Below are 72,089 nucleotides of genomic sequence, written 5' to 3'. Positions count from 1 at the left end.
GCAGTACATCCAACCAGCCTCACAACCGCAGACCACGTGTAACCACACCAGCCCAGGACCTCCACATCCAGCGTGTTCACCTCCAAGATTGTCTGAGACCAGCCACTCGGACAGCTGCTGGAACAGTCGGTTTGCAAAACCAAAGAATTTCTGCACAAACTGTCAGAAACCGTCTCAGGGAAGCTCATCTGCATGCTCGTCGTCCTCATCGGGGTCTCGACCTGACTCCAGTTCGTCATCGTAACCGACTTGAGTGGGCAAATGCTCACATTCGCTGGCGTTTGGCACGTTGGAGAGGTGTTCTCTTCACGGATGATGCGAAGGAGATGTGTTGCACTGCATGAGGCAAATGGTGGTCACACCAGATACTGACTGGTATCCCCCCCCAATAAAACAAAACTGCACCTTTCAGAGTGGCCTTTTATTGTGGACAGTCTAAGGCACACCTGTGCACTAATTATGGTGTCTAATCAGCATCTTGCTATGGCACACCTGTGAGGTGTGATGGATTATCTCAGCAAAGGAGAAGTGCTCACTATCACAGATTTCGACTGGTTTGTGAACAATATTTGAGGGAAATGGTGATATTGTGTATGTGGAAAAAGTTTTAGATCTTTGAGTTCATCTCATACAAAATGGGAGCAAAACCAAAAGTGTTGCGTTTATATTTTTGTTGAGTATATTTTCATTTTTAAGCAAAATTCCCAATCATTAGTCACAGACTACAAATAAAGATAAGGGTTTAGTAATAGAATCACGAATACCTTTTATCAAAAACCTATCAGTCAATTGATTTTATACTTTTTTAGGAGATCGAATTATGTTGGCATATCCAGGTAAGAACTCTGCTGTCAGACTGAGGAATACCTGTGCGATTAAATCATCTGAATTCGTGTGTCTGGAGTTTCAGAGCCGCTGGGGGCACACGTTTTCTTTGCAGATGGCTGAGGCCTTTTTACTTCCCTAATGAAATAAAAAAAATTGCAGATTAACAAAAAATACACAATTACTCACAAAAATATCAGTTACAGATGTGTACGAGGAATCAAATTCACTGTGAGGGAACTCTAATTTATTTCAAGAGAAATGTCCAAAATTTGTAAGAAAGAAGAAAAAAAATGTTTCCCTTGTCTGAAAAACAACACAATAAATTAATCTAACAATTTCGATAATCTGTAATTCAACTGTATGATTACATCTATGCTGAAAGCAGAATTAATTTATGTAGCAAATTAATTTAGAAGAGTTAAAAATGTAAAATCCTTTTTCTAAAGTGAGAGAGACCGTCAATGCTATTAGTTACATTTGAATCAGGAGGGTACCAGCTTAACTAGTTAAAAGGGATTGAATTCATTAAAACAATGCAATAAGTGTAGTTGATCAACTTTATTGGTTTTCAGCATTAAACTAACCAAAGTGTTTATAAACTTAGTATTTTGGAGCCAGATAGGATGCAATGCAGTCCACCGTACGTAGATGGCAGCACTGCCCACAAGGCTTGGAGATTCAGAAAAGTGGGATTTTCACCCGACAAATTCCTGTTTTTGTTTGGTCCATGGGATGTTGGTAAGTTTTAGTCTTTAGCATGTTGTAGGTTTAAAAACTGGCAAGCGAACCCATTGTTTTTGTCTGTTAGCTTTTATTCATTTGATCGGCATCGATTTGTGCAAGTTAATTAATTTGTTTCGTTAGTTTTAACGTCAGTTAGCATGTTAGCTGCTAATGCTAATTTAGCATGGCCCTGTCGATCTGTTTGGCAAAAAACAACAAAAAAAAAAAACATATTTTATTACACCATAAATCCCTGGTTTGTGGATTGAATTCTGGAACAACATGTTTGCAGCAAAAATTCACTTTGAATTAAACCAGCGGCAGATGTTTTAGAAAGCTGCTAAGCTAATTAATAGCACAGTGTGGTTTTCAAAATAAATGCCTGGACCCGGCGATCCGTTTTTTTTTTCTTCAAACATACTAAACATACAAACATCCAAATTAAAGACAATGTATGACCACGGTGGTCTGTTATGGCAAACATTTAATATATAACTTAACATACAGTTTTTACTCAGAGCACAACATAAATTGTATCACACATAAACACATTTAAATATGGATTAAAAATAACAAGTTTTTACTTAAGACACAGTTAATTAATGTTAGTTTCCTTTTTTATGTAAACTGTTTAGTTCGCAGAAATAAACACAACAGTAATTATGTGGAAAGTCGCACAATAAACACCATCATTGAAAGCCTAACTAAATTTACATGCATCAAATAATAATTAATAAGTGCTTCATCATTCATTCATTGAATACAAATAACATAAAATCTGCTTCTTTTTGTTTCATTCACAGCAAGGGGTTTTTAGTAACATGTCACGAAGGTTTATCTTCTATCAGTCAAAAACACAAGATGATCAAAATATTGGATAATTGTTACATGTGTTGCTTTTACACTGCTGTCAATTCACCCTCAACAACATTAATGGTTTCACCATGAGCTCTATAAACGTGTTATAATTGTCAACTGTTTATTACTTTCATCCACCTGCACACACTCTCCACCAACTCAAACTTGCACTTCCAACTTTCCAGCATTCTTAAAATAACACACAATAATGCCGCCTTCTCATTCTGACAATCCCGCCGGAGTTGAGGGTCCAATTGAGGCTCGTTCAGGAATGAGACGTCGAACACAGTTTACAGTAAAGTTTTATAGAAATCTATTGACATCATTGATAAAGAAGTGATCCTCCCATGTGTGTGCTTACATGATCAAAAAATGCCATGTCATGTTTAGGCCATGTGGCTAACTAGGTCAAACTTTTAAGATGTAAAAGCAGGGCCTTGTGTTCATGGAACCACTGCCTGCTGTTTACGTCTTTTCACATGATAACAAGATAATATAAGGTGCTTAGCTTTTACAAGATATACTTTTGGTGCAGACAAAAATACAGAAACTGACTGTGCAGATATCAAGAACATATTGATCCAGTCCAAACTTGCTGACAGTCATTGCTCTTAACTTCAAATAACCCCAGCAGAAATGCAACAGTGTAATAACATGGGTTTCGAGAGTCTGAAATCAATAATATTATATGACATATGTATTTCTAAAGTAACTTATTAACACTTTCATCACCAAGAAGAACACCAAAATGTGGCTGGACATCTCTGCCATGGAGGAGATGTCTTTGACCCTGTGGTTCTTGGCAACAGGTAACTGTGACAGTAATTGATTATAACACATAGTTATATTTTTAATTGGCGCAGGTGTCATTCAAGTCACTTAGTTTCCAGTACAGGATGGAGTCAAGTACTGTTTCCAGCATTATGTGTGAAACCTGTGAAGTCCTGCATTAGGAACTTTTTGAAGGTAGGTGCAATTTGCGATATGTTAACTGGGGAAAATAGCCTGGGTAAATGTGCATAGCTTCTTCATGCTCCAGTGATTGTATAGTTATTGAGCATTCCTATATTGCCCTAATATATTGGTTTTGCCTGTTACGCATGACACACAAACCCAAGATATAGCATTGTCATTTTATTGAAATATGTATTGTTAAACAGCATGAGTTCACAAATAATTATATTCATTCTTGTGGCTTATGTGAAGACACTAAAACTTGAGGTAGAGCGGTGTGACGAGCCTTTCACATTGAACGCTTCAGCGCGATGCGTCAAAGCTTCCTAACGCATCATGACGTCAGACGCTTCGCTTCAGAAGCAGCAAGGGGGGCAGAGATTGCTACGTCACACTCTGGCTGTTACCGCAACCTGAAAAAAGTTCAGCGATCGCCATCTTGAATTTGCGTCGCCTGAACCACAAAAAAAGCTTTAAAAACTTCAGTAGAATGATTCTCCCATCACCCTGCTGGGAGAAGCTTTTTTTCCAGCTACTTTTCAGAGTGACGCCGACCGAGGGAGGACTGACGACTTGGTGGGATATCGATCGAAGTGCGACAACGGGCCGACACGCAAGGGGAAGCCGGCCTTCAGGCATCATCACTGGGCAGAGCGAGGCAGGCAGCCGGGCGGATGGAGCAAACCCACTCAGTTCGATGTGTCTGCAGAACACTCCTGTCTTATGTGTATTAATCCAGCTCCATGCACCCTCTTATTTCCAATCAAAAAATAGCAATTTGTGCTTGGATAAACCCCAAATAGATTTTCATTCATTTGAGCCATCTGCTCCGATTGCTTTCAAACCCACTGTTACAACAGAGCCCAGATACTGTTCAGATGCATGAGGATATGTGAGAACAAATTGATCCAGAAATCCAGCTGAACAGGAGGAGGAGAATAAATTAGTATTGATAAAGATGTAGCAGTAATGGTGTTTCACAGCCACACTCAGTGCAAATTTCACTTTCATCAAGGCTCAAAATGTGAGAGTTTTATCTGGTGCTGCAACACAAACATATTGCAAGCAAGTATGCTTCTTTTGTTGTTAAAGAGACAGTCTTGATTTCCTTTTTTTATGTAGGTCTTACCTCCATTGTTTCACCATGGTGATGAGGAATGCAGATGATGTGTCTGTTGCTAAGCAACACACCCACACATCATGTTTTTCTGTCCCAGTTCTCTGCAGATTCCACCATCGCTATATTACAGCACAATGTGCTCAAAGTACTGAATGTTACACAGCGCATTTGTGGGCAGCTATAATAATTATGCATCAGATCTTAAGAAAGAGTCAGAGCCACAAATTTTTCTTCTTTTTTTTTTTGAAGTTTTTTTTTAAAGTTTCTATTATTGGTGATTTTAAATTCAAATTGCTGACAGATTGCTGACAAATTGCTCATTCATATATATATATATATATATATATATATATATATATATATATACACACACAGTCTTATTAATGTAGTTCACGCATGCACAAGCGCCGACCAGGTTGCATGTGTGTGCACGCGCGCGGGGGGGGCACGACTCTCCTGAGACATAATTTGAGCTAACTGACACTGCTAATTCTTGTCAGATATACACACACACAGACACACAAAACAAATCCACTGTGCTGTCTGTTAGCAGGAAGAGAAAGAAAACCTGGACTCATTTCTGACGTGACTTTTTTTCGCTGCACAGCTCGACCGAGCCGGTTGCGTGTGCGCGCACATGGGACAGCGACATGATGATTTGATCGAGTTAACTGACGCTGCTACACACACACACACACACACACACACACACACACACACACACACACACACACACACACACACACACACACACACACACACACACACACACACACACACACAATCCACTCTGCTGTAAGCCTCTGGATGCAGGAAGAGCTGCTAACATTAAATGCTGATGTGATTTTTGGCTGGACTGAGTAACTACACAAAGTCTTTTTTTTTTTTTTGGCTTAGCTCTTGCTTGCCTCTACCGGTGGTTGGCTCTCACTGCGGTATTGTATCACTTCCTGTTCCGGAGCACAGCTGTGTTTTTCTGTATCTGTTAGCTGTTTAATCTGCACAGTTAGATTGATCTAGTTACCTAGATAACGATTTGTTTCACAGTGTAATCTTCACGTGCCTTAACTAAAGCACTCCCTCTGCTGAATCACCTCTAAATTATTTACACATTATTCACTTTGTGTGTTTGTAGGAATCCACTAGCTTAGCGCAGCTACTAGCTCTTAGCCGATTTAGCATGGCGGCTTCTCCTGTCTCTCCCGCACTTTTCTGCTCTGGGTGTGAAATGTTTAGTTATTCCTCGGCCTCCTTTAGCAGTAATGGTACTTGTAATAAGTGTAGCTTATTCGTAGCTTTGGAGGGCTGGGCTGGGCGAATTGGAGACTCGGCTCCGCACCGTGGAAAATTTTACAGCTAGCCAGGCCCCTGTAGTCGGTGCGGACCAAGGTAGCTTAGCCGCCGTTAGTTTCCCTCTGGCAGATCCCGAGCAGCCGGGAAAGCAGGCCGACTGGGTGACTGTGAGGAGGAAGCGTAGTGCTAAACAGAAGCCCCGTGTACACTGCCAACCCGTTCACATTTCTAACCATTTTTCCCCACTCGACGACACACCCGCTGAGGATCAAACTCTGGTTATTGGCGACTCTGTTTTGAGAAATGTGAAGTTAGCGACACCAGCAACCATAGTCAATTGTCTTCCGGGGGCCAGAGCAGGCGACATTGAAGGAAATTTGAAACTGCTGGCTAAGGCTAAGCGTAAATTTGGTAAGATTGTAATTCACGTCGGCAGTAATGACACCCGGTTACGCCAATCGGAGGTCACTAAAATTAACATTGAATCGGTGTGTAACTTTGCAAAAACAATGTCGGACTCTGTAGTTTTCTCTGGGCCCCTCCCCAATCGGACAGGGAGTGACATGTTTAGCCGCATGTTCTCCCTGAATTGCTGGCTGTCTGAGTGGTGTCCAAAAAATGAGGTGGGCTTCATAGATAATTGGCAAAGCTTCTGGGGAAAACCTGGTCTTGTTAGGAGAGACGGCATCCATCCCACTTTGGATGGAGCAGCTCTCATTTCTAGAAATCTGGCCAATTTTCTTAAATCCTCCAAACCGTGACTATCCAGGGTTGGGACCAGGAAGCAGAGTTGTAGTCTTACACACCTCTCTGCAGCTTCTCTCCCCCTGCCATGCCCTCATTACCCCATCCTCGTAGAGACGGTGCCTGCTCCCAGACCACCAATAACCAGTTAAAATCTATTTAAGCATAAAAATTCAAAAAGAAAAAATAATATAGCACCTTCAACTGCACCACAGACTAAAACAGTTAAATGTGGTCTATTAAACATTAGGTCTCTCTCTTCTAAGTCCCTGTTAGTAAATGATATAATAATTGATCAACATATTGATTTATTCTGCCTTACAGAAACCTGGTTACAGCAGGATGAATATGTTAGTTTAAATGAGTCAACACCCCCGAGTCACACTAACTGTCAGAATGCTCGTAGCACGGGCCGAGGCGGAGGATTAGCAGCAATCTTCCATTCCAGCTTATTAATTAATCAAAAACCCAGACAGAGCTTTAATTCATTTGAAAGCTTGACTCTTAGTCTCCAAATTGGAAGTCCCAAAAACCAGTTTTATTTGTTATTATCTATCGTCCACCTGGTCGTTACTGTGAGTTTCTCTGTAAATTTTCAGACCTTTTGTCTGACTTAGTGCTTAGCTCAGATAAGATAATTATAGTGGGCGATTTTAACATCCACACAGATGCTGAGAATGACAGCCTCAACACTGCATTTAATCTATTATTAGACTAAATTGGCTTTGCTCAAAATGTAAATGAGTCCACCCACCACTTTAATCATATCTTAGATCTTGTTCTGACTTATGGTATGGAAATTGAAGACTTAACAGTATTCCCTGAAAACTCCCTTCTGTCTGAACATTTCTTAATACCATTTACATTTACTTTAATGGACTACCCAGCAGTGGGGAATAAGTTTCATTACACTAGAAGTCTTTCAGAAAGCGCTGTAACTAGGTTTAAGGATATGATTCCTTCTTTATGTTCTCTAATGCCATATACCAACACAGTGCAGAGTAGCTACCTAAACTCTGTAAGTGAGATAGAGTATCTCGTCAATAGTTTTACATCCTCATTGAAGACAACTTTGGATGCTGTAGCTCCTCTGAAAAAGAGAGCTTTAAATCAGAAGTGCCTGACTCCGTGGTATAACTCACAAACTTGCAGCTTAAAGCAGATAACCCGTAAGTTGGAGAGGAAATGGCATCTCACTAATTTAGAAGATCTTCACTTAGCCTGGAAAACTGTAGCCAGGCTGACAAAGAGTCAGAGCTCTATTGAGCCGAGTATTCCTTTAACTTTAACTAGACGGCATTGCTTAAATTTTCATTGTTACGCAGATGATACCGAGCTTTATCTATCCATGAAGCCAGAGGACACACACCAATTAGCTAAACTGCAGGATTGTCTTACAGACATAAAGACATGGATGCTCTCTAATTTCCTGCTTTTAAACTCAGATAAAACTGAAGTTATTGTACTTGGCCCCACAAATCTTAGAAACATGGTGTCTAACCAGATCCTTACTCTGGATGGCATTACCCTGACCTCTAGTAATACTGTGAGAAATCTTGGAGTCATTTTTGATCAGGATATGTCATTCAATGTGCATATTAAACAAATATGTAGGACTGCTTTTTTGCATTTATGCAATATCTCTAAAATTAGAAAGGTCTTGTCTCAGAGTGATGCTGAAAAACTAATTCATGCATTCATTTCCTCTAGGCTGGACTATTGTAATTCATTATTATCAGGTTGTCCTAAAAGTTCCCTGAAAAGCCTTCAGTTAATTCAAAATGCTGCAGCTAGAGTACTAACGGGGACTAGAAGGAGAGAGCATATATCACCCATATTGGCCTCTCTTCATTGGCTTCCTGTTAATTCTAGAATAGAATTTAAAATTCTTCTTCTTACTTATAAGGTTTTGAATAATCAGGTCCCATCTTATCTTAGGGACCTCATAGTACCATATCACCCCAATAGAGCGCTTCGCTCTCGGACTGCAGGCTAACTTGTAGTTCCTAGGGTTTGTAAGAGTAGAATGGGAGGCAGAGCCTTCAGCTTTCAGGCTCCTTTCCTGTGGAACCAGCTCCCAATTCAGATCAGGGAGACAGACACCCTCTCTACTTTTAAGATTAGGCTTAAAACTTTCCTTTTTGCTAAAGCTTATAGTTAGGGCTGGATCAGGTGACCCTGAACCATCCCTTAGTTATGCTGCTATAGACGTAGACTGCTGGGGGGTTCCCATGATGCACTGAGTGTTTCTTTCTCTTTTTGCTCTGTATGCACCACTCTGCATTTAATCATTAGTGATTGACTCTGCTCCCCTCCACAGCATGTCTTTTTCCTGGTTCTCTCCCTTAGCCCCAACCAGTCCCAGCAGAAGACTGCCCCTCCCTGAGCCTGGTTCTGCTGGAGGTTTCTTCCTGTTAAAAGGGAGTTTTTCCTTCCCACTGTCGCAAAGTGCTTGCTCACAGGGGGTCGTTTTGACCATTGGGGTTTTTACGTAATTATTGTATGGCCTTGCCTTACAATATAAAGTGCCTTGGGGCAACTGTTTGTTGTGATTTGGCGCTATATAAATAAAATTGATTGATTGATTGATTGATTAAATGGAAGTCCGAAGTCAGTGCACAGCATCACTGGACTACACATCACAGTGGAACACCAAAATGTAAGTCCCTTTTCTGTTGTTTATAAATTAATAAAATATAAAATGACAAGGATCTATTTTAGCCATTATATAAAACAAATAATTAATGTTTTACATTCTTTCAATGGTACGAATATTTAATTCTTGCCTGGATTTTGCCAAAAGGCACCTGAAGGACCCTCAGACCATGAGAAACAAAATTCTCTGGTCTGAAGAGACAAAGATTGAATGCTTTAGCATGAATGCCAGGCATCATGTTTGGCAGAAACTAGGCGCCGTCCCTACAGTGAAGCATGGTGGTGCCAGCATCATGCTATGAGTGTGTTTTTCAGTGGCAGGAACTGCTAGACAAGTCAGGATTGAGAGAAAGATGAATGCAGCAACGTACAGGGACATCCTGGATGAAAACCTGGTCGCGTTATGGTTTATGGAGATGATGAACTCAATATGCAGATACAGTGATTTATTGTGACCAGTAGTTCAATGATTGTAGAGGTGACACAAGTCCCAAAAATCCACAAACCGGGTGTAGCAGACCAAAGAGTCTGCCCCTAAAAATCGGTCTGCCTTTTGCATCTGTGCATGCGTCATTTGGGACAACAGCAGCATGTCTGACTCAGTCTCTTCACCCAAACCAATCAAATGGATTAATGGGATTATTAACCATCACATGATAAAGGTAAAGCCTCTTAAATCATCCTAAACTCAGTTTTAAGTACAAACGAGGCTGTTTCAAGCAGAAACGAGGCAAAATTCTGTGGCACTTTGAAATGTCCGACGCGCAGTGAACGCATCAGCTAGCAGCTCGTTTAGCCGTGGTGCTCTGAATTTATGTTTAAATGATTGTTGTACTAAAGCTTCAGATATCTGTCACTGAGATAGATGATGACTGGAGTGCAGTTTGAAGCACAAACAAGGTGTTAATCCATGAACCACATCATTGGGTGGGGGGGGACTGATTTTTAGGGGTTTGCATGGAGAACTATCAAAAGCATACTTACAGCTAGCACAAGAACATGGGGGGGGGGGGGGGGGTGAAAGTACATTTGGTCCCACTCCAACAAGAGTTAAATAACTCTATTCAAGTGTGAAATCAGGTCTATCGTCTTCTCAAATCAAGTTTTTCCACTCCAGTAAGTCATTCACAGCATAATCGATAATGCATACTACAACCCCAATTCCAATGAAGTTGGGACAATGTGTAAAATGTAAATAAAAGCAGAATACAATTTGAAAATCCTCTTCAATGTTAAGGATAAGACGCGGATTGAGGAGCAGTCCAGTATCTGACTGAACCCAGCATGAAATAATCAGAAGCAGTTCCAAAAAGAAAACACATTTATTTTTCTCCCTTTGTGCTATACATGAAATACTAAATAATTAAAGTTCTGGTGAGGTGAAAAGGCGGCGCGCTCTCTCAGCGTCTCAACAGTCGGAGTCCGAACGTTAAGGACTCAGGAGTTCCGCCAACACCCCACTCCAGGTGACTTTCCCAGACTGTACTCTGTGAAGGAGGAACAGAGATGAGATTATTCAACACTTATTACTACGAAATATTGTTTAGAGGCAAACTTATCAGCTACACGTTTAGGTCTGGTTTCAAACTTAGTTCAAAGAGGCTGCTGCTCACAGCTAGTGGAGGATCATTAATCCGCACGCCACTGCCGTGAGGAACACGCCAAATAATTTCCACCAATAATTACTTATAGCTGCGTATAAACGCCAATTTACATTCACGGATAAACTTTTCAGAATATTCACCTCTGTCGTGTGCTGATAGCGTTTGCCTCTCACCCTCGTCCTCCTTCACAGGCACGATGTCAGATTCTGAAACGGCCCTCAGCGTCCCCACACGGTCATCACAAGGTCGTATTCTCCGGCAATCTTATCCAACTCACTGCTGGTTTAAATGTAGTTCTTCATCACTACATTGGTACCAGCTGGAAGTCCTCAGATCTGCACGTGAACATCACAGGTGTCGTGGATTGTCCTGATAGAGAGCCGCACGAGAATGCAACAGGTGCAGCCAATCATCGTAACAGAGGAGAGAGACTCTTCTGCAGCACATTTTCCTCAGAGAACAGCCCCAAGTCATCTGGGAAGGAAAATAAACACAAAACAACCCAACCTTGTCCAGCCAAACCCCCCCAACACACAACAGTACCCCCCCGTCAACGGGAAGCCTCCCGGCGACCGCACAAACCAGACCCAAAAACAACCCCGCACATCAAAGGCCAAAGCAGGAGGAGGGCAGAGATCACAGCAGGCAGCAGGGCCGGGAGATGCGGCAGAAAGGCTGGCCGGCATCAAAACAAAAAAAAAACATCCCGAAACAACCCCAAACACAAAAACAAAACACAAAAAAAACAGGCCCCCAGCATCCCCCCCAGAGAGTACCACAAATATACCCCAGGGAAGCACACCGGGGTAAACACAAAAGAAAAACACAATACCCAACCCAACACCCCCCCCCCCCCCCCCCCAGAGGACCATCCCATCAAACCCTGGGGAGGAACAAAAAACACACAAACCCAAAAACCCCAACAAAAAACCCCCAACACAGTAGAACACAGGTCAAAGGAAAAAACAAACAACGCCCTCCCCCAACATGTGGAGCCCGACTTCCCCCAGGGGACATCGTCATCAACACCAGGAGCAACGACCACGGCAGGAGCCATCCAGGAATCCCTAGGCATACACGGGAGCCTTAACGTCCCCCAGAGGACCGTCCCATCAAACCCCAGGAGACACCCCCACAACCCAGGAACCCCACCCCAGCCCAACACGGCCGGTCGGCCCCACAGTCAACCTCCCCCCCAGAGGACCGTCCCATCAAACCCCGGGGGGAAACAGGAGGAAACAAAAACCCCAAACCCACAGGGATTTCCAAAAACCACCCCAGGAGCAAACAAAAACTACAGAAAGCCCCATTGACCTCCCCAGCACCCCGAAAGACCCTCCAGGTCCGTCGGGAAACACGTCGTGGCAATCGGCACAGGACTACTAAGCCGGAGAAGCCAATAGGAAAAACGCAACCCAGCTCCACCCCCAAGGGCAAGGGAAAACCGGCAAGATGGCCGGTGTCGACCCCCCAACTATACTCCAGCCTACCGGGAGGGGTGGGCAGCAGAAAAGGCGTACGGCACTGATCAGCCCCACCGCTCTGACTGGAGTATATCCCCACTGCCCGACACCTCAGCAATGCCAATGGCGAATGGTCAGAGGCACGCTGAGGCCGGAGAGGAACCGGGAAACAACTAAATCTAAGAAAAGAGCCCTGGACCCCCCCCCCCCCCCCAGGTGCAGAGGTCCTCATGGGAATGCCCAGCAACCAACCTGCACCACCCCACAACACCAAAGACGAACGGCCAGAAGTGTGTGAGGTTGGGGTTAGGGGACAGGGAAATAAAAACCAACAAAATAAAACGACCCATTCCGCTAACAAAAATTAAATAACTATAAACAATAAAAAAAAACACACGCTTAAATGAGTCCAAATGAACTCAGACCAGCCAGCCTGTTCACCCCACCAGAAATACCTCAAGTGCTATACACAAAACCTGGTTTACAAAAACTCCCATTTATATCCCACAAAAATGTCCATAAAACACCTGGAGCCATATTATGATGCTGTCTCCTGACGATCGTTTGACCGGGGCAATATGGCTGTTCTCACCCTTCCAAGTTGCATTGGCTCGTCCACTAGAGGAGCTAGAGGTCCCGTCGGAGGAGTCTCAGAGGAACGAAGAAGAGGCGGTCCGGACTTGTGTCGGGGAAAACCCCGAGAAAAAACACCCCGCTCAGACGCTCGCCCTCTCTCTCGTCCACGCTCCTTAATCCGATCGTCTAGACGGATAACCAAGGATATTAACTCATCTAAATCCTTCGGTTCATCACGGACGGCTAGCTCATCTTTCAGGGAGTCATTCAACCCATCTACAAACACCCCCCTCAAAGTAGCAGCATTCCAACCAGACTGAGCGGAAAAGATTCGAAAATCCACAGAATAATCAGCTGCACTTCGTCGCCCCTGTCGGAGGTTCAGCAATCATTGATCCACGGTATTTGTTTTCACCGGATGATCAAAAACCAAACGAAGTTCACGGGAAAATTCGTCAAAGGATTCTAGCAGTGATGATTTATTGCTCCACAACGCCGCGACCCACGCCAGGGCGTCACCTCGCAACAGATTAATAACATATGCGACTCGGCTACCTCTCAGAGGAGAAAGACGCCGGTCGCTGAGCAAAAACCAAAGAACACTGCATCAAAAACGGCGCACAAGCCTCCACATTTCCCGAATAGGGCTCCGGATGACATATAACCGGTTCAGGAGCCGAATCTCCGGACGGCGAATTTATCTGCACCGGGCTCGATGGAACCGGAGCTGCAACCACAGGAAGCGGAACAGCCTGAGCTACAAGCTCCGTAACACGGGCGTCTGTCTGTTTAATTTGAATCGAAAGGTGCTGCACTTGCTCCCAAATCATCTCCAGGTGTTCTGGACTTTCTCCTGAAATGGAACTGCTTCTGCCGCTGGGTCCATATTGGTTTGGCCGGAGAATTCTGTTAAGTATAAGACGCGGATTGAGGAGCGGTCCAGTATCTGACTGAACCCAGCATGAAATAATCAGAAGCAGTTCCAAAAAGAAAACACATTTATTTTTCTCCCTTTGTGCTATACATGAAATACTAAATAATTAGAGTTCTGGTGAGGTGAAAAGGCGGCGCGCTCTCTCAGCGTCTCAACAGTCGGAGTCCGAACGTTCAGGACTCAGGAGTTCCGCCAACACCCCCCCCAGGTGACTTTCCCAGACTGTACTCTGCGAAGGAGGAACAGAGATAAGATTATTCAACACTTATTACTACGAAATATTGTTTAGAGGCAAACTTATCAGCTACACGTTTAGGTCTGGTTTCAAAACTTAGTTCAAAGAGGCTGCTGCTCACAGCTAGTGGAGGATCATTAATCCGCACGCCACTGCCATGAGCACGCCAAACAATTTCCACCAATAATTACTTATAGCTGCGTATAAACGCCAATTTACATTCACGGATAAACTTTTCAGAATATTCACCTCTGTCGTGTGCTGACAATGTTTGCCTCTCACCCTCGTCCTCCTTCACAGGCGCGATGTCAGACTCTGAAACGGCCCTCAGCATCCCCACACGGTCGTCACAAGGTCGTATTCTCCGTCAGTCTTATCCAACTCACTGCTGGTTTAAATGTAGTTCTTCATCACTACATTGGTACCAGCTGGAAGTCCTCAGATCTGCACGTGAACATCACAGGTGTCGTGGATTGTCCTGATAGAGAGCCGTACGAGAATGCAACAGGTGCAGCCAATCATCGTAACAGAGGAGAGAGACTCTTCTGCAGCACATTTTCCTGAGAGAACAGCCCCAAGTCATCTGGGAAGGAAAATAAACACAAAACAACCCAACCTTGTCCAGCCAAACCCCCCCCCAACACACAACATTCAACCTATATTCAATTGAATACACCACAAAGACAAAATATTTAATGTTCAAACTGATAAACTTTATTGTTTTTGTGCAAATATTTGCTCATTTTGAAATGGATGCCTGCAACACATTTCAAAAAAGTTGGGACAGTGAAACAAAACACTGAGAAAGTTGATGAATGCTCAAAGAACACCTATTTGGAAACAGGTGAGTGTCATGATTGGGTATAAAAGGAGCATCCCCAAAAGGCTGAGCCATTCACAAGCAAAGATGGGGTCTAAGAACAATGTTTCTCAACATTCAATTGCAAGGAATTTAGGGATTCCATCATCTACAGTCCATAATATAATCAGAAGATTCAGAGAATCTGGAGAACTTTCTTCATGTAAGGAACGGCAGCACTTATTTCAGCAAGTGGTGCCAAAACCCGGGAGCCCTGACATTGTGCATATTTGAATATTTGTTTAAAACTAATATTTTTGTGTACTTCCATCATTTGAGATTGTGAAGCGTCGGACTGATCTGCAGCGGAGTCTTCTCACGGCATAAAGGACATCCTAATTCCTACAGACATCACACCCAAGGGTACCCTACATATAAGGTAAGGACAAACCTTTTCTAAATTGTCTGATTGGTAACTCTAAAATTGTGATGTCTGGAGGAAGGCAGATGTTCCCGGCATAACAGCAGAATAAATCTAAAAACAAAAGTAAGTGAAGAGAGAAGAGTATACAGTCAAAGTGTTAAAAAAGGAAAAGAGAAGGAAATAACAGAGAAGAAAAGAGTTTTGCCACCTAATATATGTCTAAGAAAAGGGCAAGGTCAAGTACCGAAAATTGAAATATCATGTCAATAGAGGACGGTGGACAAGTACATTGAAAATGTGTCAAGAGTAAGTGCACAGGAAAGCACAGTAATTTTAGTGGTGTTATTGATTTCTGTTGGTCTGTTCTGTTTGATGACAATTGTGGAAGGTTCGTTTCTGTCCTGTAAATCCCCAAATTAAAAAGAGTTCCAGAAATAAAGGGTTTGGACAGAACTGTCTGTGGGGTAATTAGTGTGGGTGGTTGAATTGTTGGACTGTTGGCCTATTTAAAACCAAGCTGAGATTATGAATTAACACCCCGCATTGGCCCGCTACCAGGAAGTGGTACACCACTTTGCACCCTGTTAGTAGAAGGTTGGCCTCTGGAACTCGGATTGGGTTATAGCAATAGGCTGACATTACCAGCAACTGTATAAAATTTTCTGTGTCTCCAAAACATTGGCAATGTCTGAGCCCAGATCGATTGCGGACCTCTGGTCCACATTTAAGGAATTCTACTTAAAATCAGTAGATAAAAAGAACCATAAGGAAGAAAACAAAATTTTGGATTCAATTTTGACAGTCATACAGAAACATGAAAGCCCAAAATGGCCTGACATGCATGCAGTCACAACCAGACAGGAAATGCTTTCTGCTTTAGAACAACAGTATTGCATTTTTCTGGCAAATAAAAACACAGCCTCCAGAGCACATGATGAAGATAAGAGTCTCATAAAAACTAAAACTAAAAAAGTGGTGACAAAAGTCATGGAAAATTACAGTCTGTTTCACCATGCAGTAATCCAGATGCAAGCATGTAAAGATTGGGAGGAAGTAATGAAAAAAAATAAAGCAAAAAGCAGAACAGGCACAAAAAGAAGGCGATGTACAACTCCCGCAGACTGTTTCAGACGAACCAAAGGACAAAACCACACCTGAAAAAATGCTGTTAAAATGTGATTTCCAGCCACCTGTGAAAGGGATGGTGGATATTGAAAATTCTCCATCGTTTAATGAGTCAGCCTCTCAGACTTTGGCGCCACCAGTATCACAAATGCTGCCCACGGCACCCGTGCAGGTTTTAAGAAAAGAAAGACATGTTACTAAGCAAATGAGAATTGAAAAACAGAGACAGAGAATTTATCAAAAATTAATGCAGAGAAACAGTGGAGGATGCAGCAACAGGAAATGAGTGTTGATAGTGACGTTGAGAAAGAGGAAGATAGAAAGCCACATTCTTCAAAGTACAGGGGACAACACTCAGCACAGAGTGCTGCACAAAATTACAGTGACATTAATAATGAGATGTGTGACAAATGTAGACATTTGGCCAAGCAACGACAAAATGACTCTGACTCTGACCCAGATGACCAACAGCCTGATTACAACCCGGCTGAACCGGGAATTGTGGAACTCCTTCATGAACAATTGCATGCACACACATCACCACGTCGTGGTAGGGTCAATGGTGAGCCTTCTTCAGGAGAAGCTTATCTCTGTCAGTGGTGCACTCAAATGGCAGGAGAGACAGCTGAAGAACTGAGGTGCATACGAAATTTGGACAGTCAACATAGATATGACAAAAATCAGGAGGAATGTGATAATGACCATGTGGACTTGTATGCTACAGCTTACATAGGTCGTCCTCCCATTCTAAACAGAAAACAATGTAATGTTGAAAAAGGCCCCAGTGACAATCGTCATCCGGTTGCGACTGGTTCCTAAAAAACCCTGACACTGATAGCAAATACAGATACCAGTTTGATCCTAATCTTAGGGATATTTTGTGCGAAGTTTTGCAATCCATTGATCCCTCACATTGTCATAAGCCTGCAGGACAACCACCCAGAGTGAGATAAACTTCTGCCGCTGCTGCACTGAAATTGCCACTGAAATAGCTAAGGAATTACAAAATATGATAAACCGCAATAATCCTTACCGTCTCGCTGACCAACACACACCAGAGATTACTTTTGAAATCATTAATGAATCAAAAACTGAAGGCCCAGCTGTAGGTGCACAGGCTCCTGCTTCTACTGCTAGCACTCATCCCATGGTAACACATAGGCAGGCAAAATTGACTGCTTAATAATGACAAGCCCTGGTATCAGCTTCCGTTGGTAGAATGCCTGTTTGGAGGTGATCCAAAACTATATTCCCTGGAAACACCAGGACATGTTTATCCTGAAGGACAGACTGCCGCCGCTCGTGAACGGTGCAGGGCCATGGATTAGGCAACTGGAGGTTTTGACAGCAGGTATTCCCCTGGCTATGGGTGATATTAGGGCCCTGGTGGCTTCATGTGCCTCTTGTGAGGACAGGCTGGGAGTCGAACAAATCTGTGGGATCACGTCAGCACCTGACAACATGCCATTTGATGAAGTGAGGGGTCCGTACTTTAAAGCCTTAAGGGACCATTTTCCCTACACTGTGACTCCAGGAGCAGCCTCCTACTCCCCCAAGAAGGGTGAATCACCAGAAAGTTATGTGCAAAGAGCCATGTCTAACTGGCTTGACCTGACTAGCAAACATCCAGGTTCTGGAGATCTGGGAACACAGATACTGTTTAAACAAGCTGTGTACTCTGGTCTACCCCAGCCTGTGAAAGTAAAATTAGATGACATCCCGGAAATTGACAGTATGCCACTTGACAGATGGAAAATGCTTGTGACACATTTCCTTAAAGCCCACAATGCAAAGCAAGCTGAGGCTCAGGGTGAAAAAATGAAAATGGAGCTGAGGCTTCTCAGATTGCAGCTAAAAGAAGCTGATAGTGAAATGACTCAATTAAATAATGTTGAAAAAGATAAGGTAATACAGGAGTCCCTCCAAATGGCCCAAGGTCAGTTTGGACCTGGGCAGACTGGACAAGGCTATCCATATCCACCTTATGTGCCACCACCTCCATGGCCTGGTCAGCCCCAGTGGCCACAAGTCCAGGCTCAGAACTTCCCACCTCAGGGAGGCATGGGCAGAGGACACTTCCATCCAAATGGGCATGGGGGTCACAGAGGACGAACAAGGGGATGAGGGGATGGTCAAGTGGGACCACTATCTGAAGGATGCTTCAATTGTGGTCAACCTGGACACGGGGCCAAGAACTGCCTGAATGGAACCCTGGAAGCTGGACCTGAGCCCCAATACCAGCCACTGGTCCTGCCAGCTCCAACACGCATGGGGTCACAAAGTTTCATTTTCATGCATCAGTTCTCCTCTCCTGAATGTCCAGTGAATCTGTTGGTAAGAGATATTCTGAGCAAGTGTGGTATGGAAGTTTCCTGTTCAGAAAAAGGGACTGTGGTCAAACTGCAAAATGGTCATGTGTTGCCTTGTAACCCTCATCTGGCAAATGGAATAATGCTGCTCCAGCCAGACACCACACCCACTGCCACTTCAGACCATGATGAGATTTATTGGGGACTTCTAGTGCCTGAAACGCCACAGACGCAGGGCATCCTCTCCCTGTACAACGAATGGAAACCCTGGATCATGTCTCTCCACCCTTATGTTCCTCCACCTGATCCTTTTCACATCACCCTAAATTACACAAGACAGACAGATTTTGTCTATGATGAAGCTTTTGTTGAAAATGTGGGAGGTACTCACTGGGACATTGTGTCCTCTGGCATTCTCATTAGACCTGAAGGTGTTGTGGCTGTAGTGAATCTAACACCTGAACAAATGGAGTGGTTTGCACTCACAGACATTTCCTTCCCTCATGTCTCACTGGCTTTGCATCCTGGGCAGCAAACAAAAGAATTAGGCCCTATGACTAAAAGGTTGCATGCAACTATTGATTGGCATCAAACTGAGCTTCCTCATGTACAGTTTTCCCCATCCCAGAAATCCTATTGGATACTGTATAGCACATGTGACGTTGTGACACTTGAAAAGCAGTTTTTGGGAAGATATCATGGTGCTGAACAAACTGACCATGAAAATACTGCACCTTTGCTGGATCGTCTGCCATCTGAACTGTGTGCAGCCTCTCCAGCAGATGTGGGTTGAATCCCAGTACCAGCTGTGGGGTTTGAAGTGACACCACATTTAAGACATGACCATAAGTTATTCACAGTTATTGATCTGGCAAACACTTTTTTTTTGCATTCCGTTGGCTGAACAACTTGGGGACATTTTTGCATTCACTTATATGGGAAAACAGTACACTTACACTGCCCTGCCACAAGGGTTTGTCCTCTCACCAGGCTTGTTTAACCACGCGCTTAAACAACTCTTGAAAGATTTGGTATTACCTCAAGGAGTGCTTCTTGTCCAGTATGTGGATGACATTCTTTTGGCAGCAGATACCGCTTACTCCTGTTTACAGGCCACAAAATGGGTACTAGCCACATTAGCTGAATGTGGGTTCAAGGTCAGCAAAGCCAAACTCTAGGTCTGCAGAACTCAGGTTACCTTTCTAGGATGTGTGGTTTCTGCAGCTGGCAAATCAGTTTCAGCATCCCAATTGGAATATATTCTCCACCACAAAAAACCTGAAAGAGTTAAGGAAATGTTGTCATTTTTGGGCCTTACAGGCTACAGCAGAAATTATGTGCCATCCTATGTGGACAACACAGCACTCCTCCGTGATGTGGTAAAGCAACAAGGTCATAGAAACCTTAAAGCAAAACTAATTTGGACTACCGCAGCTGAGCAGCAGTTTATTCAATTGAAGCAACACCTAACCTGTCAAAAGTTATGTCTCGACCTGTCCCAGCGTATGATCTTCAGTTCTTTCTGGATGTTTCTGAAAAGGGGAAACAGTAGATGCTGTCCTTTTTCAGAAAAGGGGGGTGAAAGAAACGTACTGATGTATTACAGTTCAAAACTAGATACTGTTGCTTCAGACATCCAACTGAGGGACTAAAAGCAGGATGGGCAGTTGTGGAAAGTTTTCCTCAATTAGGAACTTTGTTACGGTAGCATCAGGACAAGTGACAGACAAACCATCAGCTCAAAAAGCAGAATTGCTAGCACTAGCTGAAGCTATGAAATTAGCACAAAATGATAAAGTGACTGTTTATACTGACTCAGCTTATGCTCATGGTGTAGTTCACTATGAACTGGTGAGATGGTACAGGACTGACTTTCTGAGAGTAAGTGGACAACGAGTAAAGCACTATGACGTAGTGACATACCTGGCAGAAACCATGATGACACCTGCAAAATTAGTAGTTGTGAAATGTAAAGGACACTCAAAAGATCAGGATCCTTCTGTGCACAAGAGAAATGAGAAAGCGGTTACAGCTGCAAAACAAGGTGCAGGGTATCAAAGAGAATTGATAATGATGACTTTGGAAGAGAAAGTTTTAATGGACCTACCTACACTTACCAAACAGGATGTGACTGAACTGCAGGGAAAAGCAGGTCCATATGAGCAACCAATTTGGAGAGAATATGGAGCATTTGAAAGCAACAGGTTATGGTGGTCAGTAGATGGGAGATTAGTACTACTGGCTGGTTTAGCACATGTGGTAATCTCAGGAGCACATGGACCTTCCCACCTGTCAAAACAACAGTGAAGGTGGTCAGTGAACATTGGTGGCATCCAAAGCTGAAAGAATTAATTGTGGAACAAACTGAAATGTATGAAGTTTAACACCAGACCATCCATGACTCCTACCATGGGATCATATCCAGTCCTGACCACCCCATTTCAGGAAATTGTGATTGATTACAATGATATGGGAAAAGAAAATAGAACTCAGGGTTCCAGATACTTGCTAGTCATTGCAGATGCATTCACCAGGTGGGTGGAAGCAATCCCAACAAAACGTGAAGACTCAGCAACTGTCTGTAAATACCTGATGAATCAATTCATCCTAAGGCATGGTTTTCCGAGGACAATCAGGTCTGATAATGGCTCACATTTCAAAAATGAAGATTTGGCAAAAGTGGAAGAAAGTTTGAGAATCAAACATAGATTTGGTGCAGTGTACCTGCCTGATGTGGGTTCAGGCATTGCTAACAGCCCTGATGGGTATCAGAGCTTCTGTAAATAGCAATACATGATTTTCCCTGTATGAGTTATGCACAGGTCGTGCATCCCTCAACCTTGCTGCTATTGGCATAAGGGGGACGCCTCTTAATGTCAACATGATACTACATTCTACCTATTATTCATTACTCACTGCATTGGTAGCATCGCTGTCATTGCAGATCCAGCAACATCAAGGAGACCCTCCACTGGGACCAGTGGGGTGCACAGCTAAACCAGGAGGCTGGATTTGGCTAAAGGTGATCAAGAGAAAGTGGACTAAACCAAGTTCTGAACTGGGCCATACAAAGTGGTAAAAGCAAACACTCACTGAGTACAGGTGGAATCCAAGGAAGGTACTTGGTATCACCTGTCTTTGTGTTCACAAGCTTATGCACCAGCCAGAACTTTAGAATTAGTCATGACAGATTTAGAAATCCTGTGGAAAAAGGAGGGTTGGAACAAATTAGAAAAGGATGAGATCGATGTTATGGTTGAAGAAGAAGCACTTTGAAGTACAAATGGTGTGGACCGCAGTTTAACTGTGGTCCAAAGGGGGAATTGAAGATATATATGTTATTTTAATGATAATTAGCTTTGCATGCTAACAATGCTAAAAGTTACCAAATTGAATAAAATGTTTTGTGTTCATTATTTTGAAAAGTAACAAATGTTTAGAACTATGTGCACCGTGCCAGCTCCAATGCATTCGGTATTATATGGATGGAATAAAGTTGATTTTAGGCCCCAGCATGATATTTCTGCCATAATGTGTTTAAGGGATTTACCATGATGCCAAATTAATTAAAATGTTATTGCTTATGCTTTGATGGGTGTTTAATTGATTTGTGATGATTTCAAAATGATACAGTATGGCTTGGTTAATTAAGGATTGTAATATGTGCTTATGATGAACTGTACTGACCATGTGTAACTGCTGACGTGTTGTTGACTTCTTGTAGGTAAGCCTGGCATCGACCACTTTGAGTCATTACTTGATGCCGGCATAATGCTTCTGCTATAATATGTTTAAGGATCTAATGTTTTGCTAAAGTGCACATAATCTTTTGGAAATGCTTTGGATGATTTATCATGCTGTTGGAATCATGTTTCATCATTGTAAACCTTTCAAATGCATTACTGTTGTTGACTGAACTCTGATTTGACCTTTTTCTGTTGACTTCCTGTATTGGAACTGAGACTCTTGACTGTATTAGACCTGTGGTTTCTCGCTGTCTGCACGCTGGCGCACTAAAACTGAAAGACACCTCCATATATGGACTGTAAACAGGTTTAAAATGGTTTTAGGGAACAGATGTCCAGGCAGACATCTGACTTAGGTGTGAAGTGCTGGTACCCTCTCTGGCTTTAGATTCTGAGAACAAGTTCACCACAATATCGACGAGTTCAAGAGGACCAATCAGTTTGCCCCAGACACCCCCACCATGCCACTTCCCGAAGACCTTTCATGCCTTGTCCAGTCAGAAGACGATAACACCGAATCTGAACTGAACTGAACTATAAAGACTGTGTATTTCTGGGAAACGAGGTTCCTTGCTGAACACACACATTGTCTCCAGTTGTGTCTGTGATTAAAGTGTGTTTGCAACAAACCTTTGGATCCTTGCATTGTTAATCTGATTGATTTGTTCTGCTGAATAAATACCAGACGAGGTCTGTATAGCTGATTTTCTGTGTTGTTTGAGTTTGTACAATTCAGGGCTCAAAAGAATTAGGGGAGGGGAACAAGTGTAAGGTTGAGTTAATGTCTGTGGCCTCTTGGAGGTGCACAGTAAACATTCCACCTCAACCCAAGACAATGCCTAAAATTCTAAAATTCTGGAAAAAGTGGTGTCATGGCAGCTCGTAGACTATCTTACTGAGAATAATCTCTTTGAGCTACTGCAGTCTGCTTTTAGAAAATATTCCACAGAGACAGCTCTCACTAAAGTGGTAAATGATCTTCTGCTTACAATGGATTCAGACACCACTACGGTTCTGTTGCTGTTAGATCTCAGTGCTGCATTTGATACAGTGGATCATCATATTCTACTTGATAGGCTGGAAAATCATTTTGGGATTACTGGGAGTGCCCTTGCATGGCTGACGTCATACTTGACCGGTCGTTCTCTCTGTGTTTTGTACAGTAACACTACCTCTAACGTTAGTGACATGAAATTTGGGGTTCCACAGGGGTCTGTCTTAGGCCCCTGCTTTTCTCCCTTTATATAGCACCCCTTGGGCACATATTGCGGCATTTTGGGATTACCTTTCACTGCTGTGCAGATGATACTCAGTTATACATGCCGACAACTGCTGTTAATCTCGTTCACATAAAATCCTTAGGAGATTGCCTTGCAGCAGTGAGAAGTTGGATGTCTAGAAACTTCCTTCTTTTAAACTCTGATAAGACTGAAATGATGGTTCTTGGTCCAGTGAGACATCGGCATCAATTTGACAAGTTAATGCTCAGCCTCGGCTCGTGTGTCATACATCACACTGACAAAGTGAGGAACCTTGGGGTAATTTTTGATCCTTTGTTGTCTTTTGGCCTCCCCATTAGAAATATTAATTCAATTCAATTCAATTTTATTTATATAGTGCCAAATCACAACAAACAGTTGCCCCAAGGCGCTTTATATTGTAAGGCAAGGCCATACAATAATTACGTAAAAACCCCAAAGGTCAAAATGACCCCCTGTGAGCAAGCACTTGGCGACAGTGGGAAGGAAAAACTCCCTTTTAACAGGAAGAAACCTCCAGCAGAACCAGGCTCAGGGAGGGGCAGTCTTCTGCTGGGACTGGTTGGGGCTGAGGGAGAGAACCAGGAAAAAGACATGCTGTGGAGGGGAGCAGAGATCAATCACTAATGATTAAATGCAGAGTGGTGCATACAGAGCAAAAAGAGAAAGAAACACGCAGTGCATTATGGGAACCCCCCAGCAGTCTAAGTCTATAGCAGCATAACTAAGGGATGGTTCAGGGTCACCTGATCCAGCCCTAACTATAAGCTTTAGCAAAAAGGAAAGTTTTAAGCCTAATCTTAAAAGTAGAGAGGGTGTCTGTCTCCCTGATCCGAACTGGGAGCTGGTTCCACAGGAGAGGAGCCTGAAAGCTGAAGGCTCTGCCTCCCATTCTACTCTTACAAACCCTAGGAACTACAAGTAAGCCTGCAGTCTGAGAGCGAAGCGCTCTATTGGGGTGATATGGTACTATGAGGTCCCTAAGATAAGAAGGGACCTGATTATTCAAAACCTTATAAGTAAGAAGAAGAATTTTAAATTCTATTCTGGAATTAACAGGAAGCTAATGAAGAGAGGCCAATATGGGTGAAATATGCTCTCTCCTTCTAGTCCCCGTCAGTACTCTAGCTGCAGCATTTTGAATTAACTGAAGGCTTTTCAGGGAACTTTTAGGACAACCTGATAATAATGAATTACAATAGTCCAGCCTAGAGGAAATAAATGCATGAATTAGTTTTTCAGCATCACTCTGAGACAAGACCTTTCTAATTTTAGAGATATTGCGTAAATGCAAAAAAGCAGTCTTACATATTTGTTTAATATGCGCATTGAATGACATATCCTGATCAAAAATGACTCCAAGATTTCTCACAGTATTACTAGAGGTCAGGGTAATGCCATCCAGAGTAAGGATCCGGTTAGACACCATGTTTCTAAGATTTGTGGGGCCAAGTACAATAACTTCAGTTTTATCTGAGTTTAAAAGCAGGAAATTAGAGGTCATCCATGTCCTTATGTCTGTAAGACAATCCTGCAGTTTAGCTAATTGGTGTGTGTCCTCTGGCTTCATGGATAGATAAAGTTGGGTATCATCTGCGTAACAATGAAAATTTAAGCAATGCCGTCTAATAACACTGCCTAAGGGAAGCATGTATAAAGTGAATAAAATTGGTCCTAGCACAGAACCTTGTGGAACTCCATAATTAACCTTAGTCTGTGAAGAAGATTCCCCATTTACATGAACAAATTGTAATCTATTAGATAAATATGATTCAAACCACCGCAGCGCAGTGCTTTTAATACCTATGGCATGTTCTAATCTCTGTAATAAAATTTTATGGTATAGTATCAAAAGCAGCACTGAGGTCTAACAGAACAAGCACAGAGATGAGTCCACTGTCTGAGGCCATAAGAAGATCATTTCTAACCTTCACTAATGCTGTTTCTGTACTATGATGAATTCTAAAACCTGACTGAAACTCTTCAAATAGACCATTCCTCTGCAGATGATCAGTTAGCTGTTTTACAACTACCCTTTCAAGAATTTTTGAGAGAAAAGGAAGGTTGGAGATTGGCCTATAATTAGCTAAGATAGCTGGGTCAAGTGATGGCTTTTTAAGTAATGGTTTAATTACTGCCACCTTAAAAGCCTGTGGTACATAGCCAACTAATAAAGATAGTTTGATCATATTTAAGATCGAAGCATTAAATAATGGTAGGGCTTCCTTGAGCAGCCTGGTAGGAATGGGGTCCAATAGACATGTTGATGGTTTGGATGAAGTAACTAATGAAAATAACTCAGACAGAACAATCTGAGAGAAAGAGTCTAACCAAATACCAGCATCACTGAAAGCAGCCAAAGATAACGATACGTCTTTGGGATGGTTATGAGTAATTTCTCTAATAGTTAAAATTTTATTAGCAAAGAAAGTCATGAAGTCATTACTAGTTAAAGTTAACGGAATACTCGGCTCAATAGAGCTCTGACTCTTTGTCAGCCTGGCTACAGTGCTGAAAAGAAACCTGGGGTTGTTCTTATTTTCTTCAATGATGAGTAGTAAGATGTCCTAGCTTTACGGAGGGCTTTTTTTTATAGAGCAACAGACTCTTTTTCCAGGCTAAGTGAAGATCTTCTAAATTAGTGAGACGCCATTTCCTTTCCAACTTACAGGTTATCTGCTTTAAGCTGCAAGTTCGTGAGTTATACCATGGAGTCAGGCACTTCTGATTTAAAGCTCTCTTTTTCAGAGGAGCTACAGCATCCAAAGTTGTCTTCAATGAGGATGTAAAACTATTGACGAGATACTCTATCTCACTTACAGAGTTTAGGTAGCTACTCTGCATTGTGTTGGTATATGGCATTAGGGAACATAAAGAAGGAAACATATCCTTAAACCTAGTTACAGCGCTTTCTGAAAGACTTCTAGTGTAATGAAACTGCTGGGTAGTCCATCAGAGTAAATGTAAATGTTATTAAGAAATGATCAGACAGAAGGGAGTTTTCAGGGAATACTGTTAAGTCTTCAATTTCCATACCATAAGTCAGAACAAGATCTAAGATATGATTAAAGTGGTGGGTGGACTCATTTACATTTTGAGCAAAGCCAATTGAGTCTAATAATAGATTAAATGCAGTGTTGATGCTGTCATTCTGAGCATCTGTGTGGATGTTAAAATCGCCCACTATAATTATCTTATCTGAGCTAAGCACTAAGTCAGACAAAAGTTCTGAAAATTCACAGAGAAACTCACAGTAACGACCAGGAGGACGATAGATAACAACAAATAAAACTGGTTTTTGGGACTTCCAATTTGGATGGACAAGACTAAGAGTCAAGCTTTCAAATGAATTAAAGCTCTGTCTGGGTTTTTGATTAATTAATAAGCTGGAATGGAAGATTGCTGCTAATCCTCTGCCTCGGCCCGTGCTACGAGCGTTCTGGCAGTTAGTGTGACTCGGGGGTGTTAACTCATTTAAACTAACATATTCATCCTGCTGTAACCAGGTTTCTGTAAGGCAGAATAAATCAAGATGTTGATCAATTATTATATCATTTACTAACAGGGACTTAGAAGAGAGAGACCTATTGTCACCCATTGAAAATGTGTGGCACATTATGAAGCACAAAATACAACAATGGAGACCCCGGACTGTTGAATAACTGAAGTCGTACATCAAGCAATAATGGGAAATATATATATATATATATATATATATATATATATATATATATATATATATATATATATATATATATTTCCCATTCTTGCTTATGGAGGTACTCATCCGTGAGATGCTCTTTGCTGACAATGCAGCCTTGACGTCACACTCCAAAGAAGGTCTACAGCAGCTTGTTAATCACCTGTCTCATGCCTGCAAAGAGTTTGGACTGACCATCACCCCGAAGAAGACAAACGTCATGGGGCAGGGCACAGTTTCTCCCCCGAACATTGACATTGATGGGTATAGCCTGGAAGTCATGGAGCACTTCACATCCCTTGGGTCAACCATCTCTAACTCACTCTCCATTGATGCAGAGGTGAACAGTAGCATTGCGAAGGCAGCAGCAGTTATGGCAAGACTAAGTTTCAGAGTTTGGAACAGCTCCAGCTTCACTGGGAGGACAAAACTGCCTGTCTACCAGACTTGCATGTTCACCACATTCCCCTACAGTAGCGAAACATGGACCAGCTATGCCAGACATGAGAAAAAGCTAAACAGCTACCATCTGAGGTGCCTTAGTTGAATTCTGCACATTGGATGGCAGAACACGACCAGCATATTCAACACTCTTGGTAAAAATTGCCTTCTTTGGCTTGGCCACGTCAGGAAAATGGATCCGAGCCGCATTCCTAAAGATCAACTGTACGGTGAGCTGGCAGAGGGCACTCATTTGGCTGGTTCACCACGCCTGCGCTTCAAAGATGTCTGCAAGAAGGATATGAAAATGTGCAGCATCAATGTCAACATGTGGGAGCAATGTGCAGAGGACCATGCAGCCTGGCACCTTACTGTCAGAACAGGTGCACAGAGGGCTGAGCAGGAGATGAACCAAGATCTTGCTGAGCATCAAGCTAGGAGGAAGAAGCAGTAGCGGCAGCCTCAGCAGGCATCACAGTACACGTTACAACAAATGCAGCAGAGATTGCCACTCCTGCATTGGACTGATAAGTCATTCACGCAGGTGCAGATAGAAAAAAGTAAAACATTTCCTGTGTATTTGTATTCTCAACTATGTTGGTAGAATGGCCCAAGCAGAGGGTCACCACTTTGAGTCTGGTCTGCTTGAGGTTTCTTCCTAACATCATTGGAGGGAGTTTTTCCTTGCCACTGTCACCTGTGTACTTGCTCTATAGGTTGGTATTGTTAGACCTTACAACCCCAGTTCCAATGAAATTGGGACCTTGTGTAAAATGTAAATACAATGTAAAAACAGAATACAATGATGTGCAAATCATTTTCAACCTGTATTCAGTTGAATACACCACAAAGACAAGATATTTAATGTTCAAACTGATAAACTTTATTGTTTTTGTGAAAATATTTATTCATTTTGAAATGGATGCCTGCAATACATTTCAAAAAAGTTGGGACAGTGGTACAACACCAATTCCAATGAAAGTGAGACATTGTGTAAAATTTAAATAAAAACAGAATACAATGATTTGCAAATCCTCTTCAATCTATATTCAATTGAATATACCACAAAGACAAGGTATTTAATGTTCAAACTGATAAACTTTATTGTTTTTGTGCAAATATTTGCTTATTTTGAAATGGATGCCTGTAATACATTTCAAAAAAGTTGAGACAGTGGTCTGTTTACCACTGTGTTACATCACCTTTCCTTCTAATAATACTCAATAAGAGTTTGGGAACTGAGGACACTAACTGTTGAAGCTTTGTAGGTGGAATTCTTTCCCATTCTTGCTTGATGTACACTTCAGTTGTTCAACAGTCTGGGGTCTCCATTGTATTTTGCGCTTCATAATATGCCACACATTTTCAATGGGCAACAGGTCTGGACTGCAGGCAGGCCAATCTAGTACCCGCACTCTTTACTACGAAGCCACGCTGTTGTTACACGATCAGAATGTGGCTTGGCATTGTCTTGCTGAAATAAGCAGGGAAGTCCCTGAAAAAGACATTGCTTGGATGGAGCAGCATTAATACAATAACTATCCATCCATCCATTTTCTTCCACTTTATCCGGAGTCGGCTCGCGGGGGCAGCAGCTCAAGCAAAGCCGCCCAGACCTCCCGATCCACACACACCTCCCCCAGCTCCTCCGGGGGAACCCCAAGGCGTTCCCAAGCCAGCTGAGAGATGTAGTCCCTCAGCGTGTCTTGGGTCTTCCCCGGGGCCTCCTCCCAATGGGACGTGCCCGGAACACCTCTCCAGCGAGGCGTCCAGGGGGCATCCGGAAAAGATGCCCGAGCCACCTCAACTGACTCCTTTCGACGTGGAGCTCATCCTGAGTGACCAAACTCCTCACCCTATCTCTAAGGGAGCGCCCAGCCACCCTGTGGAGGAAATTCATCTTGGCCACTTGTACTCGCGATCTCGTTGTTTCAGTCATGAGCCAAATCTCATGACCATAGGTGAGGATCGGAACGTAGTTCGATCGGTAAATCGAGAGCTTTGCCCCCCTACTCAGCTCTCTCTTCACCACGACGGTCCGATACAGCGACCGCATCACTGCAGATGCTGCACCGATCCGTCTATCGATCTCACGCTCCATCCATCCCTCACTTGTGAACAAGACCCCGAGATACTTAAACTCCTCCACTTGAGGCAAGGACACTCCACCAACCTGAAGAGGGCAAAGCACCTTTTTCCGGTCGAGAACCATGGCCTCGGATTTGGAGGTGCTGATTTTCATCCCGGACGCTTCACACTTGGCTGCAAACCGTCCCAGTTCACACTGATGGTCCTGATTTGACGAAGCCAACAGAACCACATCGTCCGCAAACAGCAGAGATGAGATTCTGTGGTTCCCAAACCAGACCCCCTCTCCACCTCTTAGGACAGAAATTCTGTCCATAATAATAATGAACAGAACCGGTGACAAAGGGCAGCCCTGGCGGAGGCCAACGTGCACTGGAAACAGGTTTGACTTACTACCGGCAATGCGAACCAAGCTCCTGCTGAGGTTGTATAGGGACCGGATAGCCCTTAGCAAAGGACCCCGGACCCCGTACTCCCCGAGCACCATCCGCAGGGTGCCCCGAGGGACACGGTTGAACGCCTTCTCCAGATCCACAAAACACATGTGGACTGGTTGGGCGAACTCCCATGAACCCTCGAGCACCCAATGGTCCAGTGTGCCGCGACCAGGACGAAAACCACACTGTGACAGCACAGAGGCTCTGATCATGACAGCACAAGCACAAGCCCTATAAGTACCAGGATTCCACAACAGGTGACAGGACCCAAGATGTCCCCCAGAGACAGTCCAGCAGATAGCAGCAGGATGCAAAAGGCAAGCTGTGACAGCGTACACTTAGAGCCACAACCAAATGTCAGGAATAGTGCACAGGAACATTGGATTAGAAGTCTCCATGTTGTGATGGGAAGCACCACTGAAGGTGGTTTAGAACAAAAGTGATATGATCTAGTGGGATCTCAAATTCCAGGCATAGTGGTGGTTGAAAAGATCACAGTTGTAATTAATGTGGCAATCCCAGCTGAGAGCAACATCAGAAAGAAGGAGCACAAGAAAATCAAGAATTACCAAGTGCTGAAAATAATTTGAGATACTTTCTTGCCATACTTTCTTACCTGTGTCTTGTCAAGTTGCCCATCTTTAAATAAAAAAGCCAGAATATCTCCAAATGCCTGATTTAAATGTTTTAGGTGCGTCAAAACTGTCTGCTTGCTGCTGTTCTTGCGGGTCTCCATTTTGAAATAGATTTGTTGTGGTAGAAATGTGCTTTCAGGCTCCCATCAGTGATTATGCATTCAATGTGCTTCGGAAAAAAAAAAAAAAATGCAAGTACGCAGCGACCGATGCAACGTGAATTCAGACGTCAATTGAATCGATGCACACAGAATGAATCGATACACTCGCATCGCATATGTTTGTATCTAGATACCGATTCATATCGATTAATCTCCACATCCCTAATATACATGCATTCCATATCAATGAGCACAACACCTGGGATCACCCAATGGGTTGAACATATTAGTCCTCACATCAAATAGTCCCTATACAGGATGCTCCTCCCTTCTTAAGGACCCCTTCACACATAGTACAAATGTGGTTGACTTATGCATGAAGTGCACATGAAGCAGGAATCATATGCAAAACATGTTAAATCATAGCTGCCTCCAATGCATCGTACACCTGTTGCTACAACTATTTGCGCACACCAGCGGCTGAAATGCACAGTGTGCGCTGTGAAAGCCCATCAAACCCTCTCGTGGCAGGTGACGGCCAAATTCCAGGTGACACACACAAACATCAAACACCACTTGTTTGGCACTTAGAAAATATGTGGCTATTCATACTATTAGCACAAAAACAGTCAGCAGACAATCACTGTCAAGCTGGATGTAAAATTTGTCTAAGTGGCCCCACGGCTGTGGATTTGCAACAAGTCACACATGTGGTTTTTCAATTTCAATTTATTTTCATTTATATTGCACCAAATCACAACAAAATTGCCTCAAGGCACTTCACACAAGTAAGGTCGAACCTTACCAACCCCCAGAACAACAGTGGTAAGGAAAAACTCCCTCTGAGTAAGAAACCTCAAGCAGACCAGACTCAAAGGGGTGACCCTCTGCTTGGGCCATGCTACAGACACAAATTATAAAACAATTCACAAAATGAACATACAGGAAATGTTGCTGGTGCACAAGACGGTTTCTGGAACAGACACCACACTCACCTCTGGATGGAGTCGCACTTCAAACAGAGACAAAAGAAAATAGCAGAATCAAGCATCAGAAAGACAAATACAGTCTCATATGTCAGCATTAAGCAACAACAAAAACTTCACTAAAAGATCCAGAATTTAGATAAAGTTGAGGCCACGGCCCGCTCCGTTTCCGAATAAAATTAATTAAAATAATAAAAAGCATAGAAACATACTATGTCAGTATGCTACCCATATGAATGGGAAAATAAGTGTGTCTTAAGTCTGGATTTGAAAGTCTCTACCGAATCTGACTGTTTTATTGATGCAGGGAGATCATTCCACAGAACAGGGGCATGATAAGGGAAAGCTTGTGACCCACAGACTTTTTATTCACCCTAGGGACACTAAGTCCTGCACCTTGAAAACGCAAAGCCCAGGCCACGACGTACGGTTTTATTACGTCAGCAAGGTGGGGAGGTGCCAGTCCGTGAACAATTTTATAGGCTAGTAGCAGAACCTTAAACTCGGATCTCACTGGGACAGGAAGCCAGTGAAGAGATGCCAGAATGGGTGTAATGTGGTCAAACCTTCTGCTTCATGTCAAAAATCTGGCAGCAACATTTTGAACCAATTGGAAACCCCCAATGCTCCACTGCAGTAAGCCAGAAAATAGAATATTGCAGTTGTCCAATCTAGAAGAGACAAACGCATGAATCAGGGTGTCAGCATCTGCCATAGACAGGATGGGACGAGTCTTTGCTATATTTTGCAGGTGGAAGAAAGCAGTCCTCATAATATCTCTAATGTGGAGGTCAAAGGACAATGTAGGATCAAAAATTACCTCAAGGTTCCTCACTTTGTCAGTGTGACATATGACACACCAGCCTAGGCTAAGCGTTAACTGGTCAAATTGATGCCATTGTGTCACTGGACCAAGAACCATCATTTCAGCCTTATCAGAGTTTAAAAGTAGGAAGTTTCTAGACATCCAGCTTCTCACTGATGCAAGGAATCTTCTAAGGATTTTATGTAGATGAGATTACCAGCAGTTATCGGCATGTATAACTGAGCATAATCAGCGTAGCAATGAAAATTAATCCCAAAATGCCACAATATGTGCCCAAGGGGTGCTATATAAAGGGAGAATAGCAGGGGGCCTAAGACGGACCCCTGTGGAACCCCAAATTTCATGTCACTTGATAGTGTTACTGTACAGAATGCAGTGAGAATGACTGGTCAAGTATGACGTCAGCCATGCAAGGACACTCCCAGTAATCCCAAAATGATTGTCCAGCCTATCAAGTAGAAATTGATGATCCACAGTATCAAACGCTGAACTGAGATCTCACAGCACCAGAACTATAGTGGTGTCTGAATCCATTGTGAGCAGTAGATCATTCACCACTTTAGTAAGAGCTGTCTCTGTGGAATGATATTTTCTAAAAGCAGACTGCAGTGGCTCAAAAAGATTATTCTCAGTAAGATAGTTCACAAGCTGCCGTGAAACCTCTTTTTCCAGAATTTGAGAGCAAAATGATAGATTTGATATTGGCCTATAGGTTTCAATACACAAGATTTCTTAAGTGCTGTGTTTCAAATCTGGAGTGTTTAATCACTCCAGATTTGAAACATTTAGGAACAGATCCAAAAGTTGGCCCAAGAGTGGGTCACAGGTCCTTAAACAGTTTTGTTGGTATAGGACCAAATAAGCAGGTTGTGCTTTTTGTAGACATTACGAGTTTTATCAGCATGCCTTGTGAGATACTATCAAATTCTGTAAATCTAGGTAACACCTCAGTAATGGCGCCCACCTCAATACCAGGGTGTAGTGGCTGGGTTAAGGCATGCTGGGATATGCTCAAACTAATGTATTTTCTTCTCAAAGTAATTCAGGAAATCTTGTGTTGTAAAAGGAGAGTGAACTACAGGTGGTTGCATATGTATAAGTATTGCCACCGTGTCGAACAAGAACTTTGAGTTATGCTTTATTTGTTGATCAAATCAGAGACATAGGTCTGCTTTGTAGCCAGTAGTGCATGCTTATAGTCTAAGACAGCATCACGCCATGCAAGGTGGAATACTTCTAATTTTGGACTACTCCATTTCCTTTCTTGACCTCCAGCCTTATGCTTGAGGACACACAAGTAGTCACTGAACCAAGGTAACTGTGTTTTCGGGGGCGTGGTTTTAACAAAGGTGGCACAATCATGTCGAGTGTAGTTTTGAGCAGTTTAAACTATCCACAAGACTGTCTACTGACTGGGCATTTTCCAAACGTGAGGCTACGATATCAGGCAGTCTAGCTTCGAGTTCAGTCATAGTTGAGGAGCTGATGCATCACCGAAGTGATAAATAAGGTTGTTGTTCCACTAAACACGGCAGCGAAACTGTAAACCTAATAAGTGAGTGATCAGAGACCAGTGAAGCAAGAAACATGATGTTAATATTTGTGACAGCAATACCACGTGTGAGAACCAAATCCAGGGTATTTCCAATAATGTGCTTCGAGTCCTGAATGCATTGCTGAATACCTAATGCATCCACAAATTCAATAAATGATTTGTAGAAGGTATCAGAAGGCTTATTTATATGAATGTTAATGTCACCAATAATCAGAATGGTATCTGCACTCTTTGACAAGTTAGAGATGAACACACCAAATTCATCTAAGAATTCAGATTATGGGCCAGGGGGCCTATATACAGTGACAAAGTAACACGGATGATTTTTATTCTTGTGACCTTGGCAATACGTAGCATCGTGGACAATGCGGAGAATCAGATGCTCAGTTGAGTTATATTTGTGACCCTCAACAGCTAATAAGCTAAACCTAGATTTATAAATAAGAGCAACACCCCTGCTTTGCTTCACATCACGAGGGACGTGACTAAATGTGTACCTCGGTGGGCAGGCCTCATTTAAGGGGAGGACAGCTGTAGGTTTAAGCGAGGTTTCACATGACCCAATCATATCTAAGTGATGATCCATAATTGACTCAGACTCAGACTCACTTTTATTGTCACTCGAACCTTACAGGCAGAATGAAATGCAGTTTGTCCAGGTCTTGGTGTAGTTAACTGGGACATTTTTTTTTATCTAACCTATTGTATAAACTTTTGCAATATAAACTTTTACAATGTGCAATATGCGCACCCCTGTGGCCATAGAATATATATACAAGGCATAGGGTCGGCAGCAGCAGCAGTGTTAGAGTATTAAGAAGGTGACAATGTGCATGTAGTGCAATGTTAGCAGTTTGGTGGTGGATGTTGAACTGTTCAACAGTCTGACAGCATTCGGGTAGAAGTTGTTTTTCAGTCTGGATGTTTCTGCCCGGATGCTGCACAGCCTCCTTCCAGAGAGAAGGGGTGTGAACAGACTGTGCACAGGGTGGGTGGAGTCTCAGAGGATGCAGGTGTCTTTGTCTCTACATCTGGAGATGTAGATGTCCCCAGTGGGTGGTAAGCTGCATCCGATGGTCCTCTGTACAGACTTCACCACCCGCTGCAGCGCTTTCTTCTCTGCCACCATGCAGCCATCATACCACATTGGGAGGCAGCAGGACAGGACACTCTCCACTGCACAGCTGTAGAAGGCCCTGAGGCCCTCGGTGTTCAGTCTGGCCCTTCGCAATTTCCTCAAAAAATAGACGTTGGTGGGCTTTCTTGATGACAGCCGTGGTGTTGCTGTGCCAGGTGAGAGTGTTGGAGAGGTGGATTCCAAGATACCTGATGGAGGAGACGATCTCCACTGCTGCTCCATTGATGTAGAGGGGGGAGGGGGTGGTGGGGGCTGACCTGCGGAAGTCAACAACTATCTCCTTGGTCTTCTGGGTGTTGAGGATGAGGTTGTTGTCTCTGAATCACCGTGTCAGGTTCTCCACTTCTTGCCTGTACGCTGTCTCGTCCCCTTGGCTAATGAGCCCGATCACTGGTGTATCGTCTGCAAACTTAACAACAAGATTATTCTTGTGTTGGGCTCTGCAGTCGAAGGTCATCAATGTGTACAGCAGTGGACTGAGCACACAACCCTGGGGTGAGCCAGTGTTCATGGTTGATGGATGATGGTGGAGGATGAGATGGTGTTGATCCTGACACTCTGTGGCCTCCCAGTCAGGAAGTCCAGGATCCAGCTGCACAGTGCTGAGGGGGCTCCTAGTTCAGCCAGCTTGGAAAACAGTTTCTGTGGGATGATGATGGGGTTGAACGGACAAGTGGAGTCCAGGAGCAGCAGGCTTGCATAGGAGTCCTTGTTCTCTGTGTGGGAGAGGGCCTGATGCACCACAGTGGAGATGGCATCAGCTGTGGACTGGTTTTGCCTGTACGTGTACTGGTGCTCATCTACAGTCACATCGATGGTCTGCTTGAGGTGCCTCATCACCAGCCTCTCAAAGCACTTTGTGGTGATGGGGGTGAGTGCAACTGGCCTGTAATCATTGAGGCAGGATGGTGCAGAGGTCTTTGGCACAGGGATTATCCTTGATGTCTTGAGGCATGGCAGAACTCTGGCTTGGGACAGAGAGGTGTTGAATATATATGCCAGAACCTCAGACAGCTGGTGTGCACAGTCTTTAAGGGCCCTCCCTGGGATTCCGTCAGTGCCTGGGGCCTTTCGGGGGTTGATCCTCTGCAGCACATTCCTAACCTCAGCTGTAGTGATGTTGCTGACTGGGGGGTCTTTGGGGGAGGGAGGGACTCGGGAGGCGGTGGTGCTGTTGGACGCCTCAAAATGTGCATAAAAGGCATTCAGAGTGTCCAGGAGTGCTGGGTCTGCAGAGCACTCTGCTACATTGTTTTTGTAGTTTGTGATGCATTTGATGCCCATCCACATGCTCTGTGGGTTGTTGGATTGGAGGTGGCCTTGAACCTTGAGGGCATATGTGGACGTAGCTCTTTTTATTCCCGCTGACAGGTTCCTCCTGACTGCTCTGAGTGTTGCTGCATCACTGTCTTTGAATGCAGCACCACAAATTTTCAGCAGGGAGCGCACCTTTCCAGTCATGCAGGGTTTCTGGTATGGCCTGATGGTGATGGTCTTGGAGGTGGTCACATTGTCTGTGCAGCTCCAGATGTAGCAGTGCACAGTGGATGAGTATTCCTTCAGGTCCATATTGCTCCCTGTTGTTGCAGCTGCTCTGAACATTTGCCAGTCAGTGGTCTCAAAGCAGTGTTGAAGCATGGACACAGCACCAGCTGGCCACACAGAGATGGTCTTTGTGATGGTGTCCCTGCTTTTTGACACTGCGCTGTAAGCAGGAAGCATGAGGAGTGATATGTGGTCTGAGGTGCTGAGATAGGGGTGGGGGAGCTGGATCATTTATCAACAATGATTCTGAGGATATTGATCTTATGTTAATGAGATCCGGACTAAGGACCTCTGTGGGGTTGACCGTTGGACTGTTTGGGCTTAGGGGTGGTTCCAGAGTAGCATATTTAAGATGCCAGGAAGTAGATTTAGGTTTAAGACATTTGACACGAGTTGCAGGTAGCAGACACAAAATCTTTGATATTGCTGAAACCACCAACGGGCCATCCTCAATTTCAACATCATCCAATGTAGTAATGGGTATTAAGTTTGCAAAGCATATCCTTCTATGATTTTTATGAACACATCTAGGGAAGCAGGCCACAGTTTCAACTTGTTGAGTTTCCCCTCCCTGGCAGATGAACTGCACTATCACCATAGTGGATTTTCTGCACTAATTTCCATGCAAAACTAATGGATTCCAGACCCACATTTGTCATAAACCTTGCAGGGTCTCTAATCACCTGCTCCATGGCCTGCGGTAAAATCCTAATTTACCCTCACTGTCGAGCTCTATCTATGTTTGCAGACAAGATGGCAGTTCCTTCCCTAGGTGGGTGAACGCCATCCAGCATCAGCAAGCCACAGCAGCCCCAGAACAAAGGCCAGTTATCAGTAAAACAAAGCCTTGCTGTCGACAAAATTGCACCAGCCACCTATTCAACAATGTCAGCCTGCTAAATGTCTCCCTGGAGGGAAGGGGACCAGAGACTATTAATCGATGCCGACACATCTTTCTGGCAAGGTCACAAGTCCTCTCTATGTCCATTTTTGTGACCTGTGAGTGCTTCATCCTGACATCATTTGCGCCAAAGTGAATAACTATGTGACTGTATCTTGTGTCATTTTCCTTTGTCTTGAGGAAAATGACACAAGTTTTAGTGACCTCCGCCAATAGGAGGTCACTAAAATTAACATTAAATCGGTGTGTAACTTTGCAAAAACAATGTCGGACTCTGTAGTTTTCTCTGGGCCCCTCCCCAATCGGACCGGGAGTGACATGTTTAGCCGCATGTTCTCCTTGAATTGCTGGCTGTCTGAGTGATGTCCAAAAAATGAGGTGGGCTTCATAGATAATTGGCAAAGCTTCTGGGGAAAACCTGGTCTTGTTAGGAGAGACGGCATCCATCCCACTTTGGATGGAGCAGCTCTCATTTCTAGAAATCTGGCCAATTTTCTTAAATCCTCCAAACCGTGACTATCCAGGGTTGGGACCAGGAAGCAGAGTTGTAGTCTTACACACCTCTCTGCAGCTTCTCTCCCCCTGCCATCCCCTCATTACCCCATCCCCGTAGAGACGGTGCCTGCTCCCAGACTACCAATAACCAGCAAAAATCTATTTAAGCATAAAAATTCAAAAAGAAAAAATAATATAGCACCTTCAACTGCACCACAGACTAAAACAGTTAAATGTGGTCTATTAAACATTAGGTCTCTCTCTTCTAAGTCCCTGTTGGTAAATGATATAATAATTGATCAACATACGAGGTCTCTTAGATAATAAACCGACCCTTTTATTTTTTTTTAACTATATGGATTTGAATGAAATGCGATTACACCAATCATGCTTGAACCCTCGTGCGCATGCGTGAGTTTTTTCACACGTGTCGGTGACGTCATTTCCCTGTGGGCAGGCCTTGAGTGAGATGTGGTCCCGCCCTCTCGGCTGAATTCCTTTGTTTCACACGCTGCTCGAGACGGCGCGCGTTGCTTTATCAAAAATTTTTCTGGACCTGTGAGGAATATCCGAGTGGACACTATTCGAGAAATTAAGCTGGTTTTCTGTGAAAAGTTTAACGGCTGATGAGAGATTATGGGGTGTTTCTGTCGGTGTAAGGACTTCCCACGGAGCGGGACGTCCTGCAGCGCTTCCAGGTGCTGTCGTCGGCCTGTTTCGAGCTGAAAACATCCTAATTTAAGGCTTAATTCACCCAGGACATCGTGAGAGAACAGAGAAGATTCAGAAGAGGCCGGCATGAGGAATTTATGCGAACATTCCACTGTTTAAGGACATTTTTTTAATGAAAGACGTACGCGCAAATTCGCCAAGTCGTTTCCGTGACGACTCGGCAAATCTGTGTGCGCCACGACAGGAAAAACACCTCCGTGTTGAAAACCATTTGTAGAATTCAGGTGGCTTTTAATGGCTTTCAACAAGTGAGTAACTGAGAAATTGTTTAACAGCTTGGGCATGTTCCAACTTGCCCGTTAAGATTTCCAACGGAGGTGTTTTTCCTGCTGCGACCCCCCGCGGTCGGGTCCAGCCGCGGTCGGCTCTGCCCGCACGTTCTTTCATTACAAAATGACAGTTAACAATGGAATGTCCGAATAAACTCCTCATGCCGACTTCTTCTGAAAGTTCTCTGTTCTCTGACGACTTACTGCGTCAACAGAGCCTGAAATGTGGAAGTTTTCAACTTGAAACGGCGAGATGCTGCCGCCTCGAAGCGCAGATCGCCGTCAGGCGCCGTGGACCGTCCTTAAAGCGACACTACCAGACCAAAATCTCTCATCAGCCGTTAAAATTTTTACCGAAAACCAGCTGAATTTATTGAATGGTGTCCACTCAGTTGTGCCTTACAGTTTTGAAAAAAATTTTATCAAACAAAGCAACAGTCTCTGAGCCATTCCTAAACAATGAAAAAAATCGACGAGCGGGTGGACGACTCCTCACTCAAAGACTGCCCACAGGCGAATGACGTAACCGACAGGCGTGAAAAAACTCTCGCATGCCCAGAGGGTTCAAGCATGTCTGATGTAATCACACGTGATTCAAATCCATATGGTTTTTGAAAAAAATAATAAGGTCGGATACTATTCTAATAGACCTCGTATTGATTTATTCTGCCTTACAGAATCCTGGTTACAGCAGGATGAATATGTTAGTTTAAATGAGTCAACACCCCCGAGTCACACTAACTGTCAGAATGCTCGTAGCACGGGCCGGGGGGGAGGATTAGCAGCAATCTTCCATTCCAGCTTATTAATTAATCAAAAACCCAGACAGAGCTTTAATTCTTTTGAAAGCTTGACTCTTAGTCTTGTCCATCCTAATTGGAAGTCCCAAAAACCAGTTTTATTTGTTATTATCTATCGTCCACCTGGTCGTTACTGTGAGTTTCTCTGTGAATTTTCAGACCTTTTGTCTGACTTAGTGCTTAGCTCAGATAAGATAATTATAGTGGGCGATTTTAACATCCACACAGATGCTGAGAATGACAGCCTCAACACTGCATTTGATCTATTATTAGACTCTATTGGCTTTGCTCAAAAAGTAAATGAGTCCACCCACCACTTTAATCATATCTTAGATCTTGTTCTGACTTATGGTATGGAAATAGAAGACTTAACAGTATTCCCTGAAAACTCCCTTCTGTCTGATCATTTCTTAATAACATTTACATTTACTCTGATGGACTACCCAGCAGTGGGGAATAAGTTTCATTACACTAGAAGTCTTTCAGAAAGCGCTGTAACTAGGTTTAAGGATATGATTCCTTCTTTATGTTCTCTAATGTCATATACCAACACAGTGCAGAGTAGCTACCTAAACTCTGTAAGTGAGATAGAGTATCTCGTCAATAGTTTTACATCCTCATTGAAGACAACTTTGGATGCTGTAGCTCCTCTAAAAAAGAGAGCTTTAAATTAGAAGTGCCTGACTCCGTGGTATAACTCACAAACTCGTAGCTTAAAGCAGATAACCCGTAAGTTGGAGAGGAAATGGCGTCTCACTAATTTAGAAGATCTTCACTTAGCCTGGAAAAAGAGTCTGTTGCTCTATAAAAAAGCCCTCCGTAAAGCTAGGACATCTTTCTACTCATCACTAATTGAAGAAAATAAGAACAACCCCAGGTTTCTTTTCAGCACTGTAACCAGGCTGACAAAGAGTCAGAGCTGTATTGAGCTGAGTATTCCATTAACTTTAACTAGTAGAGAAAAAATTACTCATAACCATCCCAAAGACGTATCGTTATCTTTGGCTGCTTTCAGTGATGCTGGTATTTGGTTAGACTCTTTCTCTCCGATTGTTCTGTCTGAGTTATTTTCATTAGTTACTTCATCCAAACCATCAACATGTTTATTAGACCCCATTCCTACCAGGCTGCTCAAGGAAGCCCTACCATTATTTAATGCTTCGATCTTAAATATGATCAATCTATCTTTGTTAGTTGGCTATGTACCACAGGCTTTTAAGGTGGCAGTAATTAAACCATTACTTAAAAAGCCATCACTTGACCCAGCTATCTTAGCTAATTATAGGCCAATCTCCAACCTTCCTTTTCTCTAAAAAATTCTTGAAAGGGTAGTTGTAAAACAGCTAACTGATCATCTGCAGAGGAATGGTCTATTTGAAGAGTTTCAGTCACGTTTTAGAATTCATCATAGTACAGAAACAGCATTAGTGAAGGTTACAAATGATCTTCTTATGGCCTCGGACAGTGGACTCATCTCTGTGCTTGTTCTGTTAGACCTCAGTGCTGCTTTTATACTGTTGACCATAAAATTTTATTACAGAGATTAGAGCATGCCATAGGTATTAAAGGCACTGTGCTGCGGTGGTTTGAATCATATTTGTCTAATAGATTACAATTTGTTCATGTAAATGGGGAATCTTCTTAACAGACTAAAGTTAATTATGGAGTTCCACAAGGTTCTGTGCTAGGACCAATTTTATTCACTTTATACATGCTTCCCTTAGGCAGTATTATTAGATGGTATTGCTTAAATTTTCATTGTTACGCAGATGATACCCAGCTTTATCTATCCATGAAGCCAGAGGACACACACCAATTAGCTAAACTGCAGGATTGTCTTACAGACATAAAGACATGGATGACCTCTAATTTCCTGCTTTTAAACTCAGATAAAACTGAAGTTATTGTACTTGGCCCCACAAATCTTAGAAACATGGTGTCTAACCAGATCCTTACTCTGGATGGCATTACCCTGACCTCTAGTAATACTGTGAGAAATCTTGGAGTCATTTTTGATCAGGATATGTCATTCAAAGCGCATATTAAACAAATATGTAGGACTGCTTTTTTGCATTTATGCAATATCTCTAAAATCAGAAAGGTCTTGTCTCAGAGTGATGCTGAAAAACTAATTCATGCATTTATTTCCTCTAGGCTGGACTACTGTAATTCATTATTATCAGGTTGTCCTAAAAGTTCCCTAAAAAGCCTTCAGTTAATTCAAAATGCTGCAGCTAGAGTACTGACGGGGACTAGAAGGAGAGAGCATATCTCACCCATATTGGCCTCTCTTCATTGGCTTCCTGTTAATTCTAGAATAGAATTTAAAATTCTTCTTCTTACTTATAAGGTTTTGAATAATCAGGTCCCATCTTATCTTAGGGACCTCATAGTACCATATCACCCCAATAGAGCGCTTCGCTCTCAGACTGCAGGCTTACTTGTAGTTCCTAGGGTTTGTAAGAGTAGAATGGGAGGCAGAGCCTTCAGCTTTCAGGCTCCTCTCCTGTGGAACCAGCTCCCAATTCAGATCAGGGAGACAGACACCCTCTCTACTTTTAAGATTAGGCTTAAAACTTTCCTTTTTGCTAAAGCTTATAGTTAGGGCTGGATCAGGTGACCCTGAACCATCCCTTAGTTATGCTGCTATTGACGTAGACTGCTGGGGGGTTCCCATGATGCACTGTTTCTTTCTCTTTTTGCTCTGTATGCACCACTCTGCATTTAATCATTAGTGATCAATCTCTGCTCCCCTCCACAGCATGTCTTTTTCCTGGTTCTCTCCCTCAGCCCCAACCAGTCCCAGCAGAAGACTACCCCTCCCTGAGCCTGGTTCTGCTGGAGGTTTCTTCCTGTTAAAAGGGAGTTTTTCCTTCCCACTGTAGCCAAGTGCTTGCTCACAGGGGGTCGTTTTGACCGTTGGGGTTTTACATAATTATTGTATGGCCTTGCCTTACAATATAAAGCACCTTGGGGCAACTGTTTGTTGTGATTTGGCGCTATATAAAAAAATTGACTGATTGATTGATTGATTGTCTGTCTACCATTCTGCAGCGTCAGAACCCCAAGATGGGAAGCAATGTTGGGAGCTCTGGCCTCAGGAATACATTTAACATCAGCAGGTGTCTGTAACCTGACTTTGTGGGTGATAGAATCCCCAATCACTATCGGCCTGGAGATAGGAGTGGAACTTACTCGTGGGCTCAAAGAACTCACATCAGGCATATCCAAGGGGGAGAACTGATTCACAGTTTGCAGTGGCAAGTGTGATCGGGGTACCACAATGGGGCACCAAGCCCTGTGTGGCTTCCTCCGCCTAACCATAGTCCAAAAACCGTCCTCCACAGCCAGCGTTTCTAGGCTGATGCTAATGAGCATGCTAGCCGGCCCAACACTAACCTCATCTGGAGTGCCTGTAACATCTAACGCCACTGAGCAGAGAAGCTGTTTTAACTTCCCGACACGGCTCTCTAAAAGAGCCACCAAATCTTCTAGCATCATGCAGGTTTTACGTAAAATGTAAAGTAGTGCACCAGAAAATTGTAGAGTATAACCAAGTGTAGCGTTCAATAAATTTAGAGATAGTCAGTTCTCGCAACGGGGAACCATAAAAATGTAGTATATTTATTTATAATATAAATATTTTATTACTGAATTGCTCACACACGGGTAACCATTATATAATGTAACAAATATTTATTAATAAAAATGCGATCGGCTCACACCGGGGCACCATTAATAATGTAATGTTTTATTTATTTATTTGAGCCTCCATACGGAGACGCATTAGATATATAGCGAATGTAATAAATAAGTAGTTAAACTCCCAAACTGAACTAGATTGGAGGAGACCCCCATATAATGAGTCACCAAAATAATTAATTTAGGGTTTAATACTTATTATTTAATTATTACTCTGGGCACCACCTATTTGAAGCATAAGTGCTTTAATTTAAACATTCATTAATTTATCAGTCTCAAATTAATGAATCATTCTCAATTTAATTTAATCAGTCTCTGATCTGAAGTCTGAATTCACATGACACGGTTGACCAAGAGTTTCCTTTTGAACACAAAATGAACCACAGCAGAAATATTTACAATTTATTTACAATTTCTACAAGAAATGAACATTTTAGTGGCATTTTATGGACAGTGATTAAATAAGTTCATTTATGGGCACAATTCTTACAAACTCATGAGACATTGGAAGAAAGAGAGATATTCATGCTCTGGGCAGCATGAGCTCACTTGGGTCAAGGGGTTAAATCAGAGGCTTGTGTCGGCTGACTTTACAGACAGTTTAGTTGCTGGTTTGAAATCAGCTCCATCATCAGCTTGCAGGAACCCAGAGGTTGAAGGTGTTTGTTGAAATGGTTTCTGGTAGTTAGTGGCTTCATCTGCACTGAGGAGAATGACACAGAATGGTTTGTTCACTCACCACCTTTTATTATAAATGATCATTTATTCCTGGCACGGTGTGTTTGTGTATGAAAAAAAAATTTGAGCAGCACAGCGTGCTTAAATTCAGGAGTTTGTTCTAAACTCACTGAAAATAAAGTTTCTGTACATTCTGTATATATTTAATCATTTATTAGTCAGTTTCTTGTGATTGCTAATTCTTCACTTTTTATTCAAAGCAAATGATTGCAAATCTTTAACTGAAAAGCTGTAGACCCAAATGGGATTGGGGGAAAAGATTTCTAAATAAAAGAAAAATTTACTTCTATATCTGTTGTCAAATTTTATCAGGCATAATATTGTAGAAAAATGTTTATGCTAAATGGAGACTTACCTGTCTAAAATACACATACAGAACATCTGTTATCATAAATTGTATCACATCTAATCTACTTTGAATGAACAGTCTGAACAAAACCAGGCTGTTCAGTTTACATGCATATGTATATTTGGAAAACACAAAATGTCAATGTTCTGTTTTTTCAGGTCCTCATGTGAACACAGTCAGCCGATGCCACTCGTGATCGAGTCTCCTTCTCATATCAGGGTTAGCTTTGCAGGTAAATTGTCTGTTATTTCAATAACAGCCTAACTTTCAAACAGCATTTTGTAATGTATATAAGCTTTTTTTTATTATTATTATTAATTTTCTTTTAACTGCTGTCTTAGGACTTTGGTGGCAACCGTTCATTTTAATGAAAATGCAGGGAATCACATCAAATCAAATCAATTTTATTTATATAGCACCAAATCACAACAACAGTTGTGGGCGCTTTATATTGCAAGGCAAAAGCCATACAATAATCACAGAAAAACCCCAACGGTCAAAACGACCCCCTATGACCAAGCACTTGGCGACAGTGGGAAGGAAAAACGCCCTTTTAACAGGAACAAACCTAAAGCAGAACCAGGCTCAGGGACGGGCAGTCTTCTGCTGGGACCAGTTGGGAGATGAGGGGAGAGAATCAGGAAAAAGACATGCTATGGAAGACAGCAGACATCAATCACTAATGATTAAATGCAGAGTGGTGCATACAGAGCAAAAAGAGAATGAAACACTCAGTGCATCATGGGAACCCCCCAGCAGTCTAAGATCCAGCCCTAACTATAAGCTTTAGCAAAAAGGAAAGTTTTAAGCCTAATCTTAAAAGTAGAGAGGGTGTCTGTCTCCCTGATGTGAATTGGGAGCTGGTTCCACAGGAGAGGAGCCTGAAAGCTGAAGGCTCTGCCTCCCATTCTACTCTTAAAAACCCTAAGAACTACGAGTAAGCCTGCAGTCTGAAAGCGAAGCGCTCTATTGGGGTGATATGGTACTATGAGGTCCCTAAGATAAGATGGGACCTGATTATTCAAAACCTTATAAGTAAGAAGAAGAATTTTAAATTCTATTCTGGAATTAACAGGAAGCCAATGAAGAGAGGCCAATATGGGTGAAATATGCTCTCTCCTTCTAGTCCCCGTCAGTACTCTCGCTGAAGCATATTGAATTAACTGAAGGCTTTTCAGGGAACTTTTAGGACAACCTGATAATAATGAATTACAGTAGTCCAGCCTAGAGGAAATAAATGCATGAATTAGTTTTTCAGCATCACTCTGAGACAAGACCTTTCTAATTTTAGAGATATTGCGCAAATGTAAAAAAAGCAGTGCTACATATTTGCTTAATATGTGCATTGAAAGACATATCCTGATCAAAAATGACTCCAAGATTTCTCAAAGTATTACTAGAGGTCAGGGTAATGCCATCCAGAGTAAGGATCTGGTTAGACACCATGTTTCTAAGATTTGTGGGGCCAAGTACAATAACTTCAGTTTTATCTGAATTTAAAAGCAAGAAATTAGAGGTCATCCATGTCTTTATGTCTGTAAGACATTCCTGCAGTTTAACTAATTGGTGTGTGTCCTCTGGCTTCATGGATAGATAAAGCTGGGTATCATCTGCGTAACAATGAAAATTTAAGCAATGCTTTCTAATAATACTGCCTAAGGGAAGTATGTATAAAGTGAATACAATTGGTCCTAGCACAGAACCTTGTGGAACTCCATAATTAACCTTAGTCTGTGAAGAAGACTTCCCATTTACATGAACAAATTGTAATCTATTAGATAAATATGATTCAAACCACCGCAGCGCAGTGCCTTTAATACCTATGGCATGCTCTAATCTCTGTAATAAAATTTTATGGTCAGTAGTATCAAAAGCAGCAATGAGGTCTAACAGGACAAGCACAGAGATGAGTCCACTGTCTGAGGCCATAAGAAGATCATTTGTAACCTTCACTAACGCTTTTTCTGTACTATGATGAATTCTGAAACCTGACTGAAACTCTTCAAATAGACCATTCCTTTGCAGATGATCAGTTAGCTGTTTTACAACTACCCTTTCAAGAATTTTTGAGAGAAAAGGAAGGTTGGAGATTGGCCTATAATTAGCTAAGATAGCTGGGTCAAGTGATGGCTTTTTAAGTAATGGTTTAATTACTGCCACCTTAAAAGCCTGTGGTACATAACCAACTAACAAAGATAGATTGATCATATTTAAGATCGAAGCATTAAATAATGGTAGGGCTTCCTTGAGCAGCCTGGTAGGAATGGGGTCTAATAAACATGTTGATGGTTTGGATGAAGTAACTAATGAAAATAACTCAGACAGAACAATCGGAGAGAAAGAGTCTAACCAAATACCGGCATCACTGAAAGCAGCCAAAGATAACGATACGTCTTTGGGATGGTTATGAGTAATTTTTTCTCTAATAGTTAAAATTTTGTTAGCAAAGAAAGTCATGAAGTCATTACTAGTTAAAGTTAATGGAATACTCAGCTCAATAGAGCTCTGACTCTTTGTCAGACTGGCTACAGTGCTGAAAAGAAACCTGGGGTTGTTCTTATTTTCTTCAATTAGTGATGAGTAGAAAGATGTCCTAGCTTTACGGAGGGCTTTTTTATAGAGCAACAGACTCTTTTTCCAGGCTAAGTGAAGATTTTCTAAATTAGTGATACGCCATTTCCTCTCCAACTTACGGGTTATCTGCTTTAAGCTACGAGTTTGTGAGTTATACCACGGTGTCAAGCACTTCTGATTTAAGGCTCTCTTTTTCAGAGGAGCTACAGCATCCAAAGTTGTGCTCAATGAGGATGTAAAACTATTGACGACATAATCTATCTCACTTACAGAGTTTAGGTAGCTACTCTGCACTGTGTTGGTATATGGCATTGGAGAACATAACAAAGAAGGAATCATATCCTTAAACCTAGTTACAGCGCTTTCAGAAAGACTTCTACTGTAATGAAACTTATTCCCCACTGCTGGGTAGTCCATTAAAGTAAATGTAAATGGTATTAAGAAATGATCAGACAGAAGGGGGTTTTCAGGGAATACTGTTAAGTGTTCAATTTCCATACCATAAGTCAAAACAAGATCTAAAGTATGATTAAAGTGGTGGGTGGACTCATTTACATTTTGAGCAAAGCCAATTGAGTCTAATAATAGATTAAATGCAGTGTTGAGACTGTAATTCTCAGCATCTATGTGGATGTTAAAATCACCCACTATAATTATCTTATCTGAGCTAAGCACTAAGTCAGACAAAAGGTCTGAAAATTCACAGAGAAACTCACAGTAACGACCAGGTGGACGATAGATAACAACAAATAAAACTGGCTTTTGGGACTTCCAATTTGGATGGACAAGACTAAGAGTCAAGCTTTCAAATGAATTAAAGCTCTGTCTGGGTTTTTGATTAATTAATAAGCTGGAGTGGAAGATTGCTGATAATCCTCCCCCTCGGCCCGTGCTACGAGCATTCTGACAGTTAGTGTGACTCGGGCATGTTGACTCATTTAAACTAACATATTCATCCTGCTGTAACCAGGTTTCTGTAAGGCAGAATAAATCAATATGCTGATCAATTATTATATCATTTACTAACAGGGACTTAGAAGAGAGAGACCTAATGTTTAATAGACCACATTTAACTGTTTTAGTCTGTGGTGCAGTTGAAGGTGCTATATTATTTTTTTCTTTTTGAATTTTTATGCTTAAATAGATTTTTACTGGTTGTTGGTGGTCTGGGAGCAGGCACCGTCTCTACGGGGATGGGGTATTGAGGGGATGGCAGGGGAGAGAAGCTGCAGAGAGTTGTGTAAGACTACAACTCTGCTTCCTGGTCCCAACCCTGGATAGTCACGGTTTGGAGGGTTTAGTAAAATTGGCCAGATTTCTAGAAATGAGAGTTGCTCCATCCAAAGTGGGATGGATGCCGTCTCTCCTAACAAGACCAGGTTTTCCCCAGAAGCTTTGCCAATTATCTATGACGCCCACCTCATTTTTTGGACACCACTCAGGAACACCTCCGTTTCGGCGTGTCATGGGACAAGTTAGGACATGCCCAGCTCTCCACAATTTCTCTGATACTTACTGGACTGGTGAGCATTGAAAGCCGAGATAGGCATGTCCCAACTTTCCCCATGACACTCCGAAATGGAGGTGTTCTTTGTCTCACTCAAACAGCGAATTGGTCGTTACGCACGAAACCTCTGCGTGGCTTTCCATGACAAAATCTCTTGTTAACAGTGAAATCTGCCGGAAAATGGCTGATGTCCAGCTCTTGTGATAACCAGAGAAAGTGCACATGACAGTCTCATATCCACAGAGCCATCAGCTTAGAAATGATCTGGCGTTTTCTGCCTCGTCGTCGCAGCTCGGAGCGCGGTGCGCCGAGCGTCTTTAGAGCCGTCCTTAAAGCTGTAGTAACAGTCCTTATTCTCTGTGAAGCCCATAAAATTTTCACCGAAAGCCAGATAAATTTTTCAAATGGTTTCCAGGTGCCAGTCTCTAACAGCTTCTGAAAAAATTCTGATGGAAAAAAAGGCGTGCTCACAGGCGAATGACGTCACCGACAGGCGTGCAAAAACTCACGCATGCGCACGAGGGTTCAAGCTTGTCTGATGTAAAAACATATGAATGAAATCCATATAGTTTTTGAAAAAACTAAAAAGGTACGATACTTTATTGACAGACCTCGTATACTATTATTCTAAGACACTCAAATGGACACACATTATTAATAGACACTTAAACATTCCATTTGGTTAAAACAGAATACTTCATCAACATATTGATGATGGAGGCAGAATCACACTTAAAAAATGAGCACATGTCAGTAAACTGGAATGAGTATATGCAAAACATTTTGATTTGTTATTGATTAATCAGTACAACACATTCAAATTTGTTTTATACACGAATAAAAAGAAATACTAATGCAATTCTTTTTTTTATTTTAAAATAAAGGTATTTTCCTTTGCTTTAAACTAAATATAATAGCTGCTTGTCAAGACAAAGTTTATGACCACATGTTATCATGGGGGAAGGGTCCCCCCCGGATGAGGAGAGGTTCTGTCTTAGCTTGAGGCCCTAAAGTGGGTTCTTCAGGCCTGGAGAAGCTCAGATTCTGATGTGAAGCAATTATAATGTCATGTATTTCATAATTTTTATAATGATATACATAATTTGTATGTAGTGCTCTGCATAATGATTGCAGAGCACTACATACTCTCTGTTGTTCATTGGTTGCACCCTGCTTGACTTATTGTGCTGAAGTTTGGGGCAACAATTACAAGACTACATTGCAACAATTATTCATTCTTCAAAAAAGAGCATTAAGGACAATTCATAATGCAGGTTATCGAGACCACACCAACCCACTGTTCATTAAATCTCAAATATTAAAACTTAATGATATGATTTCATTCAAGACTGTTCAATTAATGCACAAAGTGAAAAATAAACAAGTGCCATTTAGAATTCAAGAATATTTTACTGAAAGAGAAGGAAAATATACATTTACAGGGCTTGTATCATTTTAAAATTGCTGGCACCAGGAAAGGTTTCTGTGTCTCCATGTGTGACCCTAGATTATGGAATAACCTGACGGATGAACTCAAACGATGACCAAATATCAATCATCTTAAAAATCAATATAAAAAAGTACGATGAGTTTTGTGTTGTCAGTTGTAATTGTGAACTAGTTCAGTAACATTAATTTGTGTATGTGCATGCATGCATATGCGTATGTATATGTATGTATATGTATATATATGTATGTATGTGTGTATATATGTGTATATATTTGTATATATGTGTGTGTGTGTGTAATTATGTATGTATGTGTAGGTGTATGTTGGTGTGTGTATACATGTATACTTTATATGTATGTAAATATATATGTAGACGAAGACACGGTGTTCACTTGATATGTTTATGATAATGGGATTTGAGTTTGTGTTGTTAAATGTGTTTGTAGCATGGCCCAAGCAGAGGGTCTGATTGAGGTTTCTTCCTCAATACATCAGAGAGAGGTTTTCCTTACCACTGTCACCTGTGTGCTTGCTCTGGGGGTTGGTAATGTGTATATATGTATGTATGTATGTATGGGGAGGGCATTTACATGCTTTGCTTCTGCTCACCCCCTATGACCCCTTTTTGGTCACACATGTCACTGTGGAATTGTCTTGTATATCAGTTTTTGTTATTGACAAGATGTGTGCCAAATACACTCAACAAAAATATAAACGCAACACTTTTGGTTTTGCTCCCATTTTGTATGAGATGAACTCAAAGATCTAAACTTTTTCCACATACACAATATCACCATTTCCCTCAAATATTGTTCACAAACCAGTCTAAATCTGTGATAGTGAGCACTTCTCCTTTGCTGAGATAATCCATCCCACCTCACAGGTGTGCCATATCAAGATGCTGATTAGACACCATGATTAGTGCACAGGTGTGCCTTAGACTGCCCACAATAAAAGGCCACTCTGAAAGGTGCAGTTTTGTTTTACTGAGGGGGGGGATACCAGTCAGTATCTGGTGTGGCCACCATTTGCCTCATGCAGTGCAACACATCTCCTTCGCATAGAGTGATCAGGTTGTCAATTGTGGCCTGTGGAATGTTGGTCCACTCCTCTTCAATGGCTGTGCGAAGTTGCTGGATATTGGCAGGAACTGGTACACGCTGTCGTATACGCCGGTCCAGAGCATCCCAAACATGCTCAATGTTTCACATGTCCGGTGAGTATGCCAGCCATGCAAGAACTGGGACATTTTCAGCTTCCAAGAATTGTGTACAGATCCTTGCAACATGGGGCCGTGCATTATCCTGCTGCAAAATGAGGTGATGTTCTTGGATGTATGGCACAACAAGGGGCCTCAGGATCTCGTCACGGTATCTCTGTGCATTCAAAATGTCATCAAAATGCACCTGTGTTCTTCGTCCATAACAGACGCCTGCCCATACCATAACCCCACCGCCACCATGGGCCACTCGATCCACAACATTGACATCAGAAAACCGCTCACCCACACGACACCACACACGCTGTCTGCCATCTGCCCTGAACAGTGTGAACCGGGATTCATCTGTGAAGAGAACACCTCTCCAACATGCCAAATGCCAGCGAATGTGAGCATTTGCCCACTCAAGTCGGTTACGACGACGAACTGGAGTCAGGTCAAGACCCCGATGAGGACGACGAGCATGCAGACGAGCTTCCCTGAGACGGTTTCTGACAGTTTTTGCAGAAATTCTTTGGTTATGTAAACCGATTGTTTCAGCAGCTGTCCGAGTGGCTGGTCTCAGATGATCTTGGAGGTGAACATGCTGGATGTGGAGGTCCTGGGCTAGTGTGGTTACACGTGGTCTGCGGTTGTGAGGCTGGTTGGATGTACTGCCAAATTCTCTGAAACGCCTTTGGAGACGGCTTATGGTAGAGAAATGAACATTCAATACACGAGCAACAGCTCTGGTTGACATTCCTGCTGTCAGCATGCCAATTGCACACTCCCTCAAATCTTGCGACATCTGTGGCATTGTGCTGTGTGATAAAACTGCACCTTTCAGAGTGACCTTTTATTGTGGGCAGTCTAAGGCACACCTGTGCACTAATCATGGTGTCTAATCAGCATCTTGATATGGCACACCTGTGAGGTGGGATGGATTATCTCAGCAAAGGAGAAGTGCTCACTATCACAGATTTAGACTGGTTTGTGAACAATATTTGAGGGAAATGGTGATATTGTGTATGTGGAAAAAGTTTTAGATCTTTGAGTTCATCTCATACAAAATGGGAGCAAAACCAAAAGTGTTGCATTTATATTTTTGTTGAGTGTAAATAAGTTCAAAATAAATAAAATAAGTAATGACCGGAGTTTAACCGATAAAAAGGCAAGGGCTCCCCTTTGAAGAACTTTGAATTACAGTCTTGTTTTTCCTCTGTGAAGCAGTGTTGGACCATCGGGGGATGCCTCCAAGCTTATCTGAAGATCACCAGATGACTTAGGAATTTCTCAACTGAGAGTGGAAGCACAGTCTGTCTCCAATTGAAAACTCAGTTTTTTTTGTTGAGACAGCATTAATGTATTTATTTAATTAGGTCAAATGGAGGCCATGGCACTACACAAGCAAGCGCAAGATAACCACTAATGATTATGGTACACAGGAGTAGATTAATGACCTAAAAGTTACACTGAAAAAGTAACAAAAGTATTAGATTGATATGAACAGTAGTTTAAAAAAAAAAACCTCCTAAGCGTAAACCACTCCTAAGATTAACACAAGAGTAATGTAATGAACTAAAATTCACATCAGTTACACTGAAAAATTAACAGAAGTACTGGTAAAAACAGTAATAAAGTAACGGCGGGGGGGGGGGGGGTAAGTCAACTTTGCTAATGCAAGCTAGCCACTAGCATAAGCGAACCACTAGTGATTCACAATAGGACTAATTTTGAAGGTTTTAGTGTGGACATGCTGTCTCCGGGTGCATTATGGGTACGGCCAGTACATTCACAACAGAAGAAATGCATTTGAGATGCTCTGATCAGGCTCCACATGGACAACAGCATCAAACCCTTTTGTATATTGTGCCTAAAACTCTTATGAATATATTCTCTGGGTTTATAGATGTTTTTGTGTTTGTTTTATGTAAAAATACCAGAAGAAGCCCATTATTTTCAATTGGAATCATTGCAATCGATTGCTGTTTGCTATTTAGACTCTTGTTTATGTCAAACACTGTCTGTCATCTTTGTTCCAGAGTAATATATATATATAAAATTCCACGCATCTTAAATGTGGGATTTTGTTTTGGCAAGTTTTCATGGTTTCTACTGCCATCTACTGGCCAGAATTGTTCAGTGTTCATGGCAGTATGAGCATCTGGATGCCAGTAGATGGCAGTGTTCTATTTATTTTGACCCCAGTTATATTAGACGGTTGTCAAAATAACAACTTGACTTTTTGTCTTTTTTTTTTTTTACAAATAAAAAAAAGCATATCTTACAAAAGCACATTTATATGTAAACACCAACACACACACACCTCACATTAACGTGTTGCTTTTTACATAGAATGAATAAGTCAACCAATCAATGTTAGCGGAGGCACATTTTACCCATAATCCCTTTGGCATCTATCTGTGTTTGCTACAAAACTTCAGAATTAGTGCATTATTTAAAATTAAAAGATATATGTTATATTTTAACTTTGTAAAATGGCAGAATTTACATGAATAGAGCTATTCTATTGGTATTAATTTTATTTATAAATCAAATCCATAAAGTCAGCACCATGGCTGGACTGGTTATCTGGCGTACTGGGCAAATCCCGCTGGGCCCTCATGCATTTTGGGCCCCCTCAGGTCTGTCATTAAAAAATATATGTATATAATTATATTTTTTATTGACTGCGACGGTAAAAAATGACACATAGAGGCCCATTGGATGCTTGTCCTGAGGCACATTGGGCTAGTCCAATGAAATTCCTTGGTTCTTGAAGGCCCGCCCCTCCCTACAGGCCCCCACCTGACCCAAGTCATCACTCAAAGTTTTGGCTATTCGGTCCGAGCTCGAGTGGAGATAGGAGAGTTGTGCGCAAAATGGAGAAGCAAAGAGTGCAGCTGAGAAGCAAAAGGAAAAAAGAAAACAGTAATTAAAAGACGACGCAGCAAAATGTGCCAAAATCACAGATATGTTTAAAACCACAAGCTCGACCTCGGGTTCGGGTAGTGGGGCCACCGGTCCGTCATTTCAAACTAGCCCGGGACCGGCGTCAAGAGCACAGGTGGTGGAGAGTGAGCAGGAGGAGGAGGAGACGGAGACGGAGACGGAGAGAGACATGACCCAGGCAGGGAGAGATTGAGGTTAGAATTCATCTCAACACTTGCTAGTAGCTAGCCAATGCAGTGTAGCTATTCACCGCTTCGGCGTTTTGTTTCCCATTTATTGCCTGAAACTAAGACTAAGTCGTCATCCTGACTTTCTCAAATGAGTCACAAAGATGTACCCATTTGATTTATTTTCATACACTTTGACTTCTCTTGTATTGTTGCGCCAGCATATAGAACTCTTCCATTTGTCTTGAACTGTCACAAGGACGACCTGTGCTGTGTGTCTAACGTAATTGCTAGTGCGTGTTAGTTATGGCATCCCCCCTTTCACTTTCTCAAATCCAACTAATATCTTATTTCTACTCTACTGCTTGTCGTGTGTTGTGCAACTATGATTTTATACAAAATGTATTTTTGTAATCTTTTCCTTCTGTAATGGCATGCCATATCATTATCAAGACATCTCGTATTAAGTATTAGCTGCCTCGTGGCATGGTAGATGGATAGGTAAGAAGCCGACTAGCTGTGCTACTGTTTAGCAATCGGTGGTAGCTGTTCCAAGGTGGAGTAGCTACTGCCAGCCTGGGGAGAAGGGGCAGAAAGACATGTGTGATACACTATGGAATTGGCATAAAATATTTTTGGTTGTTATTAACATTCCATTCAGTAAGATCACTGACAGTATCTCTCGACTGGAGCAATTGTAAGCTGAAAGTATGAAAATGTTTAACCTAGGAAATTATTACTAAGGGATTAATTTTATTCAGTAAGACTTAGAACATGATGGAGTTGTGCACAACACAGCCCTTTTCTTACTGTATATTAACAGAAATCATATTTACCTCATGGCCTATGCAGCACAATTTCCCTACTTTTTCCATGTTATTCATATGACCATCTATATTTAAGGACATAATACATTAGGGAATTAGGAGTTGGCGCACCTGTGTGTGTGTGTGTGTGTGTGTGTGTGTGGTGCCTTAGCTTTGGTGTCAAATAATGCTCTGACTAGATTTGGTGTCCAACTTACAGTGTTGTGTGTGTTAGTGAAATATCGCTTTGCTTAACCCTCGTAAGGTGTTTGGGTCTGTGGGACCCGTTTTCAGTTTTTGCTTAAGGAAAATGGTATATATATATATATATATATATATATATATATATATATATATATATATATATATACGAGGTCTATTAGACAATAAACTGACCCTTTTATTTTTTTTTAACTATATGGATTTGAATGACATGCGATTACACCAATCATGCTTGAACCCTCGTGCGCATGCGTGAGTTTTTTCACGTGTCGGTGATGTCATTTCCCTGTGGGCAGGCCTTGAGTGAGATGTGGTCCCGCCCTCTCGGCTGAATTCCTTTGTTTCACACGCTGCTCGAGACGGCGCGCGTTGCTTTATCAACACTTTTTCTGGACCTGTGAGGAATATCCGAGTGGACACTATTCGAGAAATTAAGCTGGTTTTCGGTGAAAAGTTTAATGGCTGATGAGAGATTAGGGGGTGTTTCTGTCGGTGTAAGGACTTCCCATGGAGCGGGACGTCATGCAGCATTTCCAGGCGCCGTCGTCGGCCTGTTTCGACCTGAAAACATCCTAATTTAAGGCTTAATTCACCCAGGACGTCGTGAGAGAACAGAGAAGATTCAGAAGAGGCCGGCATGAGGACTTTATGCGGACATTCCACTGTTTAAGGACATTTTTTAATGAAAGACGTGCGCAAATTCACCGAGTCGTTTCCGTGACGACTCGGCAAATCTGTGTGCGCCGCGACAGGAAAAACACCTCCGTGTTGAAAACCATTTGTAAAATTCAGGCGGCTTTTGATGGCTTTCAACAAGTGAGTAACTGAGAAATTGTTTAACAGCTTGGGCATGTTCCAACTTGCCTGTTAAGGTTTCCAACGGAGGTGTTTTTCCTGTCGCGACCCCCCGCGGTCGGGTCCGGCCCGACATGCAACTCTGCCCGCACGTTCTTTCATTACAAAATGTCAGTTAACAATGGAATGTCCGAATAAACTCCTCATGCCGACTTCTTCTGAAAGTTCTCTGTTCTCTGACGACTTACTGGGTCAACAGAGCCTGAAATGTGGAAGTTTTCAACTTGAAACGGCGAGACACTGCCGCCTCGAAGCGCAGATCGCCGTCAGGCACCGTGGGCCGTCCTTACGGCGACACTACCAGACCAAAATCTCTCATTAGCCGTTAAAATTTTTACCGAAAACCAGCTGAATTTATCGAATGGTGTCCACTCAGTTGTGCCTTACAGTTTTTGAAAAAAATTTTACCAAACAAAGCAGCAGTCTCTGAGCCATTCCTAAACAATGAAAAAACGACGAGAGGGTGGACAACTCCTCACTCAAAGACTGCCCACAGGCGAATGACATAACCGACAAGTGTGAAAAAACTCTTGCATGCCCACAAGGGTTCAAGCATGTCTGATGTAATCACACGTGATTCAAATCCATATGGTTTTTGAAAAAAATAATAAGATCGGATACTTTTCTAATAGACATCGTATATATATATATATATATATATATATATATATATATATATATATATATATATATATATATATATTTATTTATTTATTTATTTTTTTTCACATTGAGATTCACTGGCCAGGGCTCATATCAGGCCTCATACCAGGGCTCATAATCAGGAAAAAAAAAGTTAGTGACCTTATCGTCCTCTCTCTCTATCTCTCACCCTCAAAAACATACATACACAGAATATATATATATTTATTGAGTAGAGAGTTGAGTTTCGCTGTTCCTGTCAACTGCTGCACTGCTGGAAGCTATGTAGTAAACAGGAGTTTCCAGCAGCAGGCAGGGCGCTCAAAGAAAGAAGTGCTGACTCATTGTTTGGGTCTGTGGTCACCTTTGATGCTATCAGAAGTGATTGTGGTGTTAAAACTCAAAAATCAGCTTGTTAGTAGTTTCAAGTGTACCGGAGACAATACTAGAAGTTATCGGTTAGCTGTAGCTTACTATAAATTTGTGGGTGGTTTATCGGTTTACCTTTATAAAAAGATAACTTTTTAGTTAGCTGTGCCCACCACTGGATCGCACACCACACGGGGCACTGCCTGTCAGCTGATTACAGCACACTGACAGCTGTAAAACAGCTCAGTGCACACATTACAAACACAGAAACCACTGCCAGGACAGGTATATAAATACAACCCCAATTCCAATTAAGTTGGGACGTTGTGTAAAATGTAAATAAAAACAGAATTCAATGATTTGCAAATCCTCTTCAACCTATATTCAATTGAATGCACCACAAAGACAAGATATTTAATGTTCAAACTGATAGACTTTTGTTTTTGTGCAAATATTTGCAGACTTTTTTGTTTTGTGCAAATATTTGCTCATTTTGAAATGGATGCCTACAACACGTTTCAAAAAAGTTGGGACGGGGCAACAAAAGACTGGGGAAGTTGATGAATGCTCAAAGAACACCTAACTGGAAACAGGTGAGTGTCATGATTGGTTATAAAAGGAGCATCCCCAAAAAGCTCAGCTGTTCACAAGCAAAGATGGGGCGAGGATCACCACTTTGTGAACAACTGCGTGAAAAAAATAGACCAACAGTTTAAAAACAATGTTTCTCAACATCCAGTTGCAAGGAATTTAGGGATTCGATCATCTACACTCCATAATATAATCAGAAGATTCAGAGAATCTGGAGAACTTTCTACATGTAAGCGGCAAGGCCGGAAACCAACACTGAATGCACCTAACCTTCAATCCCTCAGGTGGCACTGCATTAAAAACTGACATCATTGTGTAAAGGATCTTACCACGTGGGCTCAGGAACACTGCAGAAAAATCATTGTCATTTAACACAATTTGTTACTACATCTACAAGTGCAAGTTCAAACTCTGTCATGAAAAGTGAAAGCCATATGCATCAACAACATCCAGAAACGCTGCCACCTTCTCTGGGCTTGAGCTCATTTGAAATGGACAGTGTGCTGTGGTCTGATGAGTCCCCATTTCAAATTGTTTTTGTAAATCATGGACATCGTGTCCTCTGGACAAAAGGAGAAAACGACAATCCAGATTGTTACCAGCGCAAAGTTCAGAAGCCAGCATCTGTGATGGTATGGCATGTGTTAGTCCCCATGGCATGGGCAACTTATGCCTCCGGGTGTGTTAATGCCCATGGCATGGGCAACTTACACATCTGTGATGGCACCATCAATGCTGAAAGGTACATCCAGGTTTTGGAGCAACACATGCTGCCATCCAAGCAACGTCTTTTTCAGAGATGTCCCTGCTTATTTCAGAAAGAGAATGCCAAGCCACATTCTGCACGTGTTACAACAGCGTGGCTTCATAGTAAAAGAGTGCGGGTACTAGACTGGCCTGCCTGCAGTCCAGACCTGTCGCCCATTGAAAATGTGTGGCACATTATGAAGTGCAAAATATGACAACGGAGACCCCGGACTGTTGAACAACTTAAGTTGTACGTCAAGAAAGTATGGGAAATATGGGATACCACTGTCTCAGCTTTTTTGAAATGTGTTGCAGGCATCCATTTCAAAATGAGCAAATATTTGCACAAAAACAATAAAGTTGATCAATTTGAACATTAAATACCTTGTCTTTGTGGTGTATTCAATTGAATATAGGTTGAAGAGGATTTGCAAATCATTGTATTCTGTTTTTATGTACATTTTACACAACATCCCAACTTCATTGGAATTGGGGTTGCAATTACAACAATACCTTCATACACAATTACATAACAAATGATGAAAATGAATGACCACATTACACAGAGAGTGACACGTTGGACTGGGTGTAGAATGGACTGGGGCGGGGGTCATGTCTGCTCACAGATGTGGCTGTGAAGATCTCAGCTCCTGGACATCCCAGCTTGGGAACACATTCCGTGTTTGATGGGAGACTGGCCCCTCAAGACCCTTGACCTTGTCTGCTAGTCACCGCGCATCCATTGATCCCAGGGAAGGTGGAACCAAAGAAGTCATGACACAAAAGAATCTGTTCAGCTTGCACCCTGCCTGATTTGCTGTTCAGAAGAGAGCTTTTTTAAAACAACATTGAGTAGTAAAACGAGAGTTACGAATGTAACTGAGGGTCTAGGAATTCACCTGGATCCGGAATTAGCACCTGGATAACTACATGTGTGCAGCACAGAGAGGTCGAGAATATATACCAACAAAGTCACGCCAGTGGATGTGACCTGGGTGACATCACTTGTTGTCTTTATATACCAGATGTACCCAGCACTCATTTCTTTTCAGAATTAATTTGCAAGACTCTGAGTGACAAGCAACTCTGGTGGTCATCCGGAATTCATAGAATCTCAGTTACATTTGTAACTCTTGTTCTATATCATTCCTACTGACTGAAAGATGGTGGTGCTTAGCACCTGGATGACTTAATCCCAACAAGATCACAAAGAGTCACACTCACCTAACATCAGCAATGGGGAGTGGAGGCAGACAACACCACCGAAGTCACCGCAGGAGGAGCGGCCACATTCAGTCTGTAATAGCGGGCGAAGGTACAGGACGAAGCCCACATAGCAGCAGCACAAATATCACTCAAAAGAACACCTCTCAGTGCAGCCCAGGAGGTGGACACCCCTCTGGTGGAATGGCACGTAACTTTAGGAGGCTGAAGACCCCTGGACTTGAATACTTGTAAAATGGCATCCACGACCCAATGTGAAAGTTGCTGCTTTGATACAGCACAGCCTTTTTTGTGATCACCGTAACAAACAAACAGGGCATCTGTTTTCCGAATCCCAGCAGTTGCACTAATGTACTGCTTCAACATTCAGACAGGCCACAGGGAACCTGAGACAGATAATCCTGCATCAGAATGCGGGACATACACAGCTAAGGAAATTGGCTGGCTAACATGAAAGGCTGAAATTCTCTTAGGTAAAAAGGATGGATCAGGTGAAGAATTAACCCCAGTTCTCAGTGACCGATAGGGCATGGAGCTGTCCTACTCGCTTAGCCGAAGATACTGCAAGTAGAAAGGCAGTTTTGGGTGAGGGTGCCAAATCCTCCCCTGTAGCTTTGACAACAAATCCTTCCTCTCTGGGAGAGCCCAAGGTTCCCCCTCGAGGACCTTATAAATCACGGAAAACCAAATCCTCCCCGGCCAAAATGGAGCAACCAGCAGCACCTTGCGACTGCTCTGCTCTATCCTGTGAAGTGTCAGCATTAGCAGTGGAAGAGGGGGAAGGCATACAGGAGGCAGTCCGGCCATGGGTGAGCCAGTGCATCCTGCCCCAGTGGGCTGTCTGGTTCCGAGAGGGAGTATCACCGTGGGCAATGTGTCGAAGTGCATGAAGCGAAGAGGTCCACTTCCGCTACTCCATACTTCTGCCAGATCATCTGGACAACAACCAGGTTCAGGCTCCACTCTCCCGGTGGTTTCTGTCTGGACAGTAAGTCCGCAGCACCGTTCTGTATGCCAGGCAGATGAACTGCTCTGACACTTTGAAGGCGAGGCAACGCCCATAGGAGAAGCCTCCGAGCTTCTGATTATGTATGTTTATGTATGTTTATGTAGTAGACTGTAGATGTGTTGTCCGACCGGACAAGAACATGTCTTCCTTTCACGGCCGGGAGAAAATGCTTGAGAGCCAGTCGCACAATGCAAAGCTCCAGCACGTTTATGTGTTGAAGTCTCTCCTGAGGACTCCAGACACCCCTCACCATCCTGTGATTCCACACAGCTCCCCAACCTTTGAGTGACGCATCTGTAACAACCACCTCTCAACGAGAAGGGATGAACTAGAGTGACACCCTTGCAGATGAAGTCTGTTTTCCCCTAGTGTCTGAGGTGCAGAAAGCACTGGTTGGAGAGTTGTACAAGCCTGTGCTGATGCGTCTTTGAATTGAGGCCTAAGTTGTTGATCGAAATCTGTAGGGGATGCAAGAACAGAAGTTCCAAAGGTACCACTAGCGACACTGCAGTCAGTTTGCCCATCAACTGGAGCAGCAAACCAAAAGACAGTGTCACAGTCCGTTGAATGTGTGAGACGAGATGAATTACATCACCCACTCTCTGCAGGGATGGCAGTGCAGTCATAGTTAGGGAGTTGATGGCAATGCCGATGAAGGTTGTTTGTTGACTGGGAACAAGAGAACTCTTCGCAAAATTCACTGTGAGTCCTAACTGAGAGACATGGTTCAGTAGAAGAGCTGTATCGTTGTGCGCCTGCTCCTGAGTCAGAGTGCAGACAAGCCATTCGTCTAAATAGGGTAGGAGTCTTAATCCGAGAGCTTGCAGTGGGGCTAGTGCTGCAGCCATACATCTGGTAAATGTACGAGGGGTGAGATAGACCAAAAGGAAGCACCCTGAACTGGTATGCCTGTCCCTTGAAAACAAAGCGGGGAAACTGCCTGTGATGAGGCGCCACTGGCACATGGAAATAGGCATCCTTTAAATCATCGCTTGTGAACCAGTCTCCTGGTATGATAGCTTGAAGGATGTCTGCTGTGCGGAGCATGTGAAACTACAGCATCTTGAGATAACGATTCAGACGTCGGAGATTGAGGATAGGACAAAAGCTGTGCCATCCTTCTTTGGAACAAGAAAGTAGATTGAATAGAACCCTCTGAACTGGTCTGAACTGTGAACTGGCTCTATGTCTCCTTCGCCAGGAGTTTCAAAACCTCCTGTTGTAGGTTGACAGACTTCACTGGGTCAGAAACAATGGTCATCCTCACCCCATTGAACTTTGGAGGATGGCATCTGAACTGAATACTGTAACCCTCGAACAAGGTTGAAATCACCCATGGATCTTTGAACTTGGGCCCCCCAGTACCTGAGATGAGTTAGTGAAAAACGGATGGGGGCCAAACGTTGGCAGTCAGACCTGACCATCTCTGCCTCGCATCCCTGAGGACCTCTGTGTGTGATTACTGGAAGCTCTGTGAAACCGTTCAGTTCTCATGGGTCCCGAAAGGCAGGCCGCTGGGAGAGCTGGCCCTCAACTGTGAAGGTACGTGCAGCTCTGGAAGTAGGCGGGAGCCTGAATGTAGAGTGAAAAGTTGTAGCACATCTGACAGGCTGAGGCCTGGAAGTCCGGTGTAGGTCAACAGACTGTTGCCAAGATTTACTAGTCTCAACACCACACTCCAAAGTTTGTTGGGCCACAGGTTCAAATACTTGGCATGGAAGAACCGGCAGTGAACGGAGTGTACCTCTGCAGGATTCGGACAGAGGGGACTGCGCAAGCCACACAGTCTAGTGATGGTAAGGGTCGACATCAGTCTGCCAAGCTCTCTAGACATACAAGCAAATGTTTGGAGTGAGGCATCACTAAGACTTTGAGTAGCATCATCAACCTCTGCCTCCCTCAAAAACTTTGAGAGGGCAAGGGTTAAATGGGACAGTGAGTTGCCTAGGTGACCAATGCGAACAGCTACGTCATAGCACTTGGTGAAGAGGTCATCAGTGACCCTACACTGAGGTTGTGGGCACCGGGCATCTGGCCAAGCAGCATCAGCTGGAGCTACAACCAGGTTCGCAATAATGATGTCGACGGAAGGCATACAGTTCAGACCATACTGAGCTGAATCACACATAGAGCTAAGGGCTCTGCAGTCCCCCGATAGATGGGTCAATGATTTGGGGTCTGCCCAACATCGATGGAGCTCCTCGATGTATGGTTGCAAAGCTGGAACATTAAACTCAAGTTTCTGAGTGACTTTGAAAAAGGCACTTGAAGCAGTGGTTTCCGCAGGGGGATTGTTGATCCTGAGCCTGGATAAAGTGAACTGAACAGCTTGCTGGACAAAGGATAGTCCCGGTCCGGTTTGCGGCAGGGACTCCGCCTCAGAGGTGTGAGAGCTCACAAATGAATGGCTTGGAGAGAGACTCCTCTCATCCTGGTCCGCTACACAGTTTGTATCACTTGTCATGTACAAGGAATCAGTCGCAGCAATAGATATAGCATCTTCTTCCTGTTGAGTAACTACATCAGTCTGATAAGCCTCATTAGGGACAACAGGAACTGTTACAGCATCCCTAGGCTGTAGATTCAGAAGTAAGAACTTAATCTGAGCAAACTCAGAAGTTAATGTTTCAACCTTTTAAGCCAAAGCATGGTCACGAGTAACCTTCTTAGCAGAAGAGGCTTCTGCATGTGGGCTTTTATGGTGCTTTGGTTCCTTCCCGGAGCTGGAGGCCAAAGTCCCACTGGGCATCCCACTTTCCAATGCCACAAGTCTAGCAGACCTCTCTGCTAGTGGTATACTGGCACAATTAAGGCAGGCATCGTCAGTCAGGGCTTCCCTCAGGTGTCCGATCCCAAGACACAAGGGGCAAAACATATGTCCATCTCCTGGGCTCAAAGGAGCCAAACAGGTACTACAGCCATGCAACAAAGTCCCTGACATCATTGTGAACTGTGTGCAGATGGTTGATGGTTACAGATAGCAATACAAAGTGTGAATCACACACAGTGTAATTACTAACACAAGGCATGGAGCGTCAATCACTCACAGCCACAGTCGTAACACAAGGCATGGAGCACGCATGCTAATGCTATGCTAGCTGATGGATCAGGTGATGAATTAAACAACAACAGTGATGAGAATAGCAGAAAACTCAAATGGCGTGTAGAACAGCCTGCATTTTATAACCAAGTACTCCAAATTCGGAGAGCAGCCTGACCCAAGTATGTTTGTAGCCCTGCACTAGCTATTGTGAATGTAAACACACACTCCCCCTTTTGTCTTTCTGGATGCAGCTGTTCCATCCGCTCAATAAATGGAGTGCTCCACGAGCTCAATAGCCACATCCGGGATGGTGCTGTCCAGCCAGGACTCCGTGATCATAATCACACAGCTTTTTGTTCTTTGGGACGTAATCCTTAGCCTCAGTTTGTCCATCTTGTTGACAAGAGACCAGGAGTTGGCGAGGAAGAGACTCGATAGGGCTGGTCGGTGTGGGTTACCCTTTAGCCTAGCTTGCAGGCCACCACGCTTAGCCCACTTTTGTTTGCAGTTCCTATGCTGCCTCCATCATCTTAGCAGGGGGACAGTGACCATGCCGTCATGGTCCCACTGACGTTGAATCTCCGAAGGAATACAATTCTCATTTTCCAGAGCAAAGTACTGGTGTCAAGCACCGATTTCAAGGAGTTCAGTTTGTCCCTACTTTAATTGTGCACGGAGTGTGCAAAAAAGTAAACAAAAAACACTGAAGACAACTGCTGCTAAACTGAGAGCACCGAGCTGCTGCAAGTACGCCATCATCATCATTAGGTTGTCTGCACAGCAAATTTTGAAATGTTCCTGCTGTGGGCAATAAAAAATAAATAAATTCTTAAAATATAAAGAAACACAAAACAGTAATAATAATAATAATAATAATAATAATAATAATAATAATAATAATAATAATAATAATAAAATCAAACTTACTTAAAATTGAATTTTTTAGTCTTAGAAGTAACAATAAAAAGCTGTAAGTTTATTTGGTAAAAATAAAAACAGACTGAACCATTTACAAATTCAAAAATTCACTCAGCTCGACTGTGACTGCAAAAGCTAAGCCAGGGGTCACCAACCTTGTTCCTGGAGGGCACCTGCCCTGCATGTTTTCTAACTCTCCCTGTTCCACTCCCAGGCAATTAACTCTATTAGGTGTGCTCAGCCAATCAACAGCTGGAAGACACCACTTAAAAAAACAAAACAAAAAAAAAACAAAACAGGTGTGACTTGAGTAGGTTGATGTGGAAAACATACAGGGCAGGGGGTTCTCCAGGAACAGGGTTGGTGTCCCCTGCTTTGTGACTTCATTGTCAGTCAATCACAAATACTGGCCATTATGAGCTTTGTTCAGATCTGTATCTCATTCATGTAATTAGTTTTGAATGTGATAAGTTCTTTTCTTTCAGAATGTATATTTCATCTTTACAGCTATTGCCCATTATTGCTAAATATGAAAGGCTGTATGTTAAACATTTTCAGGCAGCAGGGCAGAACTAGAATGTCTACTGTGTAAAAACTTCACTGACTCCACCCAAAATGAGAACCATTTATTAAACATTAGTAAGAATTCGGTATTGGAAAAGTAGTTTCAGCTGACACACTGTCAACCTTTATATAATACAAAGCATCCCTTTTTTGACATATAATCATGTATGCCAATACAGCTGCATGTGTTACAGTCCGAACCCAAATGGAATGTTGGACCCAAATGCAGGAGACAGAAATGGAACAGAAAATGTCCAAAAATGGCCTGGATTTATAACACAGGGTAACTGGAAAATGTGCAACAGAATGAATAATTGTAAGGAAGCCTGATGAGTAGAAACACGGCCCTCACGGTGGTGGAACCAGGGAAACACAGCTTGTAGACGCCGGAACGAGAGTGGGTGAGGATGTAAGGAGTATACAGGTGTGGAAACCCGAACTGAAGTACAGAAGGAGTTGTGGAGGAGATCTGGAACCTGGTGGCTGTCCACGAAGCTGAGGGAGGAAGAGATCTTAAGTAGTAGGAGATACACAGGTATCTGTGCAGAGCACACAAGCACTCAGTACTGAGCAGCGGAACTCTCAAGTTCAAAAATGCCGAAAATAGAGGTGTGGGAGTGACAGAGATAAAAGGCAGCAAAAGGCAGTGTAGGAATGCCAAAAAACAACTCTATTATGGAAAATGCAGAGGCCAGGTTACTAAGCAGGAATCACTGAGTATCTGGTGGTGATGAAATGTAAAACCAGGGTGTAAGTACTGTAGCCATGATGAGTGGCAGGGGCAGTAATCAGCACTCAGCTCCGTGTCAGCCACCTGGGAGAGAGGGAGGAAAAGCAGAGCCAATAAAAAAAACATCCCAAGTCTGGAGAGCAATGTAAGTGGATCCAGTGAGTTGGGGATGGCGGATGGATTATACCTCAGAAAATAACTTTATTTTTTGAAAATATGTTAAACAGGTTATTCATCTTTAAAACATTTTATTTTGTGAGCAGATGACAAATTCATATTATGCACTGACCGGAAATGACCTTTGGCATCGTCACATGACCCGAAAATAGTGCATACGGCCAACGAAGATGGCCGAAGGAAAATAGTTCCACACAACATGGATCCGCTACAATGAAAACAGGGAAACTGGATTCATTAGAAATCTGGTTGATCCACACAACACTGAGATATAAAGGCAGGGACCAAGGCGACACACACCACATCATGAAACATATACTGTATACACAGTCACAATTATTTTAAAAAATGATACCTTCTTAACCATATTATGAAACCACTAAAGAACCAACATGCTGTTTGATAACAAAGATATAGTATGATTTCAAACTTCTCAATATGTAACAAAAACAGTTATGATATGTACATCAAATACAATGTATGGAATGTTACAATGGAGAGCTACCAAATCATAAGTACATAATCACTACAGTTATATTGAATATGTTGTGTTTATCCATTGCATAAAGTGATATTCTATATACTAGTACAACCCCAATTCTAGTGAAGTTGGGACGTTGTGTAAAATTACCTAAAAACAGAATACAATGATTTGCAAATCCTCTTCAACCTATATTCAATTGAATACACCACAAAGACAAGATATTTAATGTTCAAACTGATAAACTTTATTGTTTTTGTGCAAATATTTGCTCATTTTGAAATGGATGCCTGCAACACGTTTCAAAAAAGCTGGGACATTGGTATGTTTACCACTGCGTTACATCACCTTTCCTTCTAACAACACTCAATAAGCATTTGGGAACTGAGGACACTAATTGTTGAAGTTTTTGTAATTTCCCCCAGCTCTTTTATGCAAGATTCTGCCCCTTACCAACAACCAAACCAACTGTATTCCTCATTTTGAGTTCTTTTTATCATTTTCTGTTTTTTGTTATCAATTTCACTCAGAAAATTTGATTACATATTCAGAATGTCAACAGCTGAGTGATACAAGTAACAGATTAACATGAAGAATCAAAAGACAGCAAAAATGTAAGGCCAAGTATTCACTATAAAATGGAATATAAAAACATTGGATTCTATCTATATTCACATACTTACCAAACCAAGGGAGATAAACAACAGACCAAACCTAAAAATCTAAAATATCCATGCATAATCTTTAAAATATCTCAAATAATTACACATTCAAAACCAAATAAAATGCAATAAAAACTGCCACTGATAGATGGCAGCACCTCCCAAAAGGCTTGGAAATCCAGGAGGGAGGGATTTCACCCTCCACATCTTCCTGTTCACTAAAAACTTTTCTCTGTAAAACTAGGTCCATAGCTCCCTGTGTATTAATAATAAAACTTGAAAGAACCATCTTTTAACCATCTTGGACCAGACGGAATACTGTCACCCAATCACAGGAGCTTCCACAATATACCAAGTCGCATTGTTGTGCAATGCCAAGCAAACAGTAAAGAAGGCTAGGCTAGACTAGCTTAGCCCGTGTGGCTCCGTGCAAACTAACTTTTTAAACTATTTTAAAATTTAAAAACCGAGAAACGTGTTGTGAAAGTGTAGGAACACGGACCCACAACAGGGGGCGCAAATGAACGGACAATGGAGGAAGTCAAATAACAACACTTTACTGTTTGTTATGAGTCGGACGCAGCTCGGAGAACCGACCAGCGTTTGAAGGACCCAGTATGAAATAAGCAGAGCACGGTTCAAAGGCTAACTGAATTTAATACATAACAGTGATAATATAATAACAAAAGGTGCGGCCTGGCGTGGTGCGCTCCCAGCAGCGCTAACGGTCCGGAGCCAGAAGTTGTTTCGGACCCAAGGACCCCGCCGACACCCCCCAGGTGGCCGCAACAACCGAGTCTGTGAAAGAAGGAACCATTATGTGAGTCCACACTCTACACACAGAACACTTAAAGGTGTACAAACAGCAAACACTTCCTGGCTTGATTACTGATCAGCTTCCCAACCTGCAGGCATGGAACAATCAGTTCCCAAAACTCCACTGCAGTGAAAGCTGATACATGACTAACGTACAGCTCAATATAATAAGGTGTGAGGGACACCACATTTACTGACTGTATAAATGTTAGTCACAAAATCTAACGTACCTCAGGAAGTGTGCTGACGAGCGTGAAACCTCACCCCCTCCTCTTTCACAGACTGTGCATCAAACCTGGACGTTCTCAGCATCCGCTGTTGATGAGATGGCTCCCGAGACGACGATCTCACCCGTCTGGTCACAAGGTCGAGTCTCTGGCAAATACACACTGTGCACTCCAGTCTTAAATGCCAACATGTTCCAATCCATCCAGATGCACCACAGCTGTGAGTCCTGACGAGTCGCAGGTGATCAGGGTGAGGTCCTGACAGCCTCAGCAACACAGCCACTCAGTCCCAAACGCACGCCACCTGGGAGGAAAACCAAAAAACAGAAACAAACCGGCAGCCAGGCCCCCCCAGCCATATAACACTGTTGTGAAAAAGCACAACAAACACAACAGATTACAACAATAGACAAAGAAGTCAATTCACAAAATGTGTCACGTGGGCAGGCTCGAAGATAAGAGACGTCTGTCCAAAGCAGAACCGGAACCACACGTTTTCCTCCGCCACCGAACCGCGGGAATACTGGAGCCGCCAAGTCCCGAACTCCCAGGTGGCCACTGCCTCTGCGTGTCGAATCTGGTACTGCTGGCGAGGAACAAAAACAGTTAAATGTGGGTGCGTTTGCACCCAGCAACCCGTATGGCGGGAAAACCACCTCCACCTCTCGTCGGAAGAATGTCTGCTATTTAACGCACAAAAGTAACAAAGTGTTAATGTCGAAAAAAGACAACACAGTCGGCTGAGTACGGTACCTTCAAGGTAGAGCGATATCTCGGCAAAGAGGTGGAGATGTCGTCCTGCTGATATACCACTGCTGATCAGATGATTGTTGACAGCTGTGGTAGGCGATAAGTGACAGCTGTCACCCCGGCTGCTCCTGTGAGGCGGCAGCGCCCTCTGGTGCCTGGAGCCCGCACTCCAGACAGGGCGCCCTCTGGTGGTGGTGGGCCAGCAGTACCTCCTCTTCAGCGGCCCACACAACAAAACGAACTTGATGAGCCAATCTGCTAAATTTTTGTGACTCGATCAGTGTCTATTTATACAGTTAAATTTATTCACGTTATTTTAAGATCAGTTTGCATTTTAGCAGCTAACGCAAATAGAATGGGACCCTGCTGGAAACCCCGAGCTGTACCGGTCATAAATTATCATCCGACAGTACAAGGAACAGACCATGCCACAGAGGCAACAACCCTGTTTTCTTCCAAATGTACTCATTTAAACAGACAAGACAAAGACCATGGTATGTAAGAAATAAACACTAAAAGTAACTTGTTTGTCAGAACACAACAAAAAGTTTTAAACATATAACACCACATTTAAACAAACAAACATGGATCCAAACCAACCTTACAATTCTTCAAGTTAACTACAGAAATTTCAGACAGAAACCATCACTTTATGCAAACAACCTCAACTTTTATAGTATTCAATATTGCAGAAATTTGATTATAACAGGTTTCCTGCTTACCTAAGAAAGGTGACTTTTCAGATGGGTGTAAAAAAGGTCACACAGTGTAGGAATGCCAAAAACAACTCTATTATGGAAAATACAGAGGCCAGGTTACTGAGCAGCAATCACTGAGTATCTGATGGTGATTAGGGTTATGACTACAAAACGTTTTTTCAAAACTTTCATTTTCCTGATGTTGCATTTGATGAACTTTTACCCATAGATCACTTTTTTGAAGTTTATTTCATTGGATCATGAAAAAAACCTCCCGCACCTAGCACCACATCACTTTTAAAAATACACGAGTTTACACAATACTATTTAAAAATAACGTAACAAGAAAAGAATTAACAAGTATCAAGAAATAACAAGAAAATATATACAAATAAATATTGCTAAAATATATTATTAAACAATAATTAAAATAAATAAAAAATAAAGGTAAAATAGATGATGGGGGAGGTGATGGTCTAGTGGTTAAGGTGTTGGGCTTGAGTCCAGAAGATCATGGTTTCAAATCCCCACCTGGCTGGAAAATCACTAAGGGCCCTTGGGCAAGGCCTTTAATCCCCTATTGCTCCGGGTGTGTAGTGAGCACCTTGTATGGCAGCACCCTGACATTGGGGTGAATGTGAAGCATAATTGTAAAGTACTTTGAGTGTCTGATGCAGATGGAAAAGCGCTATATAAATGCAGTCCATTTACCATTTATATAAATGCAGTCCATTTATAGATAAACATGAACATGCCACTCAACAAAGTCTGCTGCCAAACTGGTGTCTAAATACTCTTTGTCAACCAGAAAAGCGTCACAGGTGCTTCAAAGTCTGGCTGAAGATGGAGTTAGTGTCCCAACACCATCACAGTCTGTTGTCTTGCGTCGAACAGTCAGAGATGCAGAACAAGTTAAGAACTGCCTCATGGAACTGATCTCTGAAGAGAAATTTTGTTTGCATTTTGATGGTAAGAAAATTGACAATAAGGAGTACCAAGTTGTGTACTTGAAAAATGACAGAAGAACATTACAACTTGACATTTTGGCTTGTGACAGTAGAACCACTGCAGACATCTATATACCAAGATAGGACCTGCTTGATGAGTACAATGCATGGAACAGTATTCAGATGATCATCTCTGACACAACAGCAATCAATACTGGTCACAAAAATTGTGTTGTAGCCAGGCTTCAGAGAACATTTCGACACAAGGGATTCGATGAACCTCAATACATCGGCTGCCAGCACCACATTCTTGATCTTGTTCTGCGACATGTGTTGGACTTCTTTTTTCCTATACGGTCACGGTCACCTAACATTAACTACGAGTTTATTGATGAGATTTTGGAACAGTATGATGATTTGCAAAATGCACACATGGGCACAGAAGTGATACCAGAATATGAGAACCTTGGCTGGAGACATGATTTTAAATTTCTTTTTGAGCTTTGTGAAGCATAGAAGTTTTACAAAATGGAGGAAAAATGGCCTCACATCAAATGGCACAAGCTGCCATCAATTCACAGTGCCAGGTGGAACTCATGAGGAATTTTAGCACTTATTGCATTTTTCCTTCTTGCAAAGTGGCGAGAACAGCTGAGGGTAAGTTCCGATTTCATTG

The sequence above is a fragment of the Thalassophryne amazonica genome, chromosome 1 (genome assembly GCF_902500255.1).
Source record: "Thalassophryne amazonica chromosome 1, fThaAma1.1, whole genome shotgun sequence".
NCBI lineage: Eukaryota > Metazoa > Chordata > Actinopteri > Batrachoidiformes > Batrachoididae > Thalassophryne > Thalassophryne amazonica.
The sequence above is the reverse complement of the archived record's forward strand: the minus strand, read 5'-3'. Positions refer to the sequence as shown.